At 30.1% G+C, this 65,895-nt stretch overlaps 7 protein-coding genes and 2 pseudogenes across 12 annotated transcripts in view; 5 read left to right on the top strand and 4 right to left on the bottom strand.

Moving 5' to 3' along the window:
- Window positions 1-7,440: 7,440 nt before the first annotated feature.
- LOC148193284 (ATP synthase gamma chain, chloroplastic-like) lies at window positions 7,441-8,666 on the bottom strand. The gene has a single exon (XM_088099140.1). It carries the CDS (start codon window positions 8,256-8,258, stop codon window positions 7,464-7,466), a length of 795 nt encoding a protein of 264 aa, XP_087955266.1. The 5' UTR covers window positions 8,259-8,666; the 3' UTR covers window positions 7,441-7,463.
- Window positions 8,667-10,345: 1,679 nt separating this feature from the next.
- LOC148193283 (uncharacterized) lies at window positions 10,346-10,958 on the top strand. The gene has a single exon (XM_088098091.1). It carries the CDS (start codon window positions 10,346-10,348, stop codon window positions 10,829-10,831), a length of 486 nt encoding a protein of 161 aa, XP_087954217.1. The 3' UTR covers window positions 10,832-10,958.
- Window positions 10,959-14,120: 3,162 nt separating this feature from the next.
- On the top strand, window positions 14,121-14,520 carry LOC148193282 (uncharacterized). The gene has a single exon (XM_088098139.1). The coding sequence runs from the start codon at window positions 14,196-14,198 to the stop codon at window positions 14,454-14,456; it is 261 nt and encodes an 86-aa protein (XP_087954265.1). The 5' UTR covers window positions 14,121-14,195; the 3' UTR covers window positions 14,457-14,520.
- Window positions 14,521-18,118: 3,598 nt separating this feature from the next.
- Window positions 18,119-18,571, top strand: LOC148193281 (agamous-like MADS-box protein AGL80 pseudogene; annotated as a pseudogene).
- Window positions 18,572-23,782: 5,211 nt separating this feature from the next.
- On the top strand, window positions 23,783-24,497 carry LOC148193280 (uncharacterized). Its single transcript, XM_088098029.1, has one exon. The coding sequence runs from the start codon at window positions 23,864-23,866 to the stop codon at window positions 24,122-24,124; it is 261 nt and encodes an 86-aa protein (XP_087954155.1). The 5' UTR covers window positions 23,783-23,863; the 3' UTR covers window positions 24,125-24,497.
- Window positions 24,498-33,121: 8,624 nt separating this feature from the next.
- On the bottom strand, window positions 33,122-34,012 carry LOC124845598 (agamous-like MADS-box protein AGL80 pseudogene; annotated as a pseudogene). Its single transcript, XR_015782396.1, has 2 exons — window positions 33,895-34,012; window positions 33,122-33,642 (listed from the first exon to the last, which is right to left on the bottom strand). The product of XR_015782396.1 is annotated as an agamous-like MADS-box protein AGL80 pseudogene (transcript).
- A 5,560-nt stretch (window positions 34,013-39,572) lies between these two features.
- On the bottom strand, window positions 39,573-40,867 carry LOC124845600 (hydrophobic protein RCI2B-like). 2 transcript variants are annotated; one of them, XM_088098994.1, is made up of 3 exons: window positions 40,550-40,867; window positions 40,317-40,416; window positions 39,573-39,856 (listed from the first exon to the last, which is right to left on the bottom strand). In XM_088098994.1, the coding sequence occupies exons 1-2, from the start codon at window positions 40,637-40,639 to the stop codon at window positions 40,333-40,335; spliced, it is 174 nt and encodes a 57-aa protein (XP_087955120.1). In that variant the 5' UTR covers window positions 40,640-40,867; the 3' UTR covers window positions 39,573-39,856; window positions 40,317-40,332. The 2 variants fall into 2 exon arrangements, with proteins under 2 accessions (XP_087955120.1, XP_087955119.1); XM_088098993.1 differs by having other exon boundaries at window positions 39,761-40,416; window positions 40,550-40,850.
- A 17,816-nt stretch (window positions 40,868-58,683) lies between these two features.
- On the top strand, window positions 58,684-63,574 carry LOC148193279 (transcription factor PIF3-like). 4 transcript variants are annotated; one of them, XM_088098979.1, is made up of 9 exons: window positions 58,684-59,330; window positions 59,615-59,830; window positions 59,944-61,159; window positions 61,238-61,357; window positions 61,458-61,523; window positions 61,845-61,910; window positions 61,989-62,507; window positions 63,094-63,212; window positions 63,295-63,574. In XM_088098979.1, exons 2-8 carry the CDS (start codon window positions 59,745-59,747, stop codon window positions 63,199-63,201), a joined length of 2,181 nt encoding a protein of 726 aa, XP_087955105.1. In that variant the 5' UTR covers window positions 58,684-59,330; window positions 59,615-59,744; the 3' UTR covers window positions 63,202-63,212; window positions 63,295-63,574. The 4 variants fall into 4 exon arrangements, with proteins under 4 accessions (XP_087955105.1, XP_087955104.1, XP_087955103.1 ...); XM_088098978.1 differs by having other exon boundaries at window positions 59,576-59,830; XM_088098977.1 differs by having other exon boundaries at window positions 58,684-59,830.
- A 408-nt stretch (window positions 63,575-63,982) lies between these two features.
- LOC124843555 (uncharacterized) overlaps window positions 63,983-65,895 on the bottom strand; it is a 4,857-nt gene continuing 2,944 nt past the window's right edge. The window contains exon 2 of the mRNA XM_047320327.2: window positions 63,983-65,895. This exon is cut by the window's right edge and continues 1,256 nt beyond it. Coding sequence (XP_047176283.2) covers window positions 64,269-65,895 — 1,627 coding nt within the window. The 3' untranslated portion in view covers window positions 63,983-64,268.

The raw sequence follows: 65,895 nt of genomic DNA, 5'->3' as shown, positions 1-65,895 counted from the left end.
CCATCAAATAAAATATAGTACAATCAATTAAAATTTCAAGACATACTTTAAATTTAACGAATTAAATATTAACACATCTTTAGTGAAATCTTCTTTACGAACATATTTACTATTGTTTAAGATTACATCGTATCAACCTAAATAATTAGCCTATATGAGATATTTATCCGTAACCATCTCTTTACCAGTTAGATATTCATTTTTCTAAAAACTGTTTTTTCTTTTTTTATTCCGAGTCCTGTATAATTTATAAAAAAAGTAAGTGTATAAATTTTTATTAAAAGATAAACTTATTAAAATTATTTATAAATCAGCCTCTTTAAAGCATACATTCAAATAAAATCATACAATAGATATGTCTATATTTAGAAAAAAAAAATTAAAATAAATGTATAATTGGTAGTGAGCACTGGTCGTAGTGATGTTTATCTATGACTTGCTTAAAAACATGTAGAAAAATTTTCCATTTTAATTCTTCATAGAGTAGATATCTGTGAGTACATTTTTTTTAATAATCCCTCATGTGCTCACCAGTATTCATAATTCCTACTATCATTTTAAATTATTTTTATACTAAATATGTAACTTTGAAGGTTTGTCTTATAAAAAGTAATTATTGAGAGTTATCCATTTAGATTTAATTGAGGTTTATCTCCATTACCATTATCTCTAATCCGAATATGTATACAGTAATTAAAAGAATGAATAATGGATAACCATGTAATTAGGGCATTTAGTTAATTTTGTCTAGATTTCAGTGTCTATATTCATACAGATTATATTAATCAAATATTCGAGGGTCACTTTTAATTATAAAATAGTAATATTAAAGAATTGAGAGTATTTTGAACAGAGACTTTTTTTGTAAGGATGACAATTTGTTTATGTAAGTATTTTCTAAACATCTTTCGATTTTGACGAGGAATTACTATATATATATATATTATATATATATATTATATTTTTATTATCTTCTGTCATTGTTTTATCTTTATCAATTGTTAATTGATACTTTCATTTAATAGTCATACAATTAAAATTTATTTCCTAACATTTAACTTCAGAAAACAAACGTACATTTTAACATTAAATACATGATAATATCATTTTTTTAAAATTTATTTAATATAATAAAGATGATTTTTTACTTTCAAAATGAGAAGAAATACATTTGTCACTCAATTACCATTTCTATAATTTTTCAAAAAAATAACCAATAAATCATCATTAAGTATAGATAAAAAGAAAAGATAACAATTTTTAATGTTGTTATTAGGATGGTGAAAATAATTTTAAATCTTTAGTTAGGAGAGATTCCTAAATATATATTATCCAAATTCAACCTAAGTTGAATTCTTTTTAGAAATTTCAAGCCAACTCAATTAAAAGAACAATAAAAGAAAAGCACCACTTTGAATGAGATTAGTTTGAGTTACAGGGTTGGTAGTTGGTTTATGTTAACTTTGAGTGGGAATTGGCCGTGTTCATCCTTTTTCCTTTCCGTTCCAATGAAGCAAAATAAAATGAAAAAGAGAATAAACCGCAATCTTCTTTGAAAAAGTAGCTACTAATCCAACTTTATAAACAACTCGATCATCTTTAACACATTTATATTATACAAGATGCGAATACTTTCAAGGCTAAATCAAAACATCCGTACAAATTTTGATAATGATATGCATCGGATAGCTGAATTACAAAAGGGAACACAATTATTTACAACATTCAAAACAACCTTTATCCAACTCAGTCTCCTTTGCTTTGCTGTCTGGCTTCAACCCTTGAAATGTTTGGAATAGAAGTAGCCCTTAGACAATTAAGTGTATTTTTTTAAACTTATTTTATTAACTTCTCGAACATTAAACTTTGAAATTTTAAGTTAATTAGCGGTGGTGAATCTTCCTCTTCTATGATGATGATAACAAAAAATTTCCTAACACATAGACATGTATATTTTTAGTTTAGGACTATATATTCGTGTAAATCTAAGATGAATATTGATATTATATATTATGAATATAATTTTAATAAGATAAGATACTTTAACAATATTTTTTGACAACATTTTAACATCATCTGTGTGTCATTATGTGATTGGTCCAAAATTATTCTACAATCAATAATAATAATCATATACACCAAGACCAATCACATAATAACACGTAAATAATATTAAAATGTTATAAAAAAATGTTGTCAAGTATCATTATCCATTTTAATAACTGAGAATTCTCCCGTGACAAACAAATTAAAGAATTTAAATAGATCCTGTATGTATGCAACTGCTAGCTATCATTAGGCGGCAGTGTGTATAAATTATGTTGAAGGAAGTTAATAAATTGAAGAAGATGATTAATTTCTGAGGAAGTTTTCTGATATTGATTTTGCTTTTCCATTTATTTAGGCAGTGACAGAATAGTTGCGGAAAATGAAATAGAATTTGATTAATTTTTTCAATGGTGTAAGGTTAAAGAGTGGAGAATATAAGATGTATCCATCATACAAAAGTGTCTCAGGTCTCAGTAGTAAGACTCACTGCTTTCATCGAATCCTGCTTCTCTTTCCTCCTTTCATTATTGCCTTCTACCAAAGAGATTGAATATTTCTATTTTGGTTTAATGTCTCGGTAGGTCCCTATTTTCGGCGTGAATCTCAAATAGGTCCCTTTTCTTTTCGGCGTCTCAATTGGGTCCCCATTTTTGTAAAATTGTAACAATTAGGGGTCTGCCGTCAAATTGGACAAACGGCCGTTTAATTGTTTCTTACGTGTCAGATGGGAATCATGCCACGTGTGATTACTGAAAACACTGTTCATGCCACGTAACAAACAATTAAACGGCCGTTTGTTCAATTTGACGGCAGACCCCTAATTGTTACAATTTTACAAAAATGGGGACCCAATTGAGACGCCGAAAAGAAAAGGGACCTATTTGAGATTCACGCCGAAAATAGGGACCTACCGAGACATTAAACCATCTATTTTCAACAACATAAAATTAATAAACATAAAAGTAATATTTATTTTGAATCCAAATCAATTAAAATGAGGTAAATTCAAATATTTTCATTATACATGTTCCCATCTGTAAATATATTCCATCCAACTCTATTACCATTTTCCAAAACTAACTATACTTGGTTGAGGGTATTTACTATCATTGTTCTAGAAATATGCAAAGCTTGTGATTTAAGTATGAAGCAGAAAACAAAACGTTATTCTTCTGTTGTACGCAGCTTTTGAAGCTTAAATGTGATTACAGCAAAGGAGCATAATCATAATGGCTTAAAATAACAGTTCTAATTCAAAAAAAGAATATAAATATAATATTTAGAGATCCGTGTCTAAGAGTGCAAATTGGGTATACCAAACTCTGGCCCTTAACAAATATTTAAAACCAGATATTTTTTTAGATTCCCAAACTAGGCAACTTGCAAGAAGCAGTGATAGAAGAAAAACAAAAATTAAAATTCTAAGTTACTGCTTGTTTGGGTTTTGGTGTTCCACAAGTAAAAACTTGTAACAGTTGTAGTTTAGTAAATGCACATCAATATATTTATGAACCTTTTCTGCAGGTGGCAGCCACTGGTTTGTGGCCACTGAGGACTTTTCCTGGAGAAGAGAATAACTTAGAAGAAAAGGGGAAGCAACTTTTGTTCTATTTTTTTAAATAACCTTTATCTGTTTCATTAAAAATTTCAAAAACTCCTAAACCATACTATCCTGTGATATGCATGAACCATATCAATAAAGCAGTTTTTTGACCACCTTTCTTCATTCTTCATTTAGTTAATAACCCATTAATCTTATTCTTCACACTAAATTAATATTGTTTTCTTTAGCCTTGTCTATTTTAATGCGAAAGGTATAACAAATGCATCTTACCGATCATTTTATCCTAGCAGTGCCATCATGAACAGTCACCATGCAGTTTTGTAAGAATGTTACAACCTTTAACAAATATTTATTATGCAATATGCTCTTTACCTAGCTGTGAGAATGTTCTCCTTGGGCTATAATTAAACTTGGATTTAGTTCCTCCAGTGTGACTGATGATAGGGTGTAGAGTATAAAGTGTAATTTATAACCATTGATTAAAAAATCAATGGAATAGGTTTGAACACTTTGATATGATTTATTTCACGAGTTACGGATTAGATATCATGATTTTTATGGAGAGGTTTTAAATGTTTGTTAATCACAAGACAAACCAAAACAGTAAAAGAAAACCTTAACGTGAAACCAAAGCTAAGAGCCAAAAAATTGTGCATCACCGAAGAAGGACAGAACCAAAACTGTACTATATTATTACAACAAAGTCATAATAATTTTGAATCATTTTAGTCCATGTAGGAGATTACTGAACTAAATCCGGTAAAAACAAAAACAAAACCAATCACATGAGTTCGGGTCAAGCAAGAAAGCAAAGCACTGGAGCACAGAAGATGTGCCCTGCCGAAACGTTAAATAATTGTTTACTGTCCCATGTGAGGATGTTTGGACCATGAATAATGGGGCTTACCCCTGGTTTGAATCAGATTCTCTTGCCTTAGCTTAAGAAAGGAAGTCTAGTGGTACTATATAAATAGAGACCCCTAGCCTGCAAGTTGGTACACAAGACAATTCTTCAATTCTTTCCCACTCACTACTCTCTCTACTGTTTGCACCACCCATGGCTGGCAACAGGCAAAGGAAGTCTTCCTCCTTCAAATCTGTCTTCAGCATCTTCAAATCTAGCAGTAGGCAAAGAGGGGGGCATTATGATGCTTACGACGATGGACCCAAACAATGGACCAGAGTCTGGCCCAGTGACGAGGACAGAGGTCGCTGGGGGGTCGCTGATCCTGTCATTGACATGCGAGCCACAGCTTTCATTGCTCAATACAAGAAACGAATTTCTGAGTCAGAAGTTCACTGCCAAGCTCAAGTCCAGCAGTAGAAACCAAAATCTCACTCTCCTCCATTTAAATAATTTCTTTCTGCCTCTACTGTAATTAGCTATTGATTATCATACGTGAATTCCACAATATTTATCTTCTTATCAATAAACTTCCACTTCGTTAATTCAGAGTTTGCCTTTCTTCCAATGGAACATATTTTACTGTCTCATACCACTACACATCTCGTCCTCTAACTTTTTTCTTCTTCACGTCTTCTGCATCTAACATAGTTCTGCAACAACTGCCAAAACACCAAAAATGTTGATTGGTGAATGTTAATTTTGCTTCCAACGTAAAATATTCAGATAAATCGTTTCTTTTGTTATACTGTTTTATTTGAGAACTGCAATGAAGAGAAGGTCTTTATCAAGGCGGATAACGGTTGAGACATCCTAAGATCAGTGTAACATTATTCAGTTGATCCCTTGCCCATACCCTTAATATGTTTAGACAAAACTGTGGTACGTGTAATTAAGTAGTTATCGTGTTGGGATTTCGAAGAGAAAGTTGGTGGTGTAATATCTGTTTTCATGGTAAACTTTTATGACTGCAATTCGTTAACTTTTAATTGAACTAACTACGTTATTTTTTGGCGTAATTTTCCCTTGTTTTCCTTCCCCTACCTTCCAGTTGCTTCTTTTGCTGATTTCTCTGTTATTGTCTGTGGTAGACATTTGCTGTGAATTTGTTTGAGTTATTCCATACCATATCGATTACAGGATGTGAAACACAAAGAGTATTAATGTAAACACGAATAACCTTTGCAAATCGAACTTGAAGGTTTGTGTCTGTCCACTGCACATATGTGATATAGACTTTCAAATTCATAAGCGTTAGCTTTTTCCACTGTTCGAGAGGCGCTGGTTCAAACCACTATTGTACTCATCAATCGTGTTGTGTGCTAACCACACTAAGCTTCCGAAACACCAAATAATGACTTAATTGTGAATAAAGTTTTTCTTCCAACATAACAGAACCAAAGTATTCAGAGAAAATTGTTTTTATATTGTACTAAGTTTCCTTCCTTCCAATGTACCTATAATTCTGAGAAACTACGTTACTATTGTCGAATTACTCGTTTCGCTGTCCCTTTTAGAAGCTAAAAACAATTAAAACTTTCTCAGAGTAGCATCGCATTCACTTGTTTTGATCCTTCAAATATAATGCATAACCTTCTTGATGTATATATGATTGTTCATTTATTTATCTCTATTTTTTGTTAAGTTGATGTATATATTTATGATGTACTGACATGACACTTGGTACATCTGCATTTAAAAATTCTTTATTAATTGTATGGCAATAAGTTATTAACGACCAATATTCGTGAAGAGTAAAGTGAATGCCAGCTCTTGGAATCCTACATAATATAGTACAGACTTCCATCGAGTGTTTCTGGTTTCTTCTAAGTTACAATGCCTACCTCTCACATCTTTCTTCTTAATAATCTCTTTATTTCATGTTAATCACAATTTCCATATTGTCCTTTCCTCTCCCTTCTTTTAGGCCCTACTTTTATATTATTCCCTTACTAGTAATCTATACTAGTACAATAATATATTCTGCTAGTATACATTACTTCTATATATTTTTAGAAAAGAATGATATTGAATGAATATTTTAAAATTTACTAGAATGTACGAGAAGAAAAATAGGGGGTTAAGTATGCTATTTGGATTCATGTTTTAGATAAGCTAAGCGCTAATGCTTTTCATCTTTGAATTTGTCACGTGTTATTGTAGTTCTTAAATTTAATGAAATAAAAAACTGGTTTTTAAGTGTGTTTACCATCTATATTATGTATGTCTAGTTGTTCAACCTCCTCTTTTAGCAAATAACCAAAGTGATATAACATTTGAACCGGTTAAGGGTGAAACAGATAAAATACTCCTTTTAAACCTAAAAAAAAAGCTTCAAAACATTCTTAGTATTAGTATTATTCTATTAACTTAATTATAAAATTATGTTTAAGAAAAAAGTTTCCAATTTTTTTAATACTAATTTACCTCTATTAAATTAAATATAAAATTATGTTTAAGAAAAAAAATGCTTCAAATTTGTTTTAGTATTAATATATCATTATTAAATTAATTATAACTTTATATTTGAAAATAAAATTTAATTAAATTATTATTCGTCTGTCAATTTTTATTGATATTAAAATGATATTTAATAAATTAGAACATGTTTTTAATAAATTATAGTTTTATTTTAAGAAAAAGGAATATTAGTTATCTTTATTTTATCATAATCAATTTTGATTTCTATTTTCTTTCCGTGTGTATCAATAATTTTATGGTTTAATCATTCACTACGTCTCTATTTTCGCATGGAATCTCAATTTCGTCCCTTTCTTTCTGAAAATATCAATTGGGTCCCAATTTTATGAAAATTGCAACAAATCGATCCTTTCCGTTAAATACTGTCAAACGGCGTTACGGTGTGTTTGACGTGGCACGCTACGTTGGAGGTGTTATCTGACGTGGTTGGTTGTTGACCCTAATCCACCACATCCTCCCCGACATTCATAAGTCAATTGGTGTAAGAGCCTCGGCTCCAGCCACAATCTCCAGCAACTCCCCTGTGATCTTCGCCTGCCGCTCCCGGTTGTATTCAACCGAAAGTCTTTTACTCAATTCAACAGCGTTATCGGTGGCAGAAGCCATGGCCCCCATCCTTGCAGCAAGCTCACTAGCTACAGACTCCTGCAACGCCCTCAAAATCTGACTATTCAAATAAAGAGGTAACATGGCATCAAGAATGAGAACAGGATCCTGTTCAAACTCCATAAGAGGGGAAAACACCTCACCCTCTTTCCTCAACCTCACAACATCCCTCTCCACAGCCAGCTTCCCCTCCTTAGAACTCAACCTAAAAACATCATCTTTCACATCATAAACCTCCCCCAGATTGAGTTTCTTCAGCTCCTCGATTCGGGTGACGGCTTTTTTTATTACCCATTTGTTGAAACCGCCGCAGAGGCCGCGGTCGCCGGTGAAAACGACAAGGGCGACGGTCTTGACGGGTCTGGCATCAGTGACGGGGGTGGAAACGTCGTCGCTTTTTAGGCGCTGGGTGATGTCGTTCAGCATTTCTGCGAGGTTTGAGGCGAAGGGGCGGCCGTTGACGACGGCCTCCTGAGCGCGACGGACCCTAGCGGCGGCAACGAGCTTCATAGCTTCGGTGATCTTTTGCGTGGTCTGGACAGTGTGGATTCGTTGGCGGAGCTCGCGGATGCCGCAGCGAACCGGAGGGAGGGTGGGGCGAACAGGAGAGAAGTTGGATTTTGAGGGGAAAAACATGGAATAGGAAAATTGCATTTTTCTGTTTGTTTCAGAGGGGTGGGGGCGGTGAGCTGGTAGGGGAGGGAGGAGGAGTGGAGGAGGGGAGGAAGTCGGGGAGGATGTGGTGGATTAGGGTCAACAACGTGCCACGTCAGATAACACGTCCAACGCAGCGTGCCACGTCAAACACACCGTAACGCCGTTTGACAGTATTTAACGGAAAGGATCGATTTGTTGCAATTTTCATAAAATTGGGACCCAATTGATATTTTCAGAAAGAAATGGACGAAATTGAGATTCCATGCGAAAATAGGGACTTAGTGAATGATTAAACCTAATTTTATTCTTATTTTTGGTTACTATGTTTTTCTTTCTATATTTTTGTGTTGATGATGTTTTTATTTTACTTTGTTAAATTTATATTATGATTAGAATTATGTTTCTTTTGTTTAATTTATTTTTGGGTATTTTTTAATTTATGGATTTTTAAAGTTTTTGTTTATATATTTTGATGGAGAACTGAATTTTTGTTTAAATTGAATTGTATAACTATTAACTAGGTTATGAGTTGAAATTTCTAATTAAATAAAGAACAAATATGAGTTGAAATTAAAGAATAATATTAACATTAAAAAAATTAATTACGACAAAGTAAATAATACAAACAATAAAGGTTACTTAATTGCATATTTATCCTTGACATTCAATATTAATGAAGATGTCCAACTTGAAAAATATAATATTGGGTACTAAAAGAATTAAAAAGATAGAACATTTGAAACTTTAAATAATTTTTTTTTAATTTTAAAAATTTAAGAATGTAATTTAAACTAACGTATCATAATATTAATAATTATAAATAATACGTTAAAGAAATAATTCTGATATATATTAATGCATAAATTAATATTAACAAAATTACATTGATTTTATTCTTAAAATTATAAACAAATTGCATATATATTTTTTGGTTAAATATGTTTTTAGTCCCTAAACTATTGGTCGTTTCTGGTTTTCGTCCCTCTTTCAAAGTATGGTACAATTTGGTCTTCATTCTTTTCGAAACGTTCGTTTTAGTCCTCGAAAATTATACATTGTTTAAAAATTTAGTCCTCATTTAACAACAAATGAGGACTAAAACCAAAATTCCGAGGACTAAAACGAACGTTTCGAAAAGAATGAGGACCAAATTGTACCTTACTTTGAAAGAGGGACGAAAACCAGAAACGGCTAATAGTTTAGGGACTAAAAATATATTTAACCCTATTTTTTTTTATATTAATACCTTGATTCAAATATTTAAAAAAAGCCACTTGGAGAATAAAGACATAATTTTTAATACATTAAATATCATTATTCATAAATAGGTTTTTAAACACACTCCTAAGTAAGAAGATAAAATTTCAGAAATCTTTACTGAAATACTAGAAAAAAGCTTCTATAACAAATAAATAAATCAGACTCCATCTTTACTTATACACTGAAAGTCATAGCAGGCCAACCAAAAGTGTATTCTACCTGGACAATTTCTATTCCTAGCAATTCCACTCTTTGAAGATAAAACTTGCTTCATGACATTAACCCTTAACGTATTATATATTATATTATATACATACACATGTTTGCTTGGTTTTATTGTGAATTCACTGTATGAGATTTCTGAATAAATTTTACTGATGGTCTTTTTGCAGTAGAGCTGTCTGTCGCATACGACTAAAGCGTGATTATATAATAAAGGCTTCGGTAAAAGAATATGGCTATAGAAGGAATGAGAGGGTGTTCAGTGGTCCATGCAAATTCACTAATCTATTTCTCTTTGAACATATAAAAAATCACAGTTAGCTATGTAAATCATTTTATCCCATTTGTTTAAACTCACCATATTAATCATGTCAGAATAAACAGATGCATTCAAGTTGGTAAAATTATTACAAGTACAATGGAGCACTTAGTTAGGTGCTTAGATTTGCAGTGAAAAAGTACCACTAATAACGTGAATCTTCATAAAAGAAAAAAAGTACAAAAAGCAGAGCCAACAATCGTGCGTTATCATGGAACTTTCCACAAAGCTTGTTTAAGTCAAGTACAAACTAGCGGAGCACAACAAATGTGCCTCGACAAGGATGTTACAAAACAAAATGTCATATTATTACATTGCCAAATCAGCACCGTTTGAACCCTTTATCAGATTCTTTCACTATTCACAAGTCATGGATCTGAAGCCTCCCTCTGGTATAAATGAGTTGTGTTACCTCTGCATTGAAAACCAAGACAATAAGAGTTCTCCAAAGTTCATTGTCTTCACAGTGATTATTGCAGTCATTGTTATCCAAAACAACACCACAGTGATGGCAGGTAATAGGCAGAAGAAGTCTTCTTCCACTTTCTTCTCTATTTTCAACGTCTTCTCATCTAGGAAGTCCAGAGGAGGCTACTGTGATGCTCCTGATTCCAGCCGCAGGGTGTGGCCTAGTGATTATGATAAAGGTAACTGGGGTGTTGCTGAGCCAAATATTGACATGAAAGCCGAAGCTTTCATTGCCAAGTACAAGAAACGTGTTTCAGAATCTGCACTCTATCAACTTGACCCTGCTGCTGATAATGCATAATTTCAAACCATATGTATATTTCTTTAATGCTCTAGATTGTAGTTTATAGATTAATATTGCTTTGAACTGATTTAATATATGTTAATAAATAACAACGATGTATGATTAAATTATTCTATTCAGCTACTGGTTTAGTTGTTCATATTGATTTCCCAAGATATATTTTTCCTTGCTATTATATGCTTTCACTCTGGTTAATAGCCATAAGCTCTTTCACAAGGTTAATTACAGTTAATATAACCCTTTGATGAAGAGTGATAAGCCACGAATGTATTAGAGAAGTTTATTCTTAATTATTTCTCTGAAACATTACAGTTTGAACATTAAACAGGTACATGATCAGTTTTAGTATGGCTTCACTTGTTTAATTCATTATATGAGGAGTAATTAGAATGAGTTGGTTATAGTTGGAAATACTAATGAGTGAGTTATACTATTCAACAGGGGAAACCAAATTCATATTGTATTCCTTGGCCCTAAAACCATGAATGGCATAATTCATCTGAAGTTTTCTTGTATTTGCAAGTACTTGGAAGTTGATATTTACGCATCTATCACATAAAAATATCTCTCTCAAACTCTTGATTTTACTTTTGGAGTACAATTAAAAGATGTTTTCCTTTAGAAAAATTATGGTTTGAGACTCACCCAAAACTATTACATGACACCTATTTCAATAATATAATAACACATATTGGTGTTTTAATTTTAAAAAATAAAAGAAATCTAATTAGAATATGTATTTTTTCAAGTTATGAAGTATAAGTTTTTATTTACTTTAGGAATGTAAAAGATATCATCCCCTCTGATTTAAATATGTTTAAAATTTATAATAAATTATCTTTTCTCATCGAGATTTAAAATAATTTTATTTCATTTTAATATTTTTAAATATTGAAATCTGTGTGTGCAAATTAGGAATGACGATGTAAAGTATACCATGCGAGATGAATTATGCGGGCTGATTGATCTTTCGTTATAAAAAATGTTACAAAAACATTTAAATTGGATACATTATAAGAAAAACGTGAATTACAGATAATTTTTTATGGACGATATCAAATTCGTCGATAATTATCAAGCTCAACAGTATACATAATTTCAATTCATCACCTGCACAGCCTCTTCCTTGGTGATCAATTCCCAACAGTGACAAACATAATTTCAATTACGAAGATAGCTGAAGAACTTCTATGTGCTGCTACTGTCACAACTTTCCCATTTTATTTAACAGCCTTCAATGCTCTATCAATCTCACTCTGCCCTGATTTTAGAATCAACCATACACAAGTTTTCAATAATGTTATTATAGAAAATCTGATACAAATGCAATAATTTATACAATATTATTTTTTGGTCTATCTGTATATTGTTGCAGCATATTAATTGTACACAACAAAAATATAGGTTCAGAGTTTCAATATCTCACCTACTGTATCGTACACTACATCAAACTTTTCTTCCAGCTCTTCAAGCAGCCCCTTTGTATAATCAATGGCTATGTCTGCTCCCAAGTTCCTTTTCCACATACACAACAAATCATTTGGCATGTTCTGAATTGATTTATGTCGATAATGAGAAAATTGTCAATTCTAGAAGGAATTTAAGAGTGCTCCATAAACACATTATCTTAAAGACAGTGCTGTAAATGAACACATTATTTAATGACAGTGCTGTCAGTTCTCTTACTTATACATACTTGTAAATCTTATTTAGAAAAATCTTATTCTTGAATCAATTTTAAAAGTGTTGAATCGTTTTTGCTATCCGCCACATCACTGTGTTTTAGAACCACTTTCTGAACTATCTGAGAAGGGAAGCTATGAACATAACCACCCCTTGGAAACCTCACTATATTTGTTTGAATTTGATCTGTTATACTGGTTGCTAGATGCAAACTTATGAATGGAGATGAAGTACAGATGCAATGGTTCAAACAAGTCTACAATATTAAGATAAGACTAGAAAGGCAATGCAATATTTAAAACTAAGTTGAAATCTCAAAATCACAAGTTATAACAAAGGTTGGTAGCAACTAGCGTGACAACCTAGAGTGTAAACTGTGGCACAACCAATGAAATGTAAGTTGATCCTAAACACAACTAATTGAACTAAAAGACTAGCAGAACCAAAAATCCCCTATTGGTTAAAATGCTAAAACAGAATCAATCTGAACTTGCAAAAACCAGAATCACAACAAATGCATAAATGCCAAATCCAGATTCAGAATTAAACTCAGTAACTAAATTGTATTGAATTCAATAGACAAATGTTAGTGGTTAATATTTTGTTAACGTGGAAGTTGAACCCAAAACCTGAAATTAAGTGTTATTATTGGTAATGAAGATAAACATGGATTGAGATATTTTGCTGTTACACTTTTTAACTATACCTCATGCATCAGATAATTATGAACTTTGGGATCTAATTTCACCGGTATCTTCTAACACAAATGTGCTTGTGATAGAACATGGTCAAATAGCCCATTCACTATAGTTGGATATATGACCGTGGTTACAGTGGTAGTAGAGGTTTGGAAGAAACTTTTATCTTAGGAATTGAAAAGTTTGTCCGGACGACAATGTAAATATTATGTTTTTGATGGAAAGATTAGACGTCCATTCATCAAGTGCAAATGTACTAAAATTTTGAAAGATGAGGTAGTTACAATTCAGCTATACACAAGATGATTCAGGTCAAATTACAAAATTTATACATTTCATAGTGCAGAAGTTCTCTCTTTTCATCCAATTGCACGTGAGAATTGCCCGAGTAGTTCAAGCACTTTTGTAAATACTTAGAAAATAGATCAATTTATGTATATGCAAAATATGGTGCATAATTAAACAGATTAACAGCAAGATCACGGTGTCACCCTCTCCGGGGAGTCTTGGTCGTGTGTGTGAACCATTTTCATGTGAGTAAACATGTGCATGCAAGTAGATAAATTATTGGAAGGAGCGCTTAGTTAGGTGCTTAGATGGGTAGTGAAAAAGGACCAATAATAACATGAATCTTTACAAGAAAACAAAGTACAAAAAGCAGAGCCAAGAATTGTGCGTTTTTTATGGAATCTTCCACAAAGCTTGTTTAAGTCAAGTACTAAACCAGCGGAGCAGAGCAAATGTGCCTCGACAATGATGTTACAAAACAAAGTGTCGTGTATTACATTGCCAAATCAGCACCATTTGAACCCTTTATCAGATTCCTTCACTATTCACCACTCATGCGATTGAAGCCTCCCTCTGGTATAAATGAGTTGTGTTACCTCTGCATTGAAAACCAAGACAAAAAGAGTTCTCCAAAGTTTATTGTCTTCAAAGTGATTATTGCAGTCATTGTTATCCAAAACAACACCACAGTGATGGCAGGTAATAGGCAGAAGAAGTCTTCTTCCACTTTCTTCTCTATTTTCAACGTCTTCTCATCTAAGAAGCCCAGAGGAAGGTACTATGATGCCACTGATTCCAGCCGCAGGGTGTGGCCCAGTGATTATGACAAAGGTAACTGGGGTGTTGCTGAGCCAAATATCGACATGAAAGCCGAAGCTTTCATTGCCAAGTACAAGAAACGTGTTTCAGAATCTGCACTCTATCAACTTGACCCTGCTGCTGATAATGCATAATTTCAAACCATATGTATATTTCTTTGTTTCTCTTCGCTGTGAACCTGTGATTTATCCATTAATGTTGCTTCTACCTTCTACCTGGTAGAAATTATGTCAATAAATAACGAAGATATATATGAATAGCTTTTTTCATTCTACTTCTGCTTCTTCTTTGAAATATATGCTTTCACTCTGGTTTAGATATCCTTTGGCTCTTTCACAAGACAAAATACACTCTCTCACGCTGCACATGTGTAGCATTATCAACTTCTTCCACGATCCAAATTAATAACACATAGAAGTATTTCTTTCATTTGCATCACCTTCTTTTTCGCCATGATCTCATGCAATTAAGATTTCACATGAAGATTACGATATGAATGATTGAACGGGACATGGTTATCATCGGTCGAAACAGCTGAGTAATATCGGTCAAGTTGCACATCTATGTAAGACATGTATTGAGTTCACGTTATGTTGGTTATACTTTTGGTTGAGGGGGTTACGAGACCTGCTTATAATGTATTTTTATAAAAAAAATGAAATATTTTAAAATATGACCTTTGGAAAATTAGTTTAAAAAGAAATTAGAATTTAAAAAATGGAAAAAGAGTAAATTTTATTATTTAAATTATAGAATTTTAAATTTTTTTATATATTCTTTTTTTATATCTATATCTATTTTCTATATTTTCTTTTTAATTTAACTTCGACTAGATTATATTTTTGGTTGTTAGTCGTGAGTTTAACCTCAACTAAATGTCATTATTTTGACATATCCATGTTGATGAAAATTCTTTAACAGTGAAATTGATTGTAGGTATTTTTCTTGTTAAGATTATTGTTGAAGGAAAAATAAATTATTCAGGATATTTTGTAAGACCAAAGATTACTCAAGCAAGTTATATTCAATTGATTGAAGGTCAAGTCTTATATCATTCAATTAATCAGAAGTAAAGTCTTATGAATGATGAAGGTCACAACCCTTAATATTTTACATGGATGGTATAAATGAGTAATGAAGATCACAAGTCTTATGAATGATGAAGGTCACAACTCCTAAAAAAAACAATTATAAAATTATTTTATCGCTTATATATATATATATGTTTGATTTAAAGTTGATATGAAATTATTTGTGAGTATGAAATTGTATATGATACTATAAAGATTTTAAAGATAAATTCTTAAGATGGTTGTGTATAGTGTATGTATTGATATAGGATGTTAATGATTATGTGTTATTTTGATGCTCTCAATAACTTTCAATCTCAAAAAGAAAAAGATAATTATGTTGTGAAGAGTAGGAAGAGGTTCTTAGTGGGATAATCATTTATTGGTGAAGAGTAGTAAGAGGTTCTTAGTCTGATGATCATTTATTGGTGATAGTTGTGATAATTGGTGTGGATGAGTTGTTGTTGTACTACCTTTGGGTGTAAGACTCCTATAAATTGATATCAATATATCTGAATGGTCAAGTTTAAAGTAAATAGATGTTTATAAAATTTGTAGTTATTGATGGATGGGAACGAGTTTATCAGAGCGGAGGAGCTAAACACGGTGATACAGGACCTAGGGAGGAGTATTCCTTAGCGAAGTGTCGAAGGATGATCAGTGATGTGGATAAAGACAACGACACCGCCAACTTGGAAAAGTTCAGGGTAATGATGATGATGATGGGGTCACGCTAATAAAATTAAACCACTTTAAGAAACATATTAACTTTTTCACACATTACTGTTCCTATTTCTCTCCTCTCACTATACCAAAACCTATCAATTAAATATATTGTATGTAAATTCCTTCAATTCAAATACATGTATTCCTATTTTTGTTTCAATTTAGACTTTTATACCTCCCTCCATCTAACTCAATTCTTCCTTTCTTCGTTCTTTTTTACTTGTATCATTTATCATTTGCATTTTATTTTATTTTTATTGAGAAATTAAAATACATTGAATTGAAATGTTTTTTTTAATTTGAAATGGTTTTTTTCAATTACTTTATTTGGTTAAAATATTTCGAATATGCGTATTAGGTACAATAATACTTTATTCTTAAAAAAATATTTTAAAAATAATTATTTGATTTTAGTTTAATATAAGTTTTTTTTTGTTTTAGAAAATAATTTTCTATTCTTTTCCTCTTATAATATTTTTTATCACTAAATATATTATTAATAAATATTATTTTATATTACTTCTATCACTAAGAGTATTTTAGTAATCTTCATTTTCTATCCATTAAAACATTTTTTTATATGTTACATTGGTCTAATTCTATTCTAATTTTACAAATTTTACTTCTAAATTCACTTTCAATCACCTTCAAATTTATTTAAAAAAACAACACTTAATTTACTCTTAAATTTTCTCAAATTTATTCACTCCCTCAAATTTATATTTCTCCAAGTGAACACACCCTTAAATCTATAGTGGCGGACTTGAAATTTCATTAATATTTTTTTATTAAAAGGTTATCTTGTACTAACTATCAAGTAATATCCTATTGTTAAATTTTTTAATAAAAATTATTAAAATAACCACATTAGCCGTTGCAAAGGAGAGTCGTCATTAACATTTTGTTTTGACCACACTGTTTACAATTGTAATGTGCATCAATTTTTGTTATATACTACTGGTAAAACGACTACTACACCCACGTGTAGAAAATCAAACCACATATTTTAAACTTTTTTCTTAGACTTAATGCTCCAATGTTTCTAGAGCTTCACCTTAATGATTCACGAGATCATCTCAAAAAGCCACTACGAAAGAAATTGTTATAGTTCGAGGAATTTTTAAACAATGTTACTGAAAAAACTCAAACTTAAAACATTTTTTTAGGTCAGATGCATATAACTTCAAAATTTAGGTGTCAACTTACTAAAGAAGTAGTGATCACAAATTATATTCCGCTATATAAAATAGGCAGGATTTGAACTTAAATAATGAATTATAATTTTAATAAATTATTTTATATTTTTAGTTAAGATATAAAATATATTTATTTTTTAATATGCATTTGTGAAATATTAGAAAAATTATTGACAAATAACATTATTATTCGGAAAAATTTTAGGGCAATTTATACATTTTTTTTTCTCAAAATAGTGAAATATAATTTAGCCTGTTTTAATTTGTTGTGCTGGTCGTAAAAAATTCTAGTTGGTTTATAGATATAAGTGAGTGACTGGTAAAAGTAAAATTCAATGAATGTGCATAAAATCCATTAAATATAGCATTATTATTAATACATATGTTGAAAATAAAATATAACTTAAATTATGCATTATCGTATAAACAAAAGCACATCCCTAACAACTCAATCTCTTCGAACATTTTGGTGTATCATTCATTTTACAACCTTAATTAAAAGTTCTATATCTTGCATATATATTCTTTTAAAATTGTAATAAATTAATTAAGGTATGACAATTTATGACACATGTGAGTTTTAATTGTTTTCCAATTTAATACAACAATGCAGTAATTGTAAATACAAAAAGGAGAATGACTAGATAAGTTTCTGTTTGGAGGTTTTAAGGTGGGATCGTGTGTCCAAACAAAAAGATTCTCAGAATTTGAAATCAAAGGTAGAATAACTCGTTATAAAACCCAGTTAGCAGGAGAAAAATAATGCATAAACTATTATAATTTCGTAATAGTTCGTCCCGAAGCATGGGTAGGAAGAAATTGAAACTTGCTTTTATCTCTGATGAGATGACAAGGAAAAGCACGTACAAGAGAAGGAAGAAGAGTATGATGAATTCAGGTGGATGAACTTGCGACCCTTTGCGGGATCTCAGTTTGTGCTATAATTTGTAATCCTTTTGATTCTGAGACAGAAGTTTGGCCAAATCCAGAAGGAGCCAAGAAGGTGATGGAGAGGTTTAAGAATGCATCTGTGCTGAACAAAAGCAGGAATGTGAACCACGAAAGCTTCATGCTGAATTGAAGATGCTACGTCAAGACAACTATGAGAAGGAGATTACCTTGTCCATGTTTCAGTTCATGCTAGGTCAAAACCTGCCAAATGCCGTTCAAGAAATCAAAGAAATCCACAAAATGATTGACAAAAATATAAAACAGATTGAGAATAACTTGGCTGCACTCAACTCTCACTCTATTTGATTTTTATGTTGTCAGATTATTCAATATTTAGTGCTTTTGTATTCAGATATGCATGATATTTGTCTTTCATAGCATTTAAAGTTCTATCTTTTTCAAGCTTTTATTTTATGGCCCAGAGATGCAGTAGCACCAAAGCAATAAGAATCTTCAGCAAGATAAGAGTTTAATACAAAAACAAATTCCGATTCAATAAAATTGGAATCGAGTTAAGAAATATACCATTCCATTCCATAACAATTATTTACAGGGCTTCAATTGCAATTAGACATATAAATTATCAATTAAGAATCACAATTATACTCAAACTTCTTCATAATAAAACACCCACACCCACACAAATCACAAAAACACAGTAAAATACTAGAATTCATGTTGCACTGAAATACAAATAATTTAAAAATAAATCATTAAATATTATGAAAATTCATTATATATATATATATATATATATATATATACATATATGTATATATACACATATATGTGTATATACACACACATATGTGTGTATATACACACATATGTGTATATACACATATGTGTATATATATATATATATATATATATATATATTTGTGTGTATGTTAATACATAGTCTTTGCTTTTAAAATACTATTGATTTTTAATTACTAACTTTTACGGCTAAACGTATTTTCTTTTAAATTAAAATCATCCAATAAGAGAACCCTCTCTAAAAAAATGCAAATCCATGTAATATGATTTAAAAGTATTTACTTTAGTTTTAGGTAACTCTATACATAGGCATATAAATTTAAAAAGTCTAAAAACTCTAAAATAAAGCTCAAAGTCCAAAACACATAACAATAACAAAAAAGAAATGAAAATTACATATGCTGACATTTTCTTAGCGAGACCTGCTCGCCCTAATGAACACAAATTGACTCGCCTACTGAATTTAGCATTATATAAAATTAAAATAAAATTACAATTTATATAATTTCCTAAGTTATTATTTAATTGGGATCATGATATTCACATTTTTTAAATTCTCTCCTTCCTGAAATATTATAAGATTCAAGGAGACGAACATTATAAGATTTAAGGAGATGTGTTTTAATCTTGGATCTTGTCATAAGATCCTTTCAATTATAATTTCTCAAATTCATTTTATATATATGTTTCAAGATATAGTCTTTTATCATATTCTTCTTCTTAAAAAGAATTTTGTCCTTCAATTTGTACCACTTGCATTTCTTTTATTAGAATGGGTTGGACACCTCACATCGATTGATAATAAGAAGTTTTAAAAAATGTAGAACTTTTAAGTGGAGGACAAAGTTAATTTTTCAAACTAAGAAACTCTTGCATGGTGGCATACTTGAGCAAGTTTCAAAATTGAGTGTTGTGAAAGTTACACATTCGTCGTATATTCGTATATTAAAGAAGATGGCTCAAAAAGATTTGAAAGAGCTAAAATAAACTTAAGAATGAAACCTTTTTATTTATAAATAAAATTATTTATGTTAAAATATACATAATTTTAGATGGTCTAAAACAAATTTAATGAGATATTATTACTAATATAAAGATTGTAAAAATTAATGGCCATTCATAATAATTTAATTAAATTTTATTCTCAAACATTACAATTGATTTAATATATATATATATATATATATATATATATATATATATATAGGTATTAAAAAATTTGAAGACTTTTTTTACGAGGTCTAAAACCAAGGTTTTACCTATTTGGGTCTTAAAATCGATGAGTACAAATAAATCATTTTCTCATGCAATATATTTATTTTATTTAAAAACTAAAAGGGCAATGTTAGTTTTAAAATAACTTTTAAAAATTCTTTCAAATTTCCAATAAATTTCACTTGATAATGAAGAAAGTAAGAATTCACTAGTAATAGCAAATAAAATAAAACCAAAAATGCACCTCAATGAGACCGTGTAAAAAAGAAAAACTAAAACGCAAATCAAACTTTGGGTTAGAATTTTTAATTATTGGCTTTCTATATGGTCTCTTTATCGTTATTTTAATTATTATCTTTAACTGTTTAGTCAAATCTCTATCTTCTTTATTTGGTAGAAAATATTTAACCTCCTAAACTTTACTCATTTTACAATTAGACACTCCAAAATTCAATTTTGTTTTAATTGATCTCAAAATTTATTCTTTTTCTACAAAGACACCTTAAATTTTAATTTTGTTCGAATTGATATTTAACCTTTTCCTTATAAGTAAAACCTAGAACTTTAACTCTGTTATAATTATTTTTTAAAATTATTTACTTTATAAATGCATGTTTTCTAATTGTTTTTAGCTAATAAATAATAATAATAATTTAATGAGAAATATTTAATTCAAAAATGTTGGCTAATATAAGTTTTAACTTACTAATATATTACCTACCCAATAAATTATATTTCCAAAAGGGACTATCTAATACTTTAAAAAATCTCCGTTTAATATTTATCCAAAAATATTTATTTATATTTTGTTTCTTGTTATATCTTTTAACTGATGGTTAAGAAGTGTACTTTAAATAACTCAATCTCATTAAATTGGTTGGTTTGTAAGGTGAGGCTTGCACTCACTTATATATTATAAATTAAATTAGCATTATCTCTACTCGATGTGGGACTTCCAAGGCACTCTCCTCACGTCGAAGTATAGACATCATCTCAAGTGTGAGACTAGACATTAATGGGTGGTTCGATAACGGGTGGATCAACATGCTCAACAAACAATAAATATCGCTAGAATAGACTCTAACCATAGCTCTGATATCATGTTAAGAAGTGGACTTTAAGTCTAACTCAACCCCATAAAATCGGACCACTCAATAAAGCAACACATGGGTAAACTATTAAAATATTTAATTAAAAAGTCACAAAAATAACTTTCATTCCAAATCTAACATACAATAACCAAATATATCACACTTGGATCTATACAAGGATATTCAAACAGCAGAATATCAATTAATGCCTTCTAAAAAACACGTGTTAAAGTAAGTTTTACCATAGACTACCATTAAATCCAATACCAAAGGCTTAGATTTATAAGTGAGCCTAAGAGAAATTATCAAGGTAAGTTTAATACAATCTAAGTCGCACATAGACACATGTCAGTATGCAAAAATTCCTTCGAGTTTCTCACCAACTAATATCTTAGTCTATGTGATTTATACCATAAGTAAAACCATGATATCTTTGTTACAACATGTCTATACTTAATACTTAAATCAAATGATAATTCACATATATCATCCTAGATATTTGATCACAAATTCAAATAATTCTCATAAATCTCAACAACTTTCATATCAAATGCAAATTCCATCAATCTTAATAAGCATTGTCATACAATGTAACTCATTTAAATAAAATCATAAATCAATCACATTTAGAAATTAATGTTCAACGTGAATTTATAAAAACATTCACATTCAATTAATGAGTTAAAGTAACCACAAGAAAAGAAAAGAAAAAGAAAAATGAAATAGCTTCAACAAAAATATTTTCACTTGAGTTAAAATTTGTAATGATATATATTTTCATTTGAGCAAAATAAGACAAAAAAAAAAAGACATTATATTTAACTTTATTTTTGCTTAAGTGAAAATAGATAGAAAATAAGGTTTGAGTCCTTATTCCATCTTTACTTGAGTGAAAATCTTTCGCATGAACGAAAATATAAGAAAAATTAGATTCAACATCATAATCAAACCAAATTTCAATAATAATTTTAAAAGTATTTTAGTCATTCAACTTATAAAGAATTCGAATTATTAATCAAAACCATAATGTGTTCAAGCATCATTCTTTACTCATTTCAAATCAACAGGGGTTCTTTAATTCAAAGTGTGCATATTTTTGCTTATGTCAATTTCATAAATTATCATAATGAAGGATTCAACATTCAAATCAAGGAAACTCTTCAATTAACTTGCATAATCTAGTTTTTAGAATAATATATCAATATCAACAAGAGTATCCACTTTAAAACATTTCAAACAATCATTCATCAAATAAAACTCAATAACATTCAAGTTCAAACATTCAAAATATAATTTTCAACCAATCACGATTCTTGCAAACCAAAACCTAGCTACCAAGTTACCAAGAATGTTTTAACTCAAGTACAAGCTTACTCAAAATTTAGTATAAAGTATGACCAAATTTTAGTATAAGGTAAAACAATTTAAGATGGTTAATTTTTTTAATTAACTCCGTAAAAATTGATGACAAAACTATATAAAAAGTAAGAGAAAAAGAAACCTATAAACTACATAGAAAGTTATTTTATTTGAAAATCTAATAGGTAGATATGTTCTTTAGGTCCTTATGACGAGGTGTTTTTAGATTTAAAAAAAAAATAACATATGAAACAAGGAAAAATAGAAAGAAGGGAGATGTGTTCTTTTTTTAGAGAAAGTGAGGTGAAAAGCAAGAAAAGGAAAGCAAGAAGGAAAGAAACAGGCGCAGAAATCATGAAAAAACTAAAGTTTAAGAATTCCGTAAACTTTATTTTATTTTGTAAAAAGAAAGTATAATTTAGAGGCTAAATACTCTTTTCCCTTTCATTTTATTATTATTGTTTAGAATTCCATAACCTTTTCCTAGGTGATGAAGTTTTAAACCTACACTCCCCTTTCTTAAAATATTTCCTTTCAAAAGAAATAAGTTTTTAAAATGTACTCATTGAACCTCTTTATTTAATTTAGGTTGGACCTTTTTTTTTATAATCCTAATTTGGATGAGAAATTTTTTTATTTAAATAAAGTATTTCAATTACTTCTAAATATAAAAAATGTTAAATATAAAAGTTATTATTTTAAATTTATAACTTCGATGAATAACTTGATGACATATTTAAAAAAATGTCATTTTAAGCTTATTTAATTTAAGTCATTTTAAACAATCAAATTGTTTTCATAAATTTTTAAAATTTATTTTTTATAAAGATTCAAATAATATATTTTATATTAAAACTTTTTTAAAAATAAAATTTCTCCAAACTTTGAAGTGATAAAATAAAGCTTTGAAGTACTAAACCAGCGGAGCAGAGCAAATGTGCCTCGACAATGATGTTACAAAACAAAGTGTCGTGTATTACTTGCCAAATCAGCACCATTTGAACCCTTTATCAGATTCCTTCACTATTCACCACTCATGCGATCGAAGCCTCCCTCTGGTATAAATGAGTTGTGTTACCTCTGCATTGAAAACCAAGACAAAAAGAGTTCTCCAAAGTTCATTGTCTTCACAGTGATTATTGCAGTCATTGTTATCCAAAACAACACCACAGTGATGGCAGGTAATAGGCAGAAGAAGTCTTCTTCCACTTTCTTCTCTATTTTCAACGTCTTCTCATCTAGGAAGTCCAGAGGAGGCTACTATGATGCTCCTGATTCCAGCCGCAGGGTGTGGCCTAGTGATTATGACAAAGGTAACTGGGGTGTTGCTGAGCCAAATATTGACATGAAAGCCGAAGCTTTCATTGCCAAGTACAAGAAACGTGTTTCAGAATCTGCACTCTATCAACTTGACCCTGCTGCTGATAATGCATAATTTCAAACCATATGTATATTTCTTTGTTTCTCTTCGCTGTGAACCTGTGATTTATCCATTAATGTTGCTTCTACCTTCTACCTGGTAGAAATTATGTCAATAAATAATGAAGATATATATGAATAACTTATTGTATACAACAACTTGTCTAGTTGTTCATATATGGATCACCCAACTACAATAGCCTGCTCTTCAGGTGATTTGTAGTCTTCCTTCTTATTGTAATATACTGTGGTTTAGAGATAGCATTTGGCTCTTTCACCATGTATTTTTCTGATAATTACCATTACACTTGTGTAGCACCAATGTTTTCTTCCACGATTTCAGTTACACCCCTTGTTTTGTGTATGTGATTAAAAAATTACATGATAAAACGGTGGAAAGTGTATATGAGTTCATAACTTCTTCCACTTACACTGGCTCTGGTGTTTAATATTTCGCCAGGGCTTCATGCAATTTAGATTTCTCAGAAACTTTAGAGTTTCAACATTCAACAAGTGCATGACATTTGCTTCACTTGTTGAATGTTCAATGTGACGGGAACGTGACTTGGTTATTGTTTGAAATACTCGACTAATATCTGACAGCTTCCTTACAAGAAAAGCTCAAATTACAGCAACATTTTACCCATAGATATTAATCCGTCGATAACTTCCCATTATTAATAGAATTATATAAATGAATAATTTTATATAAGGTATCGATAGAAATATTTATTAGTAAACTTTATTTTATGAAGTTAAATTAACATTTGATATTTCCTTCCCCATTTCACTTTCTTTCCAAACGTGAATTCTTTCTTTCTCCCGTTTGAAAATCTTCCCAAACGCGAACAGAGAAAGGCGAAACGCAGTGCTGTGATGCTACCGTTGACGTTGTCATGGATGCTTTTGTTGGACAACTTCGTCTCCCGCACAAATTGAAAGGGAAGGGTTCCAGCTAACCGAGAGGAGCGAAACACATATACCAGCTTCTTCACCTTATCAATTCGAAAAAAGATAGGATTAATGGTTTGTTCTTGATTCACACTTCTTCTTGATTCCAAATCACGAATTTAGAGGGTCATTATAGGAACTTTGATCAAAAACAGCTAGGAACGCTGTCGCTGGTAACGCCAGCCTTCTTGGTTGTAGTTTGAACTTCTACTAAATATTTTTTTGTCTAAAATAAGATGTTTGGTCCTATAATTGCTCAATCATCGCAGTTTAACTTATACCTAATTTGACACAGTATTATATGTATGAGATTTTATCAAAGAAATTAGTTATCAAGTGCTGTCTTTAGAAAAATGTGTCCCTTGTGATGATGGGAATCTATATATGTAATGGGTGTTGTTAATGTGCTATGAAGTATTAGCTTTTGATTTGAACTTATCTTTTCGTTATTAGCACATGGTTAATTAAACCATCATGTTGATGTAATGGGTTTAACTTGCTGAAGTCTGAAATGTAGTAGATAATATTTAGAACTTATTGTTTGAAACATGTACTAGGATTTAGCAGAGGATGCTGATAACGTGCTGTTTCGATTGGTTGGCTGTTGAATCATTTTCTTCCCCACTTTTTTTTGTTGTTTTTTTCCTTTTATTTTTTAGCATAGTGGTATAGTATGCAAAAATAGACTGTAATCCTTTAAAGCTGGGGAATTGTACATGTTTTCATGTATATATGGTATGTGCACTAAAAATTAAAGGAAGAAGCTGATGAATTGTACAGTTCATTGTTGAAAAAAAAAAAAGTTATCCTTGGAGAAATTAGGTGATTGGCAGCACGTGGAATCCTACTTGTTTCCTCAAGGCACAACGTTGTCCATTGTACATGCATGTTTATCTGTCACGGGTTTGAGTTCGAAGATACAAAATTCCCCTTTTTATTTTCAGCAAACCTTTTCCCTTATGTACCCAATTATTTGCCTTTTCCCTGAATTTACTCCAAAATAAGGCAAATGTGAATGGGGAAAAAAAAGTTTATATTCCACCTAACAAGAAGCAGACCATCTATTCTCACCATACTCTTTCTAAACAACCCATTAACAATTAATGTTTAATGATAAAACATTCAATTGAATTATATATTCAATAAAATATTAAACAAGTTATAAACAATTTTAAGGTGATTGTATATCATGGTTGTATAATATGGTTGTCAACATTTACTATTCTGATAACAAAATTTGAATTGAGTAACAATTTAAATGAAAAAATTAGTCAACCAAATTAATTTATTACATCGAATTAAACTTGTCTATGATTTAACTACTAAACTTTAAATTTATCACCAATTAGCTCGTTATTAAAATATTATAAGATGCACTCCATTGTCATAGTTTATGGACAATGCTTTGGTAACTAATTGGCACAAACTTTAATACAGATTTTATGATTTGAACGTGAGTCGTAACTTTATTTTATCATTTTCCTATATTGAATAAGATACTTTACACCTTTGACCTACATTGTAAGGAGATATATGTAACGAAAATTTTGCATTTGATTTCCCATTATGCCAGAAAATCATAGACTATGATATAGAACTGCCACTCACAAAAGAAAAGTGTTTACATGTTATTTTAAAATTTGTATGTTCCTTTCAAATACTCCAATGTAAATTTATATTGAAGATTCTCACTTCGATATAAATTTACGTCAAAAATTATTCAGTTCAAAATTTACATCATTTAATATATAGTTCGACATGAATTTATATTATATTACATTCATACATAAAACTATCATACCCTTTAATTCAAAGTTTTCCAAGTTTGCACATAATTCACAGTATATATTGAATTACTAAATTAAAATCATAAACCAGGTCCAATTTATTTAACCCTTGTAAAAATATATATTTTATTTCTTTTATATTTAACAAAACATAGCATATGAAAAATTAAGACTTTATAATTAAGAATTAAAGATTTCGTATAAAAAATAATGAGCAACGCATTAAAGAATTAAAAATTTTACACTTCCTCTTCAAATTTTCTTGATTTTAACAATATTTTTTTCCATCATTTTCAAAATTTACTTATATTTCATCTAATAAATTAAATAATTAAATTTTTTAACTCAGTATTACCTTGTAATTACATTAAAATTTTTTTATCTCCCATGTGTTCAATCCGAGATGGTAGGTGGGTTAATTCCAACCTTTTTTATTCATATTAAAAATATTTTTATTTTATACTGAACGTTAAAATAAAATTTGGAAGTGCTTTTACAATTCTAATTTTAGTGAAGAGACTTTTTTGAAGGAAAAATTAAAATAACTTTTATGTTTATTAGTATCTTTTGAATAAACAATAAAAAAATAAATTTTAACAAGGTTATTTAAGAGAGGTTCTAATAACCTTCAGAAAGAAACATGTGTATGGAAGTTTTCTAAACCCTTGATAAGTATCAAGGGTTTTTTTTTTTTTAATCAAACCCCAACTAGAGTAGGTAGAATTTTGATTTCTATTTTCTTTTAACATTTCCTCTGTTATCTCTACCTTGTTGTTTGTATTATTTGATATTAAAATTAGACTTTGTTTTTTTCTCCTTCTATGAATGTTATACACAAATCATAAATAACAAAATTTTAAAATCTTTGTCTTTTATAATTTTTTATTTGTTTCAAGATATACGTATTTGAAAAAAAAAATGCAACAAACATAATGGGGTTTAAAACTCTAAGAAAAAAAATATTGAAATCATATTGGTAACATAATGGGATTCTAAGATAGTAACTGGAGTTTCCCAAATCCTAAGAAGTAACTAGGGTTTTATAAACCTCATATAAGTAACTAGGGTTTCAAACCAGGCAGTACCTTTATTTTGATTTTAAAATAAAGATAACTTATATCTTTCTTTTATTTTGATTTTAAAATTCATATTTTAATTTGCATATTCAAAATTACGCTCTTTTATTTACAACTTTATTAAAATAGATTTTAAATATTTTCAAAGTTCAATAATTAAAAATAATTTTATACATATTTATGATTTGAAAATATTTATTTTTAACAATAATATAAACTATACATTAAAAATATATGTTTATTGTAACTTGGGAATTACATAAAAAAAAAATATTGGTACATAGAAAAGTAGTGATATATATTAGGGTGTGAAAATGCAAAAATAGATAGGGTTTGAAGATTCGTTCCATAATATAATCATTTAACAAGAGGGAGGTATAAAAATGATGGTGGATGTGACATAAAATGAAATTAAAAGTAAGAAGTAGCTTATTAGTGTTGAAACATTAATAATTGATTCGAGTGGCTTTAGCATAAACATTCTGCAGAAGGCCTTTACGTCTGTGGTGTTTAAGCTCTCTCTTTGGCTACCTTCCATCGACTCATTGATCCTCAAACATCAATCTTCACGGCACAACATGTGCCATGCACCCTCCAAAGTGAACAAAGACAAGTAAACATCATAGAATTTCAAAACAAAGAGAATCCATGAAATAACCCTCAGTTTTTACAGATTCCTCCTTGCCTTGTCTTGTCTTCTTTTTCTTTCTTTTGCGATTCAGAACCAAAAAAGAGAAACCCTTCAGCAGTCATATATGCCAGCCAGCTAGCTTGCTTAAAGTTACTCATACATCCACTCTTATATGTGAATCTTTTTTCTTACAAATTTACTGGATCCGATGCTGCCCATCTATATTTGTGAAGGTTATTCCTCTTTCTTTGGATATCATAGGAATTCCATTTGATGGTTCGTGTCTTTCCTAACCCATTCTTTTTGCTTTATAGACCCTCCAACTCGAATCAACCCTTTCTAGCTCGCTGTTCATCATTTCTTTTCAAATTAATTATTGAAAAATTACTATATATAGCAATCTCTGATTAAGTCCTGATACACACCATTTACTTTACTGTATAATAATTTGAGATATTTTGATCTAATCATCCACATAGAAAAAAAGTTACTAACTTATATGTATATAAGTGTGAGGGAGTCTAACATTTGACTGAGAAAGTTAAATACTGTTTTGAATTCAACATGGTGTGAATCTTTTTATGTGAATTGGGTTTGAGTTACATTAATGTAATCTTTCACTGAGAAACTATTGAAGTGATGTTAATGGAGAATAATGCATATATCAAGTTATATTGATCTGGAATAAGCATCTCAGAAGATTGAAAATCTAAAATTGCTGCTGCTATGATATTTGTGACAGTCACAGTGGTCCAAAGAGTAAATATCTTAATTCTTCTCCTTGAATTATTCACAACTCACTTACCACAGGAGCTTTGGCATATTCCATTCAAATGCAAAGGCAAATTCTGAACTGGTGGAAGTCAATGCAGAAGAAGAGTGAGTCAAAGACATCTTCATGTTTCTAATACCTATATCAGTATATAAGGAAGGGCAAAGGGTAACGTGAAATTATCTTCCCGTCAAAGAATCAGTAATAGCTCATGTTTGTGGTCAAAAGTAAGCAAGAACAATCCCACAATCTTCATTGATCCAAATATAAATTTACTTTACGATGGAACAAAATAAGCACCTTCTCTATTATTACCTCTTTACTGTTTCTAAGAATCATGTTGAATTGACCCTTTAGCAGGAAACTTTTACCTTGAATTCATAAAAGACTTCTGTGTTCAAACCTACGCTTAAGGACTCATCATTGGCTCGTTTTGACATTTTTTAGCAAAAATGTGTTCTGAAAAACTTGTAGGATTATTTCATTGTAATTTTATTAATAGGAAAAAAAATGGGTGGTTTTGTGAAATTTGAGCAGTAAAAGTGTTTCTTTGAGAAATTAAAGTTGTGCTGAAAAAGTGATGGAATTTGTGTCCAAGTCTTTTCGAAATGGACTGATGAATATACAAATTTCCCTGTAATGGTCGATATAAATGAATAGCTTTCACTCCTTTTATTCCTTCAACATAGGAGAATCGTGTTCTGGCGTGAAAGATTTCTCCCAAACTTAAAGGAAAAAGGGTGCATGTACATAATGGTTGATGCACACCGAATGGTGCACATAGAGATTCACAATCTCAAATGTCACAGTGAAGACACTTGTATATTGTTCAAGTCAATTCAACTACATACGTGCATGTGTGAAGTGTGTGTTCACACATATATACCATTAATCTGAAGCCTTTCATTTTATGTTTGTTCGACTCACGAATAAATAAAGCATCACACTGTTGCAAGAAAGAATGGCTAAACATGATTTTTCTATCAACAACACATTTCCAGAATTCTAATCAAATTTAATTTCAATGGTCATTACCATTGAAAAAGGAAAAACCTTTTATCTGGGGCATCATATATATTGCATTCAAGCATATCTTCAACCTATTGAAATGTTTCACACAACAGGAGGTGGATGGAACGTTTCATTCAATACATATTAAAGTTTCAATTTTTCATAAATATATAGGTTATAGAGTTATGGGTTTCAGTTCTAGGGCTAGCATTTTTCAAAGATTGGATTTCTAAGTTTTTAGTGCTGTGAATTGATTTGATGTCTCATGATCTGATTCCATGTGATATTTTGAGATATTGTTTGGTTTAAGAGATTTTGGTATTGAAATGACTACTTTATGTTGTTAAGATTAGTTAATAATATAGTATTTCTTTAGATTTAGGTGCTACTGCTGATGAATATGGAATTTAAAATCTTATTAATTTAAAAAATTATTTCAAATTAGTTGCAAGTTATCTTAAATATATAATTCATTAATATTTATTAATAACAACAAATTTTGTACAAGTTACAAAAAAATTTTAAATTTATTATAATCAGATTTTATTGTTCCTTCACAGAATTATAGTAATCCTCTAAATAAATAAACAACACTTATTTACTTCATTTAAAAGTCTTGATGAAATACAATAAGATTTATTATAAGAAAATGTTTTAAAATCCCTCGAAATCATAACCTAATACATATAAAACATTAATTATTAAATAAAATAAATATTTTTAATTGTCTAAATAGTTTAGCTGTATAGCACATAAAATAATAATATTTAATCAAAATACCTATGAGCAAATGATAAAGTTTTATAAGGATATAATTGACTTTAATTAACCTTTTTAAGCAAGTCAATGATAAAATCAAAAATTTTAAATTTTAAATGGTTAAAATACATTGAAAGAATACATTAATGTGGGTTCTTATTTTTATTAAATTAACATACAGTATCTAAATTAAACTATTTTCAGTTTCTTAGAAATTTAGATTTGGTCCATAGGATTTTTGTTAAAGGGCATAAAATTTGTTTTTGGTAAAGTTTTTCATATATAATTGTAGAAATAGGAAAAATAAAAATGAAAATTGAAAGATGTTTTTCAAAAAATAAAATTATATTATTTCTTAAAAAAATTATTTCAAAAATATTAATGATTTTTTATAAACTACCTTATATATAAGTTAAAATTAATTTATAAAACATTATGTATTATTTTCTTTTAAAAAATTGATTTTGATGGTCGCTGAGAAGGACCTTGGCCCCCAAATTTATTTGTATATAATTTCTTTTAATATATTTATATATTTGGTATCTTAAAAAAATTATATATTAATATAAAAAATTTATATTTCTAAAATATTTGTCGAAAATTTGTCACTGGTAATATTTGTAATATTGTAGGGATATATTATAGAAAGAAAGAAGTAGAAGATAGTCGATTTTAAAACAAGTTATTTATTCATAAGATTTTGTGATTTGTAGACGATGTTATTTCAATTCAATAAAATCTTATTGTATTTTAAAGTGGACTAGGAGAAGTCGCAAGTAATTCAACCCTATTCCCGAGATCATCCGCATGCAAAAAGAAAGTTCAAATTTAGTATTTTATTTAATAATTGGGCTTTAGCTAGAATGAGACCAGACCCAATAAGATATGGATCCGACAAAACTTGTGACCCACCTAACCCAGCATATCACTCACGCTAGTCAGTTGTCAGATATAGCCCATGACACACTTAAAAAATAAAACAATAGTATGGAGGATTTTTTAAGGAAGGTTGAATTGGGCCTAGCCTCCTTCCCCATGCATCATAGTCCAAAATATGTTCAATTTCTCATCTCTAATTCTCTTAGAAGAGTGGAGAGAACTAACAGAATAATACACAGCTATGAAAAAGGAATTGTTGAACTAGTCACTGTGAATCATGAGGGAGAACATGGACATAATGGCGCTAGGAATTATTAGGGAATTCATATAAAATGTTGGTTCCTATCAGCAGACTCCTTTTTCCACATTAGAGACAACTGCAAAAGCTCAAGTAGGAGTAAGAGGAAACATTGGGAGATACAACAAATAAGATTCAAGCAAAATTGACCAAATGAAAAAATGCTTCAAGCATAATTTCAGTTTCTGTGACACCAGAAGGAGGAAAAAAGTCTAGCATAAATAAGATTTTGTTTAGATGGATGAGTGAACATAAAAGAAAAGCTAATATTTGATCATAATTGGAGTGTCATTTGTCGAGTAGAATATAACAAGTTCTTGCCGAAGATGGTTTGATTTCAAGGAGAAGACCAACAGATGTGTTAAAAAAGTAATTCACATGGAAGATTATTAACTAAAAGAGGTAGGGAAGACTGCAACTTCAGGATAAACAAACAAACCTTTGTTGCCCTAAATTGAATTATCCAAATTTGGTTTCTGATAGTCATTTAATTTATGTAGCAGACTCACATGGTGGTACAATACTTGATTATGAACAAAATTTCATCCAAATAAGCAGGTATTTAAATTGTAAACAACACATTATTGCAGTGACAACGGTATAAATAACCACATCACCCTGACTGCTGACTGCACAGGTTTGCATTGACCAGCAAACTAACAGTGACTGTAATTGTTGTTATCTGATTTGAGCTTTGACATAATAATTTTAACTCGATTCTAAATTTTATGGAATAGAATAGGTATTTTGCTCCTACATTTCAATCTAAGCTTGCATTAGATTCTTATTGCTTAAAAGTACCAAAATTTAAGCATGGCATCTCTTGTTCTGTGATTAAGAGGAGTAAAATGGTAGAAATTGAAGTGTTTTATTTAAATGTTCTGAAAGACACTACATAGACTCACAATTGAGGTCGTCCATCTTGATTTTAGTTTCCTTCAGAGTGTTCTCAATGAGCTTTTTGAGTTGTTTGAGTTCTTGAACATCAGTCGGGAGGTCTTCACCTTGCATGTAGCTGAACAAGGACAAGATCTTCTCCTTCTCTTGATTCTCCTGACGCAGCTTCTTCAACTGTTCCTGGGCTTTGGCAATCCTCTGAATGAGGAAACTCTCTTGGTTCACATTCTTGCTTTCATCAATAACAGATGCATCCAGATACCTCTGAATCACTTGCTTTGCTCCCTCAGGATCTGGCCAAATCTCTGGCTTAGCTTCAAAAGGACTTGAAATTATTGCGCAGGCTGGGATCCCACACAGAATCGTCAGTTCCCTCACCTTCTTAATGATACCCTTCTTCCTTTTCTTGTACGTCGATTTCCTTGCCGTCACATCACTGATATACGCAAGTTTCACTTTCTGCCTAGTCATGCCTACAATTGCCAAAAAAACCTAATAACAATTGACAATCTCATTTCATGTAATATCTTCTCTCTAAACCTTATGCTCTTTATAAAGCCCCATCTCATCTTTTCCAGTTTAAATTCCTGAAATCATTGACATTTTACACCGATTGCATTTGCGCATTGAATTGGAAAATAATTAAAAAATATGCGCCATAAATAGCTACACCTTAATGCATTGCCATATTTAGAGAATATTCAAGATATGGATCTTTTACTAACCCTTGTGCTTTCGCAGAAACAGCAAGAAAGTTTACCAGTCTTCCATCGTTCCATCGGTTCGTTTGCAAGAGAGAGGAAGGAGTAAGAAAATTAAAAAAAGAAATGTGGATCCCACTGCCTCTATTGAGTTCCTTTAGATAGATTAATTCGCATTTCACTTTCCTTGTCCGATACAATAATTCAATTTTCACCAAATTCGCTTTTTTTTTCAAATCTTTTCTTAAAGTTAAAATTCTAATATTAAACTTTACCAAAAGTAAACATTTCCCATTTTTTAAATATTTAATAACTAAAAATGGTTCTAGCATAAGATAATAATTAATAATTCCAAATATATTTATATTGGGTACTATTTCAAGATCGAAAAGATAAACATGACGACATTATCCGTGTCAGAACTGAACAAGAGAGATTAATCACAAAAACTAGTCTTAAAAACGATCGAAGAATTGAAATTTTGGTTAAAATCAATAAAAAAAACTAATTGCAGTAGTCAGTAAAATATGCTTAATACATCATTTTGGCTTTTTAAATATTTAAATATTTAATTTTTTTATTCAAGTATATATATATAGTTAATATTTTGACTTTTGTATATGTATTAATGTTGAGAATGTATAAAACTATGTATTATTTTTAGTTTCTTGTATATTATATAGTTACAATGTTATTCCATGCATTTTTTAAATTATTATTATTATTATTATTACTTTATTAATACTGGTTCAATTATGATGGAATCTTGAATTAATGCATTAACTGTTTGAGTGATGAATCTAGTTTTAAAAATATTGTTTGTAAAATATGATTGATAAATAAGAGACTAATATTATGTTATGAGAAATGGAAAGTAAACTAACAAAACCAGTAGTAGAATTCACCACGCCACTCAAAACTATTTTGATTTGGTATTTTCAATGGGCCAATGCTAGATTGGGTCTTGTGTGGCCCAACTATATGATGCTTTGACAAATAAGGATTTTCTTTTTGTATTTTCATTTTTTTTTCTGCACCTCCAAATGTTACTCTGATATCAAATATGTCCCTCCTAAATACATATAAAAAATATTAAATTAATTAAGTAAGCAATTATTACTTTTTAGTAAACGTATTTACTATAAAACATGATATATTTACTGAGATTCTTACACAGTCACTTTCTCTTTCAGAAGCAACAACGTTTTCTCTCTAATTCAATTTTAACTTCAACTTTCTTCTTGGAACAGCGTTTAATTTCAAATTTATTCTTTCGTTCATGTTTAAAACCTTTTTTCATTTTTTGTTTATCTTCGTTTAAAATAAGTATACTTATTCATTTCAGTATTGAAACTTCCTTCATCTTCGTTTGCTCTTATATTAAAATATGATTCTCATAATTTCATCTTTTTGTTGTTTTCTATACTCCTAGTCTTCATCAAAACTTGTTAAGTAATAGGCAACTATTAGAAAAAGACTCATAATTGTCTATTTTCTTTGAAAGTTTGGCATAAAGAAATGTAATGTTTAAGTTTTTTCATACTAAATGATGATTGGTTATGGCATATACGCTTTGTACATTATCACTTTTTTGATTAAATTTTTTACTTATCTATTATAAATGTTTCAAAAAGTGTTTGTGAGACGTAGGAAATTGGAAAAAAAACACAAAAAATCTTTTCAAACTAGAAAGTCTTGGAGAATAAGAAATGTAATGAAGATTGTTCATTTAGATTTGTGTATGGTAAAGATACCAACCCATGACTGGTAGTAGGTATTTCAGTACTTTTGTTGATGACTTTAACAAAAAAGTTTGGGTATACTTTTTGAAAGAGAAATTAAAAGCAAGTGATGCCATTAAGTAATTTAAGGCCTTTGTGGTGAAATAAAGTGGTTGCAAGATTAAAGCGTTGAGGACAGATAGAGGCTAAGAATATCTTGCTTGTGCAAATTTCTTTGAACACTATGGGATTCAACATCAACTGACAACTAGATATACTCCTCAACAAAATGAAGCGATAGAAAGAAAGAATGGAATCATCGTAGACATGGTGAGATGCATGCTTAAAGCCAAATAATTGCCCAAAGAATATTAGGCAAAAGTTGTTTCTACTGTTGTGTATATTTTGAACATGTGTCCATCAAAGAGTGTTTGTGATAAAACACCAGAAGAAGCTTGGAGGCAAAGAGGGCCCTCAATTCAAAACTCATAATTTTTGGATGTATAACATGTGTCCATGTACTAGATAAACTCAAAAAGAACCTTGATGTCAAAGGAAAAAAGAACATCTTCATTTGTTATAGTATTAACTCAAAGGCTAAGAAAGTAGTCATCAATAGATACGTGACATTTAATGAAGAAGGAATGTGGGATTGGTCTTAGAAAGCTCCAAAGGAAGTTACAATAATTCCATAAATTTACGAAGAAGAGAACGATAATGTAGATTCAACACTAAATGAGTCAGAAACATCAAAGAGACAGACCAAATTAAAGGACTTTGTTGTGGGAGATGACAATGATCCATCTAATGAAGAAATTATCAATTTTTCTTTATTTTTAGATTGTGAACTTGTAATATATAAAGAAGCTTCAAATAATCAACATTGAAAGAAAGCGATGAATGAAAAAATGCATGTCATTTAGAAGAGTCAAACATGGAAGCTGATAGATTTACCAACAAACAAAAGGTCAATTAGAGTAAAGTAGGTATACAAAACTAAGTACAAATCCAATGGAGAAATTGATTGCTTCAAAGTAAGGTTAGCAGTAAAAGGATATAAACAAAAATCAAGTATTGATTATTTTAAAATATTTGCTATTATGGTAATATTAGATACAATTTATATGATTATCTCTCTATTAACTCAAAATAATTGAAAATTTCATCAAATAGATGTTATGTCTACTTTCCTGAAGGTATTTTGGAAGAAGAAATGTATTTTGAACAACCTACAGGAAATTGAAGGCAAAAAGATAAAGTTTATAAATTAAATAAGGCATTGTATGGCTTAAAAATACCCTTTAATAATTGTTTCATCTTTTAACCCTTTCTTTGTTTTACAATAAAGAGAAAAAAGATTTTTCTTGACGAAGTTATCGAACCTGATATCTGCTCTACTTATGAAATGAGACTTTCTCTCTCTTTTTCTTTCTTAGACATAACTCCAATATAATGACGATAAACTTTTTCTGCTTGCTTTGTCTATCAAATTACTCCATGGCTGAAAATTTTGGATGTTTTATGACTACATCTATTGAATAATTAAGGTTGTGCTTGCTTGTTAGAGAAGGTAGAAAATGAGGGAAGTGAAAATGAGACGAGATTGAAATGCTTTGATTTGATATGTAATTGGGTTGGGATGAGTCTGGAAAGGTCTTTTATGCTTACTTTTGTGTTGTGGGGGGATTTGCACATGTGTGTCTTGAGGAGGATATGCTCCATTTTTGGATGGCTAGGTGGAATATTAGTGATGGTTTTTATTTTCAGTTACATGTTAGGTGGACAGGACAAAAGTAGGTTATGAATAATTTTCTGCCGACATTCATCCTATGGAACAAACAAAACTTGTATGACTACTGTGAAATTGTGTTGCACTGTGGTTTCAATTGCTCCAAACATATGCTGGACAAAACAAATTAAACATGATTTTTGTTCCAATGTTTTATAGCCTCCTAAGTATTTATCTATTCATTTGCTTTGCAACCAAAACAAGTAAATCTCGTGTTATACGCCATTCCCTTTTGTCAAATATAGATGGCATGCTGTTGCTTTGCGGACTTGGGATGCCCAGCATGAAACACCTGGGATTTGTAGGATGGCCTTTGATGGATTTTGTTCTCATTGCCCATTAAGCTTTTTATAATATTACTCTTTGAATTTATATGATCCAATGTTTTTATGTTTTTAGTTCAGATTATCAAGAATATACATTAACGAAACACATGTAAATCTTTTGGGAAACTATACCTTAATTTTGATTTTATTATGTTAAAGATTTGGTAAAGTTGTCAAAGAGTTAACTATGAAGTCTCATGGTGATTTCATAATAGATTTTTAATAGTTTGTTTAGTACACCTACCATTACTGGATTTTGCTCAACAAACAATGTAGATCAAGATTTGTGGTTTGCCTTCAAGTTTGTAGGTTTCTAAAAGTAATCCTTTCATTGGTTTTTTGTGGTCTGTACGTGTAGGATAGTGACAGCGAATAATTTTTGTTTTCTTATTACATGTGGTGATTGAATATATGCCAAACCAATCATGCATTGATATTACAATGTTATCATTTTAGGATTTTCCAATTTTCCTGACTGCAGATACATTAGGTGCCGCTAAGCATAATTTGTAGTTGCACAAAAACACATATACTCATACATGCTTTTAAAGTTCTCTAGCTCCCCTGATTTAAATGTGTTGAACTGCCGCTGATATACATGATTACTATTTAAAAAGTTGTACGCATACCAAAGGAGTATGAAGGACTTCCCGCACAATTGAGAACTTCTCAGGTACGTGTCAGGTGTTATATATATATATATATATTATTTTATTATCCCGATTAAACGTGTCAGATTTCCCGAACTCTCCTTTTTCCATGATTTAATGAACTGTCACTAAAGATTTTGGAAATGTAGTTTGATACGTTAGTCATTGCCTGATTTTATAAACGCCTTGTCCCAAGTGTCTCTGTTTGCCACTTTCCAATTGTTAGATTAATTGTATTAAAATAAGTTGTTGTTCCAATTAGGCCGCTAAATCTGTTATGTTTGTCACGCCAACAAGTTATTTTACTACGATAATGTGATATGGACCACGTACGAAAGATGGTCAAATTCTTAGTAGATAAGATTGTATTACTGAAGTTGTCGTATCACCATGGTTTAAATAACTAAAATAGAGATGACCTGTACAATAGTTATTAGGTTTGAGTAGAAAAAAACAACTCATTTCCTAACACCTAAATAACAGAACTCGTGACATTTGTTTCTACAATATGCACATTCATATTTTTTAGAATTGCACATTGGAGAATTCCAAAGGAACCACATTCCACAACACTTTCATGGCTCCCCTTGTTGATGGCTTTCCCGGTTGGTGGCGAAAAACAATGCCACTGGGGTAGCAGCTTGTATCATAGCAGAGGCTAAACCATGTTGAGGCATGAAAGAGTAAGATGAAAATTACTATGATTCTTTATTGACAAAAACAAATTAATAATTATAGCTGCCAGAGAAGGATCCATGCTCAACCCCTATAAACTAGCGAATCAAGAGTGTAAAAGAAGGGTTGACAGAAAGAGTACAAAATAAGGAAATCCTTCATGAATTTCCTTTACTTGTTTCTTTCCTGCTCAACTTCTCAAGAGACTCCAGACAAATTTATCATCGTTTCTGCTACTATTTATGTTTAAACGTATTAAATAAAAATTAAACTGTTAGCACTGAATTATTTACTTATTTATCAAGGACATAATGATATTGAATTTGATTCTTTCGTAATATCATTGGACGATGATATTATTAGGCGAGATAATTATCGTTAACTTTTTTTTTTTCTTTGTCTTAAAGATAAGAATGAATATGTGCAAAGGGCTCAATAATACAAGAACCTTGTCCCCATCGAACAGATGAATGACATCGACAGAACACCTTTACCTGTTTAACATAAAGTCAAAAGCGTTCTCACAAATCTAACCAGTATGTAATAAGAAAAAATTTCAATTTATTCATTTGAAAGTCAAGAATAGCACAATTTACATTACATACTTGAACAAGACCATTGGTACAAATCAAATTGTGTATTTCAAATCGATTAACACTAGAGACTACATACAAGCTACACACTCCACTCTCGCTTAAGCTAAAAACAAAGGAATTTTAGAAACAGAGCATAAAAAAAATTATGACATTGACAATGATGTAGTAAAGAAACACTGATATCTGAGTTGAATGACAGAAACGATCATAACATTTGTTTATTGCCTTCCTGCCAAAAGAAACATCATTTCATCAGTGAAATTAGAAGGTCCACCATAAAAGTAAAGCTACTCAAAGCTAAACCCAGTAACCCACTTCAAATTCCTTCAATCACAATTATTATCAGGAGAAATTAGCATAAAAGTAGTGCGAGGTGTAACAACATGCCCTTCTCTGTATAAACTTCTCTCTTCATTCTTAATTACAACTAGTTACTTCTGAATGAATATTTTGTGCTTTCTTTCTCTATAAAGGAAAGAAGGAAAAAAAAAAAGATATGGGTTTCATCTTAATGTGACTGAGTAGAACAGGGTACTAGAGACCGCTGCCAGAAGCCCAAAAAATTACAACAGCCAAATTATTTCAAACCCAAATTCCTTGAAGTAAATTAAATGTTTACTTTACAAGAGAAAAAGATAATCCCACGGCTTTAACAAAATGAGAATCTTCCATGTAAAAGGACCACTTACAAAAGTTAAAGTATGATCACTTGGTTATGGCATAGACAGCATAGATAATTCCAGGTATATAACCAAAAAGGGTTAGCACCAAACAAATCCAGAACTCCACCTGCACCAACAAACCGTCAACCATGTATTGTATTAGCCACACTCTAAATTCCCTAACACGAAACAAAAAGTAATAACCAAAATTTCTTGAAAAATCTTTGTGCAAAGAAAAAACATGTAAAATTTATGAACACCTTGCAGCCATATTTGAGAAAGACTCCAAGAGGAGGCAAGATGATAGCAAGAAGGATGTCTATGCATTTAGCTGTACCGTCACCTGCCATTTTTGCTCTCTGGATTTCCTTAACTTAAAAAGCTTTTCTTTGTGAAGTTGCAACTCACAAAAAAATACAGAGGAACAATTCTGATTAGAACGAAACACTGAAAACCTTTAACCGCCTAATTTGTGAGTTGAGACGAAACCCAAGAATTCTGCATGCTTATTTATAAGCCACGTACACACAGCCACGGATTCACGTGGCATCTTTTCATTGGACCTAAGAACGCGGTTGCTTCACCTCACGTAAATCCCGTGTGCCGTTATGCTGCTAAACGTCATACTAAGGAACTATTCTTTAAATAAAAATATCTTAGGGTTCCCTCAACTAAAGTTCTCATGAATCCATGTTCTTTTAATTGGATAATTATATTAAAAAAGAAAAATTACTTAGCAGACAAAATAATTTCAATGATGTTATTTAATGATGTCTACATTTTGGGGGGGGGCAAAACGAGTGAATTAAAATAGACGGTAACGTTAAGTTTGGATTAGAAGGAGAATGGGACATGCCAGATGTAAGGTTGGCATCATGCAACAGAGGACAGAGAGGAGTGTTTGGGGTGCCACGTGGGGGCTATAGTAAGTAAGTGAAAATACTAACACACGCAATCAAAGTCAAACGACAGAGTGTGAAAGCTGAAAACATCGACGGCTAGTAGGTTGCCACGCTAAAGAGAAGCAACGGCGCTGATGAAGGCAAGCTTTATGGGGTTCCATGTTACAACCGACCTCTCATGTGTGCCACACCCCTTTATCTTTTTTTCTTCTTCTTCATTTAAAGAGGAATAGGTTCTTTTTCTTGTAAGAGAATACAGGTCATATTTTACTTGTTAAATAAATAGAGAGAGAGAATTACAGTAAAACTTATTTAGATTACATTTTCAATATTTTTTTATAAAATACAAATTTAATATATTCAATATTAGAAATTTATTATATTATTTTAACAATTATCTTTACCAAAGTTTATAATTTATAAATACGATATAAAATTTGTATATTTTTAAATATCATATTACTCGTTAAAATTAAGTGATTTCACACATTTTAAAATTGTATGAATATTTATATACCTAACCTGGTTGATAAAAATATATATAAAATTCAATAATTGAATTGATTTTATATATATATATATATATATATATATATATATATATATTCTCTACAAACTATTAAATGTGTAATTTGACTAAGTTTTAGGATTTAAATTGTATTTTTTTATATCTGTAGTTATAATTTATTGTTTCTATTTACATTGAAAGAATTAAGTTAGAATCTGCTTCTGAGTAAATTCATTTAAGAATGTAGAAAGTGATAATTATTTTTTAATTAATATTAGTAAATAAACTCTTTTAGATATATTCAATTACAGGTATGTCATCTTGATTTCGATTATTTTGATGTAAGTATCCGAATGTCCATCGTGATTAGGCAAAGTGGTAGACCTCCCCTTTAAACATAATGGAATCAAATCATGTGTAAATAAAAAGCACGAATTCAACTTTAATAAATTATTATATTGTCATTAAATCTATATTACCTGTTATTTAAAAAGCTATTATATTCGTATTTCACAATCAACTTTTATTTGGATTTTTTTTCAATCCGACTTATCTTAAAGCATAATAAAAAAAAACATTTTCAGTACACAATAAAATTAATAAATATATCATACATATTAATTTGTGATGGATCCATATTCGTAAATTATTTTTTTCCTCCTAAAATTATTAGGTTAAGTAAAAAAATATGAAAACAAAATTATAATAAACAAATATTTATTTTAGGATGAGAATAAAGATGCTGATTGATGTGTAATGTGTATAAGTGAGATCTGAGAGAAGAGCACCACGTGCTGTGTATGGTCTTCGCATTCATGTAAACCCCACGTGGCCTCATCATTTTCTTTCATGTTCAGATTAACTTTTATTTCTTTCAATTTATAATTTTCTTCTTCTTGTGAATCACAATCGGTGTTGTCAAATAAATGTAACAGTCGCAAAATGTTTTCCTTGTTAAATTAAAAATAATAAATTAAACTGAAAGATATTATGCATGAAACTGATTTTGGACATAATATTGATAAAATAAAAAATAAAAAAATGAAGTATATAAGGGTGTGAATTTGAAAACAATGGGTAGAAAAATCACATGATTAATTGCTATGATTAATATGTAGTCTTACAGATAAGACAAAAACTTAAACCTATGTTTTAAAGCATTAGTTAAATCCCTGAAAGATAGAGATTGATCAAAACACTAACAAAAAGATTTAAAATCTAATTTAAATTTACAATAAAACTCAAAATAAAGACTTTACAAACTTTAACATCCTTTCTTAATCTGAAAACTATGTATTTAGTTTACATCTGATTTAGAATAATTTTTTAATAGATTTTAGAAGTTTCACAAATTGATCAAGTTTTAATGATTTCGTCATTATATCTATAATTTGTTATTGAATATAACACTAAATCAATTTTACAATTTTATCCTTTATGAGTTTTTAAATAAAATAAAATTTGACATTTATATGTTTGCTAAGAGGATAAAAGACAAGATTATTTGAGAGTTTAATAGTTGAACTAATATCGCAAGAAAATTGTTATCACTGTTATGAATATGATTAAAATCAATTAAGATTCTCCTTATCCAAATGACTTGACAGGCACAAGATACGACAACTACAAACTCAGTTTTAATAGTAGACACAATGACTATTATTGTTTCTTAAAAGATCAAGAAACAATAGAACTTAATACAAAAACATAATCTAAAGTATTTTTCCTATCATCCAGATCTCCAACATAATCAATGTCTTTATAAGTAAAAAAATTCATCATCTTCTACCTTTTTGTACAATATCCCAAATTTAGAAGTTCCTTTTATATATCTCAACAGCTTGGAGATGCATTTCTATTGAATGTTCCATATATTTGTTTAAAAGACTAACAACAAATATGATATCAGGACGAGTAGTGGTTAGGTATATCAAGTTGTCGCTGCTTGTATTGAATGTTGTCGACTCTAATTCCTTTCTCATCACTCATGAGTTTGCACCTAGGAACAAGTGGATTATGGACTGGATTGCACCTATCCATATCAAACCTTTCTAACACCTCTTGGTTATATTTCTTTTGATAAATAAAAATACCTTCTTGACTTTGAAGGACTTCTATGCCAAGAAAGCATCTCATTTGTCCAAGATATGACATATCAAACTCATGCATCATAGAATTTTAAATTCTTCAAACATATGTTCCTCATTACCTTAAAAATAAGATAATCAACATAAAGACATACAATAAAGATTTTACCTCCATCTCCAACTTTGACAAACAGGATATGCTCATAAGAACATCGCCTAAAACCTTTCTTAGCAAAGTATGACTTTATATGACTACATCAAGCTCGTGGTGTTTGCTTCAGACCATATAGGGCCTTTTTTTAGCTTGTAGACTTTATATTCAGCACCCTTTTGTTGATAACTTGGTGGTTATTCAATGAAGACATCTTCAGTAAGTTTTTCATGAAGAAAAAATGACTTGACATCAAACTGAAGAATTTTCCAATTTTTCTGAGCTATACAGAAATTACCATCCAAATTGTTTCCAAATGTGCAACAAGTGCAAAAACTTCAATGTAGTCTACATCATATTTTGGGTGTAACCCATCACAATCAAACACACTTTGTACTTTTTTACATCACCATTTTCATCAAACTTTGTCTACCCATTTCACATCAACCTTCTTTGCTCTTGCAAGTAACTTTGTTAGTTCCTAGTATCATTTTTCTTTATAGCTTCAATTTATGCATCCATTGTTGTCCTTCATTTTGCATCCTTTTAAGCCTCTTCAAAACAAGTTAGATTATTTGTCGCTATCATGACAAAATTTGTTATATCTTCTTCTTTTGGTAATCCTTCCCCATTAACATAATCTCTCATTGAAGTTGATTGTCATCTTATTCTTTGTTCAAGTAGCTTTTCACCCAAGTTAGATGAACTCTCATCACTTGATCCATTTACCATTTACTCCTCACCATTATATTCATCAATTTCATCCCATCTTCATTTGAAAAAGCTAATGTATTTGTTTCATTATTATTATTATCACTATCACTCCAATTCAAGTCAACCAAAATACTCGTCATCATGTTTATTCCACTTCCAGTTGTTGTCTCTTTCAAACACCACATCTCTACTTATTATAATTCTTTGAGAAATAAAATCATATAGTTTATATGTCTTTCTCACTAACTCCAAGAAAAATACATCTCACACTTTTGTCACCAAGCTTTGCTCTTTTACAATAAAGAACACGAGCATGTGATATATAACCAAACACTTTGAAATAAGACATTGATGGTTTGAATCCAAGCTTCTTCTGAGATTTTATTATTCACTGTTAGTGCTGGACTCTTATTAAGAATGTGACTTGCACAATTAACAACTTTAAACCAAAATGTTTTTGGCAATTTTTGTTCTGAGAGCATACTTCAAACCATATTCATGATATTTTGATTCATTCGCTCAACTACATCATTTTGTTGAGAGTTTTTGGCAATTTACACCATTTTTTATTTGAAAACTTTGGTTAAATTAATAATTGTAACACTTTTAGGTATACTTGAAAAAATTAAATAAAATTTATAAATACATCTATCTAAAATATATCAAAATATTAAACATAGAAAATTCAAATAATAGCACGAAACCACAACAAATACACGAAAGAGTGAGTTAATTAAAATTAAATAAATCTACAAATCAACAATAGCTATATTTATATGCTTTATTATATTTCCTCTCATATTAAATAATCTTAACTAGTTTATTTCGAAACATGGTATATTATAATAAATCTAAGCACAATGGATACTAAAATATTTAATAATTTGAGGACGGATTACTCGTGTTAAGTACATTAATATACTAAAATATAACACTTTACTCAATTTAAAATTAGATCATTATCAGAGATTATGAGAGTTAAGAATTACGGTAAGTTCAGAGTTATCGATTTTTTTGTACATCACCTTAGGTGTGAATCTAACAAGGAACTCTTCCTTTCTCCACTACCTCACATTTTAGTTACATGAAAATCAATAAAGCAAAAGCCATATGGTAGTGTATGTTCTTCACTTAATTATTCACTAATGCATAGATTCAAGACTCATTTCTCGAATATCCAACTCAATTAATTATCATTCAACCACAATATATATATATATATATATATATATATATATATATATATATATATATATATATATATATATATATATATATATATATGATACACTTGTAATATAAGAAGAGACATATATGAATTTTGATGAAAAAAATATATAATAAAAATTACAAAAAAAAATCCAAAATGATATTAATCCCTCAAAATTACATCAAGTGATGAAATATATTATAAAATATTCCTGTTTATGAACATTATTATCCTTTTAAAAGGTTTCTTAAAAATGAAAAGAAAATAGAAAATAAATATTATGTTTAAAATTATAAAAAATTTCATGTTTCAGACGTGAAATCTATCCTATATAATTAATTAATTCCACCATATGTCTATTTAGTTTTTCAATTAAGGAAGAAAATATCAGTGGGGCGTAAAATTAAAGTGGGACAAGATAAAAAAATTAAGAAAAAATGGTTTCTCACGTTTATTTTAAGAGCATATTTATATGTTTTCTTTATAAGAATTTTTAGAAGAAAAAGAAAAGAAAATAAACTGTTTTGTAAAAAAAATGGTTTATGTACAAGTTAAAAATAAAAATTTAAATAAATTGTATAAGAAAGTTTTTACTTTTTACATAAATTTATTTTAATTTACGATAAAAATAACTTTAATTTTAATTTGGTTTTTCTTTTTTTCAAAATATTTACCAAGAAAGTCATCCACTTGAAATCTATGGTAATATGTAATCCTTTTGTATAGTTTAAGAATAAAATATTTTTAATTTGTATATAAGTCCATCTTAATATGTGGAAGAGTGTTTTTTCTTTTGTTTCTTATTTCTCTTATAAATCTTGTCAGTGAAAAAAAAAAATCAATAAGTTGTAAGTTATGTTTATCATAAACTCAATTCAACTTGTGCTTGTTCTTGTTCAACTCTCATTATATTGTGTTCAAAGTGAACCTTGAGCCAAATCCAAAATCTAAATATACGGATAGATCATAATGTTCAGATTTTAAGTTTTTTTAAAATAAAATATCAATCATTATATTTGAGATTGTATACTTTAAAATTTGAAATTTATATTAAATTTTGTTCCTAAAAAACATCATAAAATTTAAAAAAAAAACTGTATTGAAATTACTATTGTGTGTATTAAAACAAAACTATTGTCGAATTTAGAACCTCATTTTTGTTTCCATGACAACAGCAAAACATTATAGTAAACCCCGAAAAAAATACTTAATCTAGAAACATTTATTGTATCTTCCTATAGATGAAAAGTTATATTTATATATTTAGAAACAATTATTTCCTATTATTAAGAGTAGTGGGTAATGGGTCTTATAGGATAAGATCGGAACAAACTTTATAAAAAAAAAATTCTCTAAGCGGGTCTCAGACCCAATTCCAGAATCTAAATATATTAGTTTCTCGTCCTGAGATTCATTATTTCAGACAAATCAATTTTAATGAAAGTATGCATTTAAAGTTTAATTTTTTTTCTCATAATTAGATTAATGTTTCATAGCAAAATCAATTACCTAGAAGTTTCGCCATTGTTGTTTTCCAAATTCAAATAATAACCACGAAATTCTTAAAAAAAAAACCTTAAATGTGTTAAAAATAAAAACTGGGCCTTAAGTTGAGTTGAATCTTGATCCGTTAAGAAGTAATCCTTTTTTTCGGCCCAAACGGGACTCTCAGAAACTGATAGAGTTCTTGGCAAATAAAAGTATAAATTTCTCTTATTTTTTTAGAAGTTTTTTAAAAGTTACAATGATTTTTTAATTTTTAATAAATAATTTTACTATATGGAATTTTTTATTTATATTTTTCTTATTTTTATTTTTGAAAAGTTCTAATAGAAAATATTTTTCAAAAATACCCCTGAACAGATATATAGATAGTACATACAATTGCACCCTTTATTTAATAACTATTTTTCTTCAACTATAAATTTGTCTAAATTCCAAACGTTTTTCTCCGTAAACGTAGATAACTAATCAATCAAATCTGGGTTTGAGTTCCATTTTTCTAACAAGTTCAGGTTTTCTAACTTTTTTTCTCAATCCCTTTACCGGTTAAATTCCCATGTTTCATTTGATTTGATGTATTCTTTTAGTTCATAAGCCTTTGTATGTATAGTATCAATAAAAAGTACTCCGATATTTAAATAAAAAAGGGTTTAATCACTCTTATATTAAATGTATCAATCAATGATCTTAACTATCTCATTAAAACCTCCTATTTATACATATTGTAATGGACTTTTACTTACCATCACTTTAATTACAATCCAATCACTTATTAGTCCTTTTGCTAATATCGGCATATGCATATGCTTTCGATTACATCAGGTGTACAATTCATCAGTGACTCAAATTATCAGTCAGATTCACTTAAGAGACAATGCAACTTTGTTTATCTCACCAATTGTTCTATTGGATTGATTTTGTAATCCTATATTGGAGTTAATTCAACAGTTAACATAGAAACAATTGGGTTCATACTATACACAAACCTCCTAAGCCACAACAATCGAGAATTGGGTGTAATGAGATGAAAGCTTTGAAAATAATTTGAAATTATTACTTGGCATTTGGTTTCTGGTTGGATGTATTTGAAAAGTTACCATTGGTTTCGATAGTTCTGATGCCTTATGTCACTTGCTGTCAGTTATGACGTAGGATGTGAAGTGTCATGTGTTCTCAATCATTCAGATCGGACAACTTACATAACGTGAGGATTAGCCTTCAACCTTTATAAGTGTTGGTTCAGTCCCACAATGGGCTCTAAAATGTTTCTACTAGATCATATTAATACTAATAACTCCCAAGTGATTAAGTTTCCAACTTCCTTCTCTTTCCCTTTACTTATTAAATTTGCTTGATGTAGTCTTAGCTCAGTCTATAACCGATATGATGGTACTTGCAAAAAGTATTTTTATGTTTAAGTCAAAAAGGGTTTAGTCACTATAGTATTAAATGTAGCAATCAATGATCTTAGCTACTTCACTTGTACCCTATATTTATACAAATTGTAACGGTCTTTTTACTTATAACTAGCCTAATTAGGATACAACCACCTTTTAACCTTGATTATCAAGTTGATTTGTGCTAGGTTTCACAGAGACTCTCAATCACGCTAGGTACGACTGAATGATGATTCAAAAAATTGATCATATTCTTTTATAAGATTGTGCAACTTTATTTGTCATGCCAATTATTTTATTAGATTGGTTTCATAACTTTATATCGAGGTTAATCCTAGATAAATTTCATAATATATACTTTATTTTCCCACAAATTATATGAAATTTATTTATAAAGCTAATGTTTAATTAATATAATAAGTGAAAATGAGTAATTTACTTCGAGTCATTATATTTAAAAAAAAATACAAAATAGTAATGATAGTTACATAAAAATAATAATGAAGAATTTGTGATGTTTTAATGCCTTTAATATATAAATAATTTATAATTTTAAAATATAATTAAATATAAAAATGTAAAATACGTATACTAAAATGAAAAATCGCATATATTGTTATAAATAAAATGAACACATATTCGAGATTGTAGGAGGCACGGACTAAAAAGTTTATTATAAAAAGTGTATTCTTTCTAATTACGTGTTTGTCAGCATTAGGTTTGAATTCAACCATTGGGCTGAGCCCATGGAAAGAGAAAGATACTCGAAAATACTTGGTGATTATTATTTACACCTTCCAGATTTACTAATGTACCTTCCTTTTATTTTATTTTCTAAAATACTCTTTCTCCTTAAAGCATTTTCTATAAGTATTAGAAAAAAAACTTCAGAAGTAAAAAAATATTTAACACTCAGAAAATGATTTTGCAGAAATATTAAAAGAAATTAATATTGTACATAACACCATTTGAAAGTTAATTTTGAAGAAAAAATTAGACACGTCAATTTTTAAGTTATATTTTTATACTTTTTAACTGAATCAATATTTTTCGTAAATCTTGCAGATATTATCTTATCTTGTTATCTAATTTACTTATCACAACATCCACAAAAATTTAAAATTATATGCAGTTAAAATAAAATTATAAATAATTTATTACTCTCACAAAAAAAAGTGTGTTAAAAACATAAGACTAATGAGTTTCACGTGATCATCTACATCAATTAAGTAGTCATCTTGTTATTACATGTACCGTCTTTTTTTATAAACTCGTGAAAGAATATGATCTAAAGAATGACAAATGAAGATTTAGATGAACATAAAAAATAGGAAAGTGGAGGAATAAAATATATATACTGTTCATGTGATCAAGTGGAAATGCACTGAACTCGAGTGTGTTATAAACTGCATGCTGTCATTTATATATACAACATAAAAATCTAATAGCTAACAGCCAAAATCATATAAGATTTTCTTTCAATTTTTTTCAATATATATATCATCATAATGCCTCATGTCTAGGCAACACATTACACACTCTGCATAAAACTAGCTCATATTCACTCATTCTTCTCCATTCAAGAACGATTTTCGCTTGTTCAAAACACATGCAACCAATCAAAATTTCAAAATTATAGGTCATCCATCTCCTCGACTACCATCATGCCACCTTAATTTATTATGCAACAGAAACTAAAAGTGTATAATCACAATATTTAATAGGCAACATTAACACGTTGATATACTGATACTTCAATAACCAAATTAACCCAATTATAATTATATATATATATATATATATATATATATATATATATATATATATATATATAAAAAAAAAGAAAATGACTACAAATTCAATTTTATTGGATTAAGTTAATTTTTTTATATTAGAGTTATGGATTAAAACATATTTTAACAAAAGTTATGGTTGGTGTCTCTATTGTTTTCCCTTACTATCTATTATATATTAATATATTAATATATATATATATATATATATATATATATATATATATTTTCGATGTAAGAAAATATATTGAAAATTTAGAAAGAGATTAATTTACAATATATATAAATAAATGAAAAAAAAATCTTATAAATTAGTTTTATAAAATTAAATTAAATTTAAAATTTAATTTTTAACATGATATTAAATTCATTAGTTTAAAATTAGTAGTATGATTTGTATTTATTAAAGAGATGACTACTTTATCTTATAAACTGATTTTATAAAATAAAATTAAATTTGAAATGGATTTTTTAATAATTTTTTAAAAAAATAATCGTACATAATTTGTTTCAGCCTGTGAGATGGTACACATGGTACCTTGTTCGGTTGATGGTTTCCAGTTGTCTTGGCAGAGGAACTTAGATAGGTTTTAATAAGAAAGCTGAGGGCATGATGGGCAGCATACTAAAATAAGAATACCGGTTTGCCATAATTGGAAAAGGACACATTTTCTGCATATTTTTTAAGGTACTGTTATTCTTTAATCCGATTCTGCATGCTCTGCTGCTTCTTACTTCAATCAGATATCAATGATGTCATTATCATGCACAATAAATAAAATTTCTCCAAAGTATGCTAATCTTTGACATTTGGTCGTAAAATTACTGCTGTAGTTACACAGCCGACCAACCGTCTTTAATGCTATTTATCCTAAACACCAACTAAATCTCTGTCTAATAAGGTTATACAATTCTAATTCTGTTTTATTAATGCGTATAGAAACTATTGTTCCATAACATATATTCTTTGTATCACAGTTGCATGATAACAAGACTGATAAAGTTAAACTAATCAAATAGCGAGTTTATTTTTAATTTAACCTTACAAATTCACTTTTATTAGTTCCAAATTACACTTCAATAAAAATATAATTAAATTAGAATATATAAATATATATCGTGTAGCTAAAAAAATAAATTTTATATTGTTTAGTTTTCTAAGGATTTATATGCTAAAAATATTTATACACATCCAAAGTGAATGGTAGAAATGGTCGATTTCATATGTATAATGATGTAGGTCTCGTTGAATGTATGTGAGTTCTTCCTGAATAATAAAATATATTTAAGCAAGTCAATCTATGAAATCTCTAACTTATGATGGATCGAATCATATTGTAATTTTTTTTAGGTAATCATAAATTAAGACGAATTTGAGTTGGTCTATTTTAACACTGTTAGTTGAACCTATATATTATTTGTTATGAAATAATTATATATATTTATTTTCGTATTGGAGATATTCAGTATTTGGTCTATGAGAATATGTTAAAGATCTTTGATAAGTTAAATATATAGCCAGAGATTATAATATAGAAGTAAGTTTAAATTTCAATGTATTATTTTTCATTTTTGTAAAATTTAGTTAAATTTAAAATTTATTTGATAAAACTGTTGAATTTAGTATGTAAATAACATTAGTAAACATTTGGTATGTTAATAAATTTAAGATAGACTTAAACTATATTAAAAAAAACATTATTGAATATACGTCGCTCTTCTATCTATATTTCTGCGCATGCAGCAATTTAACATTCTCAGAAAAAAAAAAGTAGGTGCATCTTAATTCTAGGTATAGGGGTCATGTGCAATCTTTAAGGGTGTTCATTTGGGGTTGAGTGGGAAAGATGATTTGGAGGAGAGTGATTGAATGGATTTGAGAGTAATTTTTTTTGTGTTTACTTGAGCGGATTTGGAGGTAATTGAGAGTGAATTTAGAGGTAAAGTTTGTGAGAATTAGCGTAGGATTTGATTGATGTGACAACTTTAAAATATTTGTTTAATTGGTAGAAATTAAAGATTACCAAAATGTCCCTAGTTATTAAAATAATATAAAATGATTATTGTTAATGTTATATTTAATTGTAAATTTTTTTATAAAGAGTAAAAATTTAAAAATTATTAAAATTAATTTTTAAAAAGTAAAAAAATTATAATTTAGTAAAATGAATTTATTTTTAATGTAGTATTTTCTTATAATATAATTTAGTTCCAAGTAGTATGAATTGATTCGTTATGAAAGTGAGATTTATTAATTTTGAATACAGCTTATAATATTACATGACATAAAATAAAAAATGTTTATAAAGAGTAAAAAATTAACGTTAATTATTAGTAGTAAAAGTAATATAAAATGATAATTGTTAATATTATATATAATTGTAAAAATTACTATAAAGAGAAAAAAATAATAAAAATTATTTTTTAATATAAAAAATAAATTATTTATTATTATTATTATTATTTGAATATAATGTAATTTATTAGTGGAAGATGTAACCGAATATGTAGAAAGTGTAACCGAATATGATAGAAAGAGAATAAAACAAGGGGTTGTGATGAGCATAGGTAAGGAGTTCATACTAACCTTAAACATTGACTCTTTTTTGTATCACAAATTGGATAATCATGGGAGCAACAATGCCACCTGTCTTTACAACACACAACAGAAGTTATGAAATTGAAGAGGGACACATTCAACTTTTATATTACGATTCCTCCAAATAGCCTCTGCTAAGCGGGTGACGAAAAACCAATGCATCCCGCAATTCAATCGCATTCCTTCCGCACAATTCTCTTCAAGCGAACACGAGTTTCTCTTCTTTTCATCGATTGCTGTTATGCGTAAACAATAAAATTTTCTCCAAGTGAACAAAGCATAAACGAACATATAAAAATTGGTTCTAGTTATAAGTACTATAATATGACTGAAAAATAAATAAATGTTACGTGAAATCTACCAAATACACTCACATACTTATTTTTTTGTTATGCTATATTTTGCAATTAAAACTCCAAATTAATTCTACATATTCAATAGTTGTATATAATTTTGAAGTCGAAAATTAAGCACAGTTGAAATATTCTTTTTATTTTTTATTTTTTGAAATACTTTTTAAAAATAGAATCATGACAGAATTTTAATTTTTAAAATGGATTATATTTTAAATGTACAGTAAATGATCTACCTATATAATTTAGCAAACTTGATACCAAAACACACAGATTTATTTATTTTTTATTATTAAAATTTATATGTTTCAAATTGCATCAAATAGATCCGTCCCCGGGTACGTCCTGTTCTTTAATAATGTAACAGCTAACCATTTTTTAACATTATCCTCTCTTTTTCTTCACACCCTGCCACTGCTATCACACAGTGGAGGGAATTTCTTTGTTTCCCAACAAGCATATGCTATACCCCAACCATGCATAAAACAATATTTAGTACTTTAAAATTTTAGTCTTTACAAAAAGAAAATTATTTATTTAATCATCAAATTATACTATCATAAAATAATAGTACCACTTGTTATTACACCTTCAAGTGGAGTTAACTAGTTAGAAAAAACAAAACTGTCTGAATGCTTTTGCTATATTTGGAAGTGTTCATAATGCATATTTGTAAGTAATGAGATGTTAATCAATCAAAGTATTACAACATTAAACGACACATAAAGAGTTGGATTAAGTTTTATTATTAGAAGTCTCACGTGATATATTAATTTTTAATATATACCTAATTGAAAATACTATATTATAAATCAATTTTGTTAAATTGAATTAGGCTTAAATCTACTTTTTAACATAATATTAAAGTTTTTATGACTTATGATTTTTTCTAATGAAATTTATTATTCGTTGGATATATGATTTTACTTGTTATGGGATCACTTATTAATATTTAATTTCATACATAAGATGTATATACCTTAATGTAAAAATGATATTGAAAATCTTATATCAATTAATTATAAAATCAATTTAAAGTAAGTACAAACTTTATCTTACGTACTGGTTTTATGAAATTGAATTATATTTTTAAATTCAATTTTTAACCATTTCAATATAACAGAAAAAACTTTTAAGTAAAGAACAAACATGAAATCAATTTACATATGTGAAAGTTCGTGAGTATATATATTATTATTATTATTGTTTAATTTATTTTACAGGTCTTTGAGTTATTTGATAGTTTCTAATTAAGTCTTTGAACTATAGTTCTGACGTTACGTTGGGAGTTTTGTAAAGGTATTATAGTTGTGGAATAATGTTTAAAGTTGAATGAACACGTCAAGATAAAAATAAGGGTTGAATAATCTCCTTGAGAATATTGAATTCAAAACTTGTAAGGGTGAAAAACTTAGAAACTTCGTTCCGAGAGGTAAGAATATTCATTACATATTTGCAAAAGTTACCATACAAAAAATAGAAATTAAATTAGGTTGCATTAGGAAAAATATTGACTGTTGGAAACATATAAGGTTTTAGATAAGTGAAAGTTAATAAATAATCACAATAAAATTTAAATATGTTTTGAGTCCATATGGTCCTACATAGTTTTTTATTCCTGAAATATATTTATTAAATGTTAAATATCTTAAATGTTTTAATTGCCCTTTTTTTACGTATAACTATTTTAATATAAAATATGAAAAAAATATTATTTAGCAAGATAACAAAAATTATTTCAAATAAAAATAATTATTTTTAGGAACTTAATATTATTAAGTGATATATTTATTGTTTAGTATAAATAAGGTAATCATATATTTGTTATTTTAATGTTTTATTAAACAATTTACTTTTAATATTATTTTTATTTAAAATATTAATATTTTACTTAAACATTTTTTTCTTAATTAGAGAAGGAAAATAGTTCTAGATAAGGTGAAGAGATAAAGTCTCATTTCAAAGTGAAATTTTTTGAAAATAAACTCTAATTAGTTGTCAAAAATAGAAAGAAAGTTTATTTAGAAATTATAATTTCAAATTAGTAAGAGTTTAAGATAATAATAATAGTAGTAGTAGTAATAATAATATAAGTAGTTAAAGATTGAGTGAATTTTTTATATATTTATGTGTATTTATATATTTGTTAACCTTTTACACTAAATAAGTAATCATAATCTTTCTAAATAATATTTAAATATTTATATAGGTGAGAATATACTATATCCGGTCGGACCTATAATAGGTTGATGAGTTAAACGGGTTGATTCACTTAATTATAATTTTTTTAAATTTAAAAAAGTTACAACTATTTTGTAATTCAAATTTAAATAAATTTTATTCTAAAATGATGTTAAACTCCAAAGACAATTCAAAATAAAAAAGTACCATATAATTTGAATTAATCCAAAAGCAAACAAAAAAAGTTTCTAAAATTCATTATTTTTGTGTCACTTATTTATTTACAATATTAGAGTTTTGAATGAATATATTTATTTTAATTATATATTAAATAATAAATATGATACATAATTAACTATGTAAAAAAAGTATTTTAATTGAAAATATTTTTGTCATCTTAATCATATTAATTAATTAATTTTTATTTTTAATATTGAACTAACCATAATTAAATATACAAACAAATTGAAAAAGAAAGGTAATAGAAAATATCAAAGATTTAAAACTTACAGATATATTTTGTCGCAGTCAAAAGACGAATGTCATGTATGCGTAAGAACTTCAATTCTTAAAATATTGTGTATATCAGTAATAATTAATCGTAACTACTTTATTTTTTAGTCAAAATAAGTTTCTAATCTATAAAGAAACTAATATCATATTCAATGACCATTTTTTTTTCTTGAATTTTGTGACTGGTAAAGGCGTATTTTTGGAAACCTCTTTACTTAAAGACATAAGTTTAAAAGGGTAAAACTAGGAATGTTTACATGAAAAATCACACCCACATGCATTATTCTATATTTCATAACAAGCATAACAACCTATAATAGCTTTAACATTTTTTGTTCTTTCCTCGTGAAAATGACCAAACACACCATTATAATCTCATTACAATTCTCTTCCCAATATCTATATGCTGCATAATAGCTCCAAAACGTTGCATCAGCAATATTCATGGTTTATTTGGAAGAGAGAAAAAGATAAGAAGGGAAGAGTAAAGAAAAAAAAGGGTTAATTTTTCTTTATTTTGTTGTATACAAAAATTAAAAATCAGTAAATTCTATTTTTATATTTTATTTTGTGAACTTATTTTTGAAAATGAAGGAAGGAATAGATAAAAAAAGAAAAAAAAATAGAAATTGATTACGTGGTTGGAAAGAAAGAAATCCAAGTTGTAACGACAGAATGACCTGTGGCGTCTTACCTTATATAGATAGATAGACGGCTGCAAATTGCAGAGCAGAGCTGCAAAACAATAATGACAAAACATCTCACGCATTACTCGAATTAAGGTGGCTATTGCAGTTCAGAGAGGACCAAAATCGTGTCCTCTTTTCGAAGGAAGTAGTCACACATGATTCTATGTGACTTCTAAAAACAGCAAAAGTGAGAAAAGAAGAAAAGAACGTGTCTGTCTCGTGAATTTCACCATCGCACGTGAAACCCACATGCACTGCTCATGGTTGTCGCTCCCTCACTGTTTTCTCCTTCAGATAATTAAATACCATAATAATAATATTCAATCTGGAAATGCAAATGCAATGCACCAGAAAAAAGATAGAAGGTCCACATGGATGGAGCCAAATCCCGAACCAGGTCAAGAAGGCTCCAAGTGGACGTTGCTCATTCACCATGTCTCCTCATATAATAAAAACTATTTCAAACCATATAAGCCTTCTTCCATAATGCTCACGTTTTTTTAAACTTTAATTATTCAATTTTCATAAAAAAATATAATTTTTTTCGTATGAAATTTAATATATTTACTCTCAAACTTTAACTTTTTAAATAAATTAATATAGTTTATACAAGAGGCATTTCACATATAAAAGAAATAATTGAATTGAACTAAAAAAATATATCTATCCCTAACCATATTTAAACTTTTTCTTTTCTCTCCTCTTTTACCAACAATGAACTTAATTTTTATTTTATTTTATTTGAAAAGACAACGAAACATCCAATCCTTGTGGATTATCTCGTTGACCCATAACTAATCCTGTTTTCGCTTAACTCCCACTTTTGGCGTCCCTTTCCTCTTTCTTTGTTCTAATTTTCTACAAACAAATCTCAAATCATTTTTATAACCTCTTTAGGTGGTCCCTACATGCAATCTAATTAGTGTTTATATTACTAATGCAATCTATGAAAATAAAGGGACCACATCTAATGAAACCAACTCAAGGGTTACCAATTTATGAGATTCTACATCAGCCTTTCAATTCTTTAACAAAACTGCCATTAATTAAACCACTTTAACTCTTATAATTTCAAATCATTCTTCTAAACCCCTTCCTTACAACAAATTAAAAAAAAAAACTGAAAGAAACATCGAACCACTCCTCTTCTGGCATCATTGCAGTGGCGAGCAATCAGAACCCACCACTCAATTAATCAGAGTCTTTCCAACAACGAAGGCAAGAAAGATTGCACTTTTTGTCAATTTGGATAGTGTCATTGACTTTGTTAATCTTTTAACCCTCAATTTATTAAGCACAGGGATCTGATTTGAGTGTTATTTTTCATGATTATCTACTTCAAAGAGTGTCATTGCCAAAACAGGTTATAATGATATGGATATGATTCTGTTGGTTGCATTATGGATGCACTCATACACATCCACATTTTGCTAAGATAATATATACAAAACCACAAAACATGGAAGATGATACTTTCCTTCTAAGTACACAGAATACAGACACGCACACAGACAAATACTCCTCCTATCTTAATGTGGTGTCACAACATGCCAAACCTACCCATCATTGAATAATATTTTTTGTGTTGCTAATTGTTTATCAAATTATACCAAAATAATATTTATATTTTTAATGGATTTTAATCAATAACACAGTAATATATGTTTTTAGTTATTTCGTTAGAACAAAAATTAGACGAAAAATTTTTAGACTTTTTTTATTAATTTGGTTAAAGTAACACCAGAACACTCCAGAGATTGCATTTAAGTATTTTTAAGAAACAAGAGGAGCGTGTGATCCACTCGCTTAAGAGGAAGGTGACCGTGTGGTTTTGGAAGGGTCCCAGAAACTTAAACCACGACATCTTCTTTGTGACTAAACCATGGTTAGAACTTAGAAACCCCTGAATTTCGCACTCTCTTTATGTTTCTGTCTGTCTCATTTGTGTCACCGCTAGACACAGTTTTCGTCTGCATTGCCTCTCTGCAAATCTTTCGCCGCTTTCTGCGTCCATTTGGGTCTTCTGAAATTTTGAGTCTTCTCTTTCTTCGAGCTCAGACACAGTCTCTTAGGCCTCAAAGCTTACTTTTTGATACTACCCAGTGGTTGTGCAGATTGGGAATTATTACTCCCACTCAAATAGTAGTGTTGTTGCATTTGGATTAGGAATACCTCGTTGGTATCTATTCTCGAGGAACTAATGCTTTCCAAAAATTTCGTATCTCTTTTGGTGCCCATTTGAGAAGATTTCACTGGCTTTCATCCTGAAATTATTGGGGTTACATGGGTTTCCATGATCTCAGCCGACAATCGGTGTCACTATTGTCGATGGAACTCAACTGGGTGGTTGTATTTGCCAATCTGAATGCTGCTGATTAGGGAAAAAAAAAGAGAACCCAAATAGTTCGAATCTTTTAAAGTTCCTTACTATACTTTGCAAGGTTTGTTCATGATATATACTTATATACATACATTGAAGTTGTTTAAGTTATTTTTTTTGACTGATGCTGTTTTATTAATTTAATTATGTGTTAAAGTCTTGTTTCTCCCTGACAAGGACTTGAGATATTAAAATAAAATGGTTTTAGTTTTGTAAATTATTGGTGCTGTGATGTAATGTTAGTGTAAGCTTGTTTCTTTTTCTTTTATAATTATGGCATAGTAAGACTAGGTTGGCTTACGTCAGGTTTCTTCTATGTCTTCCAACCTCATTTGGATTCCAAAGGCTTCCCAGTTAATATACTAGAGGATGTTGGAAGCAACATTGAGGGGTCTGAGTGCCTTAATTTTGATTTAAGGCCTTTCTGAGTTTTGGTACTTTGGTTCCGCGGATCGATTGATTCATCATCATCATCATGCCTTTGTACGAGTTATACCGTCTGGCCAGAGAAAAGCTTGGTACAGAGAATAACAGCACACGTGCATCTGATCAATGTTCCTCGTAAGTTCATCAGTATAGGCTGTTGCAAGTTTTTATTTGTGTTTGAATTTTAATTTTATTCTTTTGTTTTTTTTTTCTTAACCCTGTTTTTTGGTTTGAAATTGGATGTGTAGACCTGAGAATGATTTTTTTGAGCTAGTTTGGGAGAATGGTCAGATTTCTAGCCAGGGTCAGTCTAGTAAAGTTAGAAGGAGCCCATCTTGCAAGAGTTTGCCATCTCACTGCTTACCATCTCACAGTCCCAAGGGTAGAGACAAAGATGTAGGATATGGTGCCAACCGGATTGGAAAATTTAGAGATTTAGACTCTGGATTGAATGAAATTTCAATGTCGGTGCCGTCCCGTGAAGTTGATTTCTGTCAAGACGAAGATGTGTTACCTTGGTTTGATTACCCAACAATGGATAGTTCCTTGCAACATGACTATGATTCTGATTTCCTCCCTGCCCCAACTAGCTTTACTCTATCGGATAAAAAAAGTAATAGCAGGATGGCTTTGAGGGATTCTCATAAAACTTCTGAAGAACAAGGGAATGCTTTCAAGGATTCTTCAGCTGAGCAGGTTGGAACTGTCGAGCCCAAAGCTAGCACCAATCAGTTATACCCTCCATCATTGCATCATTGTCAAACATCTTTTGTATCTTCAAGATCCAGAACATCAGATATAACTGAAAATAACAATACTAGTAATGCAAACCAGGATGCCACCTATGGCGAAATTACCAATTTTCTATCTTCCTCAAGTGATTTTTCTAGCCCAAAGGGGAAGAAGCAAGAGCCACCTCTGCCTGGCAATGGTTCCAGTTCCACCATAATGAATTTCTCCCATTTTGCTAGGCCTGCGGCAAAGGTAAGAGCTAATCTTCAGAACATTGGCTTGAAGTCTGGTTTGTCTTCAGCAAGATCAGACAGTATGGAAATTAAGAATAAAGATGCAGCTGCAACTAGCAGCAATCCTCCTGAATCAATTGTTATTGATTCAAGTGGTGAATGTCCGAAGGAACTGACTATTCACTGTCAGCAGAATGTGGATCAATCCAAGACAGATTTGAATACTTCACTGTCGAAAGCTGTTGAACAGAATGCCATTCTTTCTAAGCAGTCAGAGACTGCTTGTAATGAGAGTTCCACTAAGATTGACCAAATTGCTGATCAAGTTCTTGGTGACAGTGGTGCTAAAGGGCAGACAACTGCTGAAAAAAGTATGGAGGCAGCAGTAGCCTCTTCCTCTGTTTGCTCTGGCAATGGTGCTGATAGAGGTTCAGATGAGCCAAATAAAAATTTGAAGCGAAAAAGAAAAGACACCGATGATTCTGAGTGCCACAGTGAAGTGAGTTAAAGTCTTGTATTTACAGTGTTTTATGTGTTTAATTGTTTACTTCTTAATTCCCCTCAAATAATCAAGAAGACATTTTACATGAAGGATGCTGAAGAAGAATCAGCGGGTGTTAAAAAGGCATCTGGAGGGCGTGGAGGTACAGGTTCCAAGAGAACCCGTGCAGCTGAAGTGCATAACCTATCTGAAAGGGTTAGCAAGACCTATGTGTATCTGTGTAGCATTAATTGTAAGATACATTTTCCCTCGAGTCTCACTTTATGGTATTTCTGATTATAATTTGTGCCTACAGAGGCGAAGGGACAGAATCAACGAGAAGATGCGTGCGTTGCAAGAACTCATTCCAAATTGCAATAAGGTTGGCTTGGCTTTATCTGTTTTTTCAGTTTTTTAGACACCTGAAAAACTTTGTAAGATCATGGAATGAGGAAGATTTATCAAATCATCAGAAGTTACAACCTAATATCCTATAAAACCAACCTGAAGTTAAGCATTTTTGTTTACAGGATTTAAATCCTCAATTTGAATATGAACTTTGATCTTTTATTTAGTATATTGGTTATAAAAGTCGGAGAAGTTCAATATAGACTACTAAATACTTTGTATACATATTCTTACATACTTGATACTCGATTCCTCATTTACTTTGGTTTTTCTGACTTCGTATCTATTATAATAGGTGGATAAAGCCTCAATGCTAGACGAGGCAATCGAGTATCTTAAAACACTTCAGCTCCAAGTTCAAGTAATGCCTTTGGTTAAAATTTTCTGATGATAAATGATATACTTGTGGTGAGAGTTTGATTCATATCTTCCTTTGCAGATTATGTCAATGGGAGCTGGTTTATATATGCCTCCAATGATGTTACCTGCAGGAATGCAGCACATGCATGCACCACATATGGCTCCATTTTCACCTATGGGTGTTGGCATGCATATGGGATATGGTATGGGTTATGGGGTGGGAATGCCCGACATGAATGGTGGATCTTCAAGATTCCCTATGATTCAGGTGCCCCAGATGCAAGGAAATCATATCCCTGTCGCCCAAATGTCTGGACCTACTGCTTTACATGAGATGGCCGGATCAAATCTTCCAAGGCTCGGGCTTCCTGGACAAGTACATCCCATGCCAATGCCGCGAGCTCCCATGCTGCCGTTTTCTGGAGGACCTGCCATGAACTCATCAGCTCTGGGACTACATGCTTGTGGATTGTCAGGACTTGTTGAAACCGTGGATACAGCTTCTGCATCTGGCTTAAAGGATCAAATGCCAAACGTTGGCCCACTAGTTAAGCAAAGCACTGGTGGCCGTGACTCAACAAGTCAGATGCCTACACAGGTATGTTTACGGACAGATTTCTAGAGCTTTTATAAATGCATCTCATGATACAGGTTCAGCACAAAGAGTTTACTTCGTTGATTTAATTGTAACAGGCATGCATGAAAGTATTAGCAATACCATGACACTGTATTCAGTTATGATTGCAAATATTATTAAATCCTTCAGAAATTTCTGCCAAATCTTCTTATGCACTTGCTTCCCTGGACAGAATTAAAAAGTGAAAAGCCTATTGCACTCTATTTCTGCCCTTGTGCATTGTGTTACTAGTCATTCTAGGTCACCTGAAATCACCAAATGAATTGTTCTAGTTATTTGATTAATATTACTTCTATAAAGAAGGTGCACCGGATGTCAACTTTGACAATTATAGATTTTACCGTTTGAATGAACATTTTCAATTTTAGAAACTGAAAGAAACATGTAAAAAGGTAAAGGTTGAAATGAAAAGTAATTACGCGGTCTTCTAGAACAAGTATTAAAGCATCGCTATCCCCATGATTAATTTTCATTTCAATGAAAATATTCTGCTTCCATTCTTTTACTCATCTCTTCATGTCTGTGTTCTCCAATTTTGTTATGCTAGAGTGAAACAGCTGTTGTTGGATTTGAGCAATCTGCTATGGTTCATAACAGCGGTCATACCTCTGGGGCTAATGACAATGGAGCTCTTAATCCTTGTCCCAGCAGATAACGTTATATCTGGTAAATCTTCTGAGTATCTATCACTATGCGCATACATGTGTACAAAGGCACATACAGACTAACTGTTGAGTTGTTCTTGCAGGTTATGATCCACAATAATACCGTGCCTGATTGAAATTTTAGAAAACGTGAGTCTTAATCTCCCTGCAGATTACCCCATACAGGATACTTTAGAGTCATTGAGGTTAACCCGATCACAATAACTGCTGACTGAATCCTAATTTCCGGACTTACGAAATTGCACGGATTTTGTAATATCTTAAGAGGTGCAACTCATTTGTACATCCATTTAGCAACCTGTTCAATCAATTGGCATAGAAATTCGATATATTTTTACATATATGTATTCAAGTGTTTGATCATATCTATCATATCGATTCTTTGGTTTAATGAAATAATAGTTTTTTGCCTTTGGCATCTATTTTCTCACCCTCCTAGCCCTGCAAAATTAATGAAAATGGATACAGTAGGAGCACTAAGATGTAGATTACTGTTCTAGTGCTTCTAAGTATTTCAGCAGTTCGTAAAGATTTATTTGAAAATTTATATTTGTAGATTGGTTGGTCTCCGATCATATTCATTTGTCACCTACCATACCAGTTACCATTGATGGTGGAGAAGCATATATTTTTAATACATCATCATCGTAGTGAAGGAGAAACTGCTTATGATTGCGAAAGCACCTTGAAACAGTTTTGTAATAAACAATCAATGCTAGATCATTATGAGGTCTTTTTACAAAAACGTACAAACATGTAAACTTTACACAATAAGTTAAAATTGCTTTTCTCGTTTATCAACAGCAAATAAAAACACAATGCAAATTATCCAAAAGAATAATACAGAAAAAAACAATCAAATTTTACAGCATTGCCTAAATCACGGCCTAGATCATCTTCTATATACACTACACTCTGCACACCTTTTGGCATTCAAACAAATTCAACTGAAAATTACGATGTATAAAAACCAACTTATATGCTATAATGCTATGCACCACGATAATGAAAAATAAAGCAAATCCGTAAATGCTGCAAACTCGTTCACTCAGTTCCATTATTTGACTTTAATGTCGCCCTTGGCCTCCGAGGAAAGGTTCTTGGAGGAAGGAGATTTGCCAGTGATAGCTTTCTTTGCTTTCACCAGGGACTGTTTAACCTTTGATATAATGTTATTTGATTGCTTTTGAGCTGGCTTGGCTGGAGTTTCTTTTGGAAGGTCCTTGGATGTTTTTATTGCGTCACTTTCCTTGGTGACTTGAACCTCAGTTTTCTCAGGCTCCACAGTTTGTTCTTTCTCTAACTTTTTGACTCCAGGTTCAACATATTCCTCTTCTTTTTCTTCAAATTTGGATGCCAAGGTTTCTCTAACAGGTTCACTTACAGCTCTAGAGATTTCTTCTACCTTTGTTTCACCGTTCCCTTCCTTCTTGTCATCAACTACTGAGCTATCATCATCACCTCTTACATTCTCCACCTTCACACTCTCTGCTACTTCAGTTGTTGCTGTCTTTGCCTCATTCTGTTCCTCAACCTTTCTGCTTTCAGCCTCTTCCTCTGTTGAAGATCCAGTGACAGCTTTAGGTGCTTCAGGTTCCTTTTTTTCATCGTCATTTGCGGCAATGGCAATCTTTTCCTCCACGTCAGCTGGAACAGAATACTCCCTTTCTTCTTTTAAGCTAGGTTCAGCTCCCTGATCAACTGAGGCTGGTTCTGGACTTTTTATGATGCCAGCCACTTCATTTGGTACCCCTTCAATCACATCAGTAACGCTTGATTCTTTATTGTTGTCCTCTTCAACAATCTTTTCCGCTACTACAGAAGGTTCCACAGTGTTTGCTTGAGCTTCTTCATTCGATGAAACTTGTGCTGTACTTTCAGTGAAGCTAGTTTCCCCCTCTTTATCAGTTTTCACAACATTTGCTTGAGGTTCTTTATTGTCATCCTCTTCAACAACCTTTTCTGCTACTACATGAGAAGGTTCCACAGTATTTGCTTGAGGTTCGTCATTCGATGAAACTTGTGCTGCATTTTCAGTGTGGCTAATTTCCTCCTCTTTGTCAGTTTTCACAATATCTACTTGAGGTTCTTTGTTGTCATCCTCTTCAACAACCTTTTCGGCCACTACAGGAGAAGGCTCCACAATATTTGCTTGAGGTTCTTCATTCGATGAAACTTGTGTGGCATTTTCAGTGTGGCTAGTTTCCTCCTCCTTGTCAGTTTTCTCTTCCTTGATCGTGTCATCTGAAGTTCCTTCACTCTTGGAGATCTGAAGCACAACTTCAGGAGAAGGTTCCACAAGATTTGCTAGAGGTTCCTCATGTGATGAGACTTGTGCTGCATTTCCAGTGAGACCAGTTTCCTCCTCTTTGTCAGTTTTCTCTTCCTTGACCGTGTCATCTGAAGTTCCTTCACTCTTGGAAGTCTCAAGCACAGCTTCAGTAGAAGGTTCCACAAGATTTGATTGAGGTTCCTCATTTGCTGAAACCTGTGCAGCATTTACAGTGAGGCTAGTTTCCTCCTCTTTATCAGCTTTCTCTTCCTTGATCAGGTCAGCTAAAGTTCTTTCAGTCTTGGCAGTCTCGATCACAATTTCTTTCTTAGTTTCCACGTCCTTACAATCTTCCACAACTTCATCATCTACTTGTAGTTGTTCACTTGGCTTTTCCTCCACTTCAATTAAC

Source organism: Vigna umbellata, chromosome 9 (genome assembly GCF_029865625.1).
Source record: "Vigna umbellata cultivar VRB3 chromosome 9, Vumbellata_1.0, whole genome shotgun sequence".
Taxonomy (NCBI): Eukaryota; Viridiplantae; Streptophyta; class Magnoliopsida; order Fabales; family Fabaceae; genus Vigna; species Vigna umbellata.
This window is presented reverse-complemented; position numbering and strand designations above follow the sequence as displayed.

Excerpts from the sequence above, each read along its gene's own strand:
- LOC148193284 (XM_088099140.1), bottom strand. The coding sequence starts at position 8,258 with ATGCAATTTTCCTATTCCATGTTTTTCCCCTCAAAATCCAACTTCTCT.
- LOC148193283 (XM_088098091.1), top strand. The coding sequence starts at position 10,346 with ATGTTACAAAACAAAATGTCATATTATTACATTGCCAAATCAGCACCG.
- LOC148193282 (XM_088098139.1), top strand. The coding sequence starts at position 14,196 with ATGGCAGGTAATAGGCAGAAGAAGTCTTCTTCCACTTTCTTCTCTATT.
- LOC148193280 (XM_088098029.1), top strand. The coding sequence starts at position 23,864 with ATGGCAGGTAATAGGCAGAAGAAGTCTTCTTCCACTTTCTTCTCTATT.
- LOC124845600 (XM_088098994.1), bottom strand. The coding sequence starts at position 40,639 with ATGGCAGGTGACGGTACAGCTAAATGCATAGACATCCTTCTTGCTATC. Across the intron at positions 40,417-40,549 it reads TTCTCAAATATGGCTGCAAG|GTGGAGTTCTGGATTTGTTT; the intron begins GTGTTCATAAAT and ends TTGTTGGTGCAG.
- LOC148193279 (XM_088098979.1), top strand. The coding sequence starts at position 59,745 with ATGCCTTTGTACGAGTTATACCGTCTGGCCAGAGAAAAGCTTGGTACA. Across the intron at positions 61,160-61,237 it reads ATTCTGAGTGCCACAGTGAA|ACATTTTACATGAAGGATGC; the intron begins GTGAGTTAAAGT and ends ATAATCAAGAAG. Across the intron at positions 61,524-61,844 it reads TCATTCCAAATTGCAATAAG|GTGGATAAAGCCTCAATGCT; the intron begins GTTGGCTTGGCT and ends CTATTATAATAG.